The 72,089-nt window shown below is 38.0% G+C and overlaps 3 protein-coding genes and 3 pseudogenes across 6 annotated transcripts in view; 4 read left to right on the forward strand and 2 right to left on the reverse strand.

The window, feature by feature from the left end:
* Nucleotides 1-8,328, forward strand: part of LOC148081082 (uncharacterized) — a 9,100-nt pseudogene extending 772 nt beyond the window's left edge. Inside the window, exons 1-4 of the transcript XR_015710850.1 lie at nt 1-634; nt 684-687; nt 2,883-2,944; nt 6,394-8,328. The exon at nt 1-634 is cut by the window's left edge and continues 772 nt beyond it. The product of XR_015710850.1 is annotated as an uncharacterized LOC148081082 (transcript). The remainder of the gene's footprint in view (nt 635-683; nt 688-2,882; nt 2,945-6,393) is intronic.
* Nucleotides 8,329-11,631: 3,303 nt separating this feature from the next.
* LOC148081083 (uncharacterized) lies at nt 11,632-16,121 on the reverse strand. The gene is made up of 2 exons (XM_087788476.1): nt 16,032-16,121; nt 11,632-14,002 (listed from the first exon to the last, which is right to left on the reverse strand). Exons 1-2 carry the CDS (start codon nt 16,048-16,050, stop codon nt 12,573-12,575), a joined length of 1,449 nt encoding a protein of 482 aa, XP_087644602.1. The 5' UTR covers nt 16,051-16,121; the 3' UTR covers nt 11,632-12,572.
* Nucleotides 16,122-22,092: 5,971 nt separating this feature from the next.
* On the reverse strand, nt 22,093-32,418 carry LOC148081084 (uncharacterized; annotated as a pseudogene). The gene is made up of 2 exons (XR_015710864.1): nt 32,220-32,418; nt 22,093-24,058 (listed from the first exon to the last, which is right to left on the reverse strand). The product of XR_015710864.1 is annotated as an uncharacterized LOC148081084 (transcript).
* A 15,097-nt stretch (nt 32,419-47,515) lies between these two features.
* LOC148081085 (uncharacterized) lies at nt 47,516-50,883 on the forward strand. Its single transcript, XM_087788497.1, has 2 exons — nt 47,516-47,727; nt 49,431-50,883. The coding sequence occupies exons 1-2, from the start codon at nt 47,565-47,567 to the stop codon at nt 50,513-50,515; spliced, it is 1,248 nt and encodes a 415-aa protein (XP_087644623.1). The 5' UTR covers nt 47,516-47,564; the 3' UTR covers nt 50,516-50,883.
* A 9,502-nt stretch (nt 50,884-60,385) lies between these two features.
* Nucleotides 60,386-63,463, forward strand: LOC148081086 (uncharacterized). Its single transcript, XM_087788489.1, has 2 exons — nt 60,386-60,601; nt 62,128-63,463. Exons 1-2 carry the CDS (start codon nt 60,439-60,441, stop codon nt 63,300-63,302), a joined length of 1,338 nt encoding a protein of 445 aa, XP_087644615.1. The 5' UTR covers nt 60,386-60,438; the 3' UTR covers nt 63,303-63,463.
* A 4,394-nt stretch (nt 63,464-67,857) lies between these two features.
* LOC148081087 (uncharacterized) overlaps nt 67,858-72,089 on the forward strand; it is a 6,710-nt pseudogene continuing 2,478 nt past the window's right edge. The window contains exons 1-2 of the transcript XR_015710861.1: nt 67,858-67,912; nt 71,545-71,737. The product of XR_015710861.1 is annotated as an uncharacterized LOC148081087 (transcript). The remainder of the gene's footprint in view (nt 67,913-71,544; nt 71,738-72,089) is intronic.

Genomic DNA, 72,089 nt, shown 5'->3' on the forward strand with positions numbered 1-72,089 from the left:
ATCAGAAGAATGCACACTGGAGAAAAACCCTTTGCTTGCTCTCAGTGTGGTAAATATTTTGCTAAGAAAGGAAATTTAGAGGAACACATGAGAGTTCACACTGGAGAAAAACCTTACATCTGCTCGCAGTGTGGTAAATATTTTACTCAAAATCAGAATCTAAAGAGACACATGAGAATTCACACTGGAGAAAAACCTTTTACCTGCTCTCAGTGTGGTAAATATTTTGCTCAGGGAGGGAGTTTAAGGAATCACATGAGAATTCACACTGGAGAAAAACCTTACATCTGCTCGCAGTGTGGTAAATGTTATCCACTTGCAGAAAGTTTGAGAGAACACATGAGAACTCACACTGGAGAAAAACCTTTTGTCTGCTTGCAGTCTTGTAAATATTTTACTCGGAGTGGTGATCTTAAGAAACACATGAGAAGAATTCACACTGGAGAAAAATCTTTTGCTTGCTCTCAGTGTTGTAAATATTTTGCTCAGAAAGGAAGTTTAAAGGAAAACATGAGAGTTCACACTGGAGAAAAACCTTACATCTGCTCGCAGTGTGGTAAATGTTATCCACGTGCAGATAGATTGAGAAAACACATGAGAATTCACACGGAAGAAAAACCTTTGCTTGCTCTCAGTGTGGGCATCTGAAGAAACACATGAGAATAACCTTTTCCTGCACTCAGTGCGGTAAATTTTATACTCTGGACTAACACTAATTCACACTGTAGAAAAACCTTGCAGCTGCTCACATTGTGTTAAACAATTTGACAATACAAGAAGATACACACAGCTTTACCATAATCTGCTCTCATTGTGGACATCGTCTTACGGTGAACATTTTTGAAGAACATATTACTATCTATCTAGTAGTGATACTAAATCACCATCAAGATGTATGAAAGGAATATGAGTTTGAAAGTTCGGGGCCACTCTCTTGAAGAATCTGGTCGATGGACCAGATGGACCACCTTTATTTATACGACTGAAAAACACCAAACGTACCCCACAGCGCCATCCCTTGGCCAGGTTCCCACACAACATATTCAACACAGTGGTAAATACAATAACAAATACTTTGTCATATGTATGTAATAAACATACTATAGTATGACTTTGTAACACTTAACATTCAATATTGTTGACATGACTTTAATGATCATTCTAGATAATCACAATTACTTCCGTATATCTTGCTCGCCGCTCGACAAAAATACAAAAAATCCCTCCGAGCTGCCGCTGTGAGATCAAGGACCACAACAAGAAGTCCAAGGGCTGACAGTGGTGCCACTCACAATGCCAGTCGCTTCATATTCGTGTCGTTATCCATCGTATTTTTATTTGATCTTTCTTTCAACGAGTGAAAACACCGACCGTTCTCGACTCATAGGCATCTACATACATAGACGCAGCATCGTCTGCTGCTGCCGCCCACTAGAGCGGTGTGTATACAGGGCGGCCATCTTGGTACAGTGCCAATTGCTTCTACAGTGCATTACGTCTATAGAGGAATGATGTGTTTACACTATAAAAGTCATCATAAGTCGCTCATTGGTCAAGCTTTTTTCACGTGGTTTCCTCAGACCAGATAGATAGACATTATTAGAAGGAATATTTTACTATAAAAAACATTTTGAAGTGAAAGATGAAAGGAATATGAATGGTATGCTGATGGTTTCATATTTTTATTTTATAACTTTTATTACAACTGTCTCTATACTGCATTGTGGCTGATGACGCCTTTCCATTGACTGAGTATCTGTTGAAGCTGTACACAAACCGCAGACTCATTGTAGAACAGCGCATCTTCAACCACAGGCTGTCACATGCCCGGAGGGTCGTGGAAAATGCATTGCCTGCAATCCCTGCTTGGAGCTGCTTCATTCACATTATAATATGGGTTTCATGTACCATGGCACATCATTAAAGAACCATCTACAGCCTGTTGCTCCGAGGTTTTCGTTTATTTAATGTATCCTCATTTTCTTGCTTCAATGATTCATATTTTTATTCATTTGTTATTCGATGTTGGCATCTCAATGCAATAAACTTTTATTGAACAACTTACATCATTCTTCCGGTCTATTGTCCTGCACTGATTCGCCATCTGAACTCGACCCAGGTCACAGTTGTCTGACCCACCTCGGGGGTGTCACCATGGTGGAGAGTGATGTACCAGAAACCACTAGAGATGACTGTTCACCCGGGTCCACACCCACCTGCTCGACACGATTCATACATGTACTCATTGCAATGTAAAATAGTGGTAGCATAAATACAACAAGGATTCGTAGTGAAGTGCAGTTTCTGTGTTTATTCTATTTATCATCAAAGTGATTCAATTCAGTCCACAAGATTATCATGTTTCCACCCCTCCAAAGAATCTTCCCCCCCATTCATATTTCTTTTTATAGATCTGTCTATACCTCTTATAAAAATTCAAGTTCTTTTATTGTCAAATATACATGTATGAAGACATACAGCATAGATGGAATCGTGGTCCTCTCAGACCCACGATGCGAAACATGAAGTAGACATTCAAGAAAATAAAATAAATTAAAAAATAAATATTTAATAAACAATACTTAAATAATTAACTAATAAAAAGAATATCAACAAAAAAACTTGTGTACACCTTTTTGTTGTCTGATTTTACTTGAACGGATTTTAAATAAATTTATTGTTATTTTCTTCTTAAATGGATTTCTGAGCCAAAGTGATGATGTCTGTCAACAGTCTGGATACTCTCGAGTGTTGAAGTACACAATTCACCCGCTAAATGGCAACAGTGTGAACTCAAAATTAACAACGACGTCAGAAGAAGAAAACCACGTGACTCAGTGGTAAACAAAGGATCTTCACTCTCCTCCATTTTCTTCCACCAGAACACACCGAAGCAGCTCCAAACGGAGGACAATCCTGCTGGAGATGGAGACCATAAATCCAGGTACACACTTATATTTCTATTCAAGGTGGAAAAATATATATATATATATATATATATATATATATATATATATATATATATATATAAAACGATTAACTTATTATAACTAGACTTATATCTGTCAAAGGTATTTTTTTCAGTAATATTTACCTTCCTATGATGTCGATCAATCGTTTTTGTGCATGTTTTAGTTATGTTTTCCAATCCATATTTATTAATGCAACATTTCATTATAACTCGTTAGTTACAACTCTGATCTTTGAAAGTCACTTATATAAGACCTTATCATTTATTATTGTTATTATTACCTCCATAGTATGTTACTATTCTCATTACCTTTTCAAATTCCCCTTTGAAATGTTATAAATCTATATTTTCATGCAATATTTCATAAACATTTGTGACTTATGTAGGATCCTCATATCATGTAACAAAACATATTAGTTTTACCAAATTTATTTTTAAAATCATCCCCAGATGTATGTTTCTTACATGTTACCATCAGTTGTGACTGAGGAGTTATTATATAAGGTTTATGAAATACTACATAAAATACTGATAAACAAGATTTCAAAGACAGCTTTTTTTCAAATGAGTTCAGAGCAATGAGGGTAGTTTTCAGATTTGGAATATAAATTAAAGCTGTGAACTCGGGCAAAAAAGAGAAATGAGATTTGATTGAAAGTCCTAACAATTTATCTCATTACGAGGAGAGACCCTCTCTTAAGAAAAAAGCTGCTTCAGTCACATCTATGTACTCGAGTTATTCAAGTTCTTTTTTATCCGTGAAACATGAACAAGGTTCAGTCACAAGAAAACCAGAAAAGATTGTTTCTCTTCCAGTTTCCTTATTTGATTGAATCAGTCTTGAGTCTGAAACAACGCCCTTCGACATTCTGCAGACACATAAAAGCCAGTGCTTTGAAACATTGTCAATGATTAACACCAACATAATATTTCACCATCATTTCCTTCATGATACAACCATAGACATTTCCCTGCATATACCATTGAAAGATCTAGTCTAAAATAGTCTTGGACTAGATTTAGACAATACTGAGACACTTTGAAGGTAATAATGAATAATAACATTGGTGATGCTTGGATAGAAATGAAAACACATTTTAATTACTTAATTATTAACGAAGACTGTTCACAGTTATTGTATCATCCTGTCGGTGTACCGCTTCTCATTTGTGTCACATGCTGACTTGCCAGGAATTACAGGTTCAAAACGATTAATTGCAATTAATTTATTTTAATCGAGTTACCTCTTATTAACAATTAATTGTTTGCATGCCTAGTCAGAACAAGAGGAGTTATGCATGGTGAAAAAAAAACCACTGAATTCCATGAGAAGAACTCATTGCCTGCTGTGAAATTGGCTGAAGAGGGAAGGGACTGGAGACCTTGTTAAAGTTGACGGAGACATGAATTCCTCGCTGTATCAGCAGATTCTTGACAAGAATGTTTTAGAATCGGTCACAAAGTTGAAGCTACGACGGGGTTGGATCTTTCAGCAGGACAATGATTCTAAGCAAAATGTTCAAAATCCATAGAGGAATTCATGCAGAAGCACAAGTACTGTATTCTGTCAGTTTAAATCATCAGCATCACACTTCATCGTAGTTCAAATAATACAATAAAAAAAGCAAAAAGCTTGTCTAGTCCCGCCCCCATTACCCTCAGAATGTAATCTTCATCATATTCTTTTCATTTTCATTTTGCAGTTTGATACAGCAATTTCTTTTACTCATGTAATTTGTAATGTGTTACAGTCAAACAGTCTCCTCTTGTAGCCTGGTATGTAACAAGGTCACCAAGTGGTCCGATCGACGTATCTTCCCAGGAGAACTTTGATGACTGGCCTCCAAGGCCAGACTGGGGGAGACAAGATTAAGATAAGACTTTGTTTAGGAACAGGCTGACATTTTGCACAGACTCTGAGTCATTCAGTGAACTGTAAACACAGCTTACACCTATATTTTTACACAGATAATAATTGTCACACATTCATAAGTGATCAACAGCTTTATATTGTCAATAAAATATTGTTAATGAATAGATTTATATTGTTAATGAATAGATTTATATTGTCAATGAATAGATTTATATTGTCAATATAATATTGTTAATGAATAGATTTATATTGTTAATGAATAGATTTATATTGTCAATGAATAGATTTATATTGTCAATGTAATATTGTTAATGAATAGATTTATATTGTCAATAAAATATTCTTAATGAATAGATTTATATTGTTAATGAATAGATTTATATTGTTAATAAATAGATTTATATTGTCAATGAATAGATTTATATTGTCAATATAATATTGTTAATGAATAGATTTATATTGTTAATGAATAGATTTATATTGTCAATGAATAGATTTATATTGTCAATATAATATTGTTAATGAATAGATTTATATTGTCAATAAAATATTGTTAATGAATAGATTTATATTGTTAATAAATAGATTTATATTGACAATGAATAGAATTATATTGTTAATAAATAGATTTATATTGACAATGAATACAATGAATAATTCTCAACTCTGTTCCTCAAAGTATTTATAAGCAGATCTTTCTTCACTTTGTCCTCCTGGAGCTGTTCGATTTCAGCCATCGCCTTTTGAAGAGGCTCTTTCAGTTCTTTGAGTTCGTTTTTCATTGCCTCATCCTTTCTTTCATCTTTTCTTTCATCGCCATCAGGGTTTGGTTCAATAAATCCCATTTTGACTCACTGTGAGAGCTCACCTCTTGTCTTTGGTTGGTTTTAGACGTAAACATTTTTTTCCCACGCGGTGCCATCACTCCAGTTTCAGATTAGCTGCAGCAGACAGGAGACAGCGACCTTCACAGACGAGCTCCACTTACATCTTTGAAAATGTATGGATTGATTTGAAGCAGCGTGTCTGAAACCACCTGCCTGACTTCAGGGACTTGTCTGTGGCTATAGAAGGGTCTATAGGCTGTTGCAGCAAAGGAGGCTCGACTAAGTATCAATTTAATTATTTCTTTGGGGTGCCCAGATTTATGCACATTAAAAATATATATATATTTTGGACCAATCAAAACGATTTCACTGCTGAGATGCTTCTGTTTCCATAAGGTATCAGTATGTTAACATTCAGTTGCTGCTTCAAAAGCTCAGCAAGTGACAAACCTATCTGGAAGTGATTTTCTTAAGGGATGCCCAAACCTTTCTATCCCAACTGTATGCCATGACTGACCTGGGAATTCTCCCAAGAGACTAAAAGGGTTTTCCCAGCACAGACAAATAATATAACATAACAGTGTTTCAACATTCATAATTACTCAAATGTCTTTACTGACTTGTGAATTTTAAATATATAACACATCAACTGATACAACACCAACAGGAATTCTTAATTACTTTTATTGGTCAGTGACTTGGGTGTGTTTGTGTCGCTGCAGATGTTCAGCAGCTGCTGGTGATCAAAGAAGAAGTTGAGGAACAGAAGTGCAGTTACAGTCTGATAATACCAGATGAAGAAAAAATGAACTCCCACTTTTCCCAAACTCCTGTTGATGTGAAGAATGAATATGATGATGACACCAACAACCTGACTCCACATATGAAGGCAGAAGATGATGGAGACAACTGTGGAGGACCAGAACCAGCCAGCTACTTGCATACACCTCTCCATCCTGACCACCAGAGGGGGCTGTCTTCGGAATCTGACACTGATGACAGTGAAGACTGGAGAGAAACCAGTAACACTCAGTCAGGTTCAAACTCTGTGGAGAATCCAAAAGTTCATGTCAGTGAGAAGAAAGATGAAGATCACAAATCACTGATCTGCTCTGGATGTGGGAAGAAATGTTCTTCAAAGTCTGGACTGAGTAAACACACACAAGTCTGCTGTCAAGGACCTTTTAGTTGTTTGTTTTGTGGACAAAGTTTTGTAAAGAGAAATTATCTGAAGTCTCACATGAGGAGTCACACAGGGGAAAAACCTTTTACCTGCTTTCAGTGTGGCAAAAGTTTTACTCGGAATCAGCATCTGAAGACACACATGAGAATTCACACAGGAGAAAAACCTTTTACCTGCTCTCAGTGTGGTAGCTCTTTTACTCGTAGTGGAAGTCTGAAGGTGCACATGAAAATTCACACAGGAGAAAAACCTTTCATATGCTCACAGTGCGGTAAATGTTTTGCCCATGCATATGGCCTGACAAACCACTTAAGAATTCACACAGGAGAGAAACCTTTCACCTGCTCTGAGTGTGGAAAATGTTTTACTCAGAGTTGTAATCTGAAAGAACACGTGAGAATTCACACTAGAGAAAAACCTTTTACCTGCTCTCAGTGCTGTAGATCTTTTATTGGGAGTGGACATCTGAAGAGACACATAAGAGTTCACACTGGAGAAAAACCTTTCATCTGCTCACTGTGTGGAAAATGTTTTACTCAGAGTTGTAATCTGAAAGAACACATGAGAATTCACACAGGGGAAAAACCTTTTACCTGCTCTCAGTGCTGTAGATCTTTTACTGAGAGTGGGTATCTGAAGAGACACATGAAAGTTCACACTGGAGAAAAACCTTTCATCTGCTCACTGTGTGGCAATTGTTTTTCACGTGCTCAGGGCCTGAAACAACACATGAGAATTCACACAGGAGAAAACCCTATTACCTGCTCTTAATATGCCAGTACTTTTGCTGACAGTGGGAACTTGAAGGTACACATGAAATTTCACACAGGAGAAAAACCTTTTACTTGCTCTCAGTGTGGCAAATGTTTTACTCGAGATGGGCTCCTGAAGACAAACATGAGAATTCACACAGGAGAAAAATCTTTTACTTGCTCTCAGTGTGGCAAATGTTTTACTCGAGATGGGCTCCTGAAGACAAACATGAGAATTCACACAGGAGAAAAACCTTTTACCTGCTCTCAGTGTGGTAGATCTTTAACTGAGAGTGGAAGTCTGAAGATGCACAAGCAAATCCACTCAGGAGAAAGACCTTTTATCTGCTCATAGTGTGGTAATTGTTATGCACATGTAGTGAGCCTAAAGAACCACATTCGTATTCACGTCAGAGAAAAAACATATAGTTCCTAGTGGTGCTAATCATTTTTACAAAGAGGAAGTTATGACATTCAGATGAGAATATACACAATATATCAATATTTTGTGTGATGTAAATTCAAACAGTGTTGAACAGAATTCAAGTATAAATAAAAAACTCTCTTCAAACATTTGTCTTATAAATGTGCAAATAAATAAAACCTCCCACTACTATACTTACAGTGCTGAAGAGCAGCATTCATGTATAAAAAGAACAGACGTTTTCATATTTTATTTGCCTTTCTAATATTTCTGTGAGTCTTTGCTGCAGTCTCTCTTACTTCTGGTCAAATAACATGAGTTAATCAACACTCATTTCTCCAATGTGAAAGCAAAACGTAACAGTGTCGTCACGTTGAATTAACGTTCCGTAAAGTCTTATACACGGACGTCTGTAGTGTAGCTGTTGTGAAGTGTCTATCTCAAATAACGCAGTCTGTTAATCTTAACTCTGTAGAACATAGAACATATTACGGATGAAATATAAATGCTCTGACATGAAACTGGAAGCAATTAAATGCACAAGAGAAAGACTTCAGTCACATCCAAACTGATTATATACATTGAAGTCCTTGTACTTTCATATGAAATAAGCAGGTTTTATTAAAGTATTAAGCCAAATTAACTGACATAAGAGGATTCTCAGAAGGCACATTTCAATGCACTGGAACAATAGCTAACTTTCCCTCTACACTGACTCTCTCTGTCCCTCACTTTTTGTGAAATGTCAACTTACCTGCAATCATAGAATATTTATCATTAAGCTGCTTCATATTTTCTTCTGCTTGGCTGTGTAACCTCATTAATGGTGATGAGTATATAAACAATTAAACAAAGAAAATCTTAACATATAACCAAAATAATTATATCCTCACAAGAGAAAAACCGTTTACCTGCTCTCAGTGTGGTAAATCTTCTCATCAGAAAGGGATTTGAAAGAGAGACACATGAGAATTCCCACGGGAGAAAAACCTTTTGCTTGCTCTCAGTGTGGTAAATCTTTTCATCAGAAAGGGATTTGAAAGAGAGACACATGAGAATTCCCACGGGAGAAAAACCTTTTGCTTGCTCTCAGTGTGGTAAATCCTTTGCTCAGAGTGAGAATCTAAAGGAACACATGAGAACTCACATAGGAGAAAAAAGTTTTACCCGCATTCAGGCAGAGAAAGGGAGTTTAAAGACACACAGATGAACTCACACTGAAGAAAAACCTTTCTCCTGTTCTCTGTGTGGTTGATCATATACTAAGAGTGGGAGTCTGAAGATACACATGCGGAGAATTGGATTTTATATATTTTATACTTTGGTATAAAGGTAACAAGGTATCAAGTTAACAAGATATCAAAGTATCGATATGCTTTACAGTTGTCATGGATTACATCTTTAAAAGGTTAAAGGTTTTTTTTAACAAGCACACATGTTCATCATCAAGAGAAGAGACTGTTACATGTCATCACAACATCATGAGACACATAACAATATTCTGGTGCCTCTAAACAACGAGCAACAATTTATATCCTTGGTGACAAACACTGTTATTAAAACACATCATCAGTGGTATGTGAAGAGTAGCTGTCACGTTCTGACTTCATCAAGAAAAGAAAATGGAAAAAGGAGGGCCCTTGTTTTTGACCCAGCAGCAGGCCGTCAACACTGAGTCTGGTTCTGCTTGAGTTTTCTGCCTTCTAAAAAAAGGTTTTCCTCGCCACTGTCACGCTGTGATTCACTCATTGATGAGCTGCCGGATCTGTTTTTCTTTTCTCCAATAAAGTCTTAGTTAAACTGTTAAGTGTCTTGAGATAACCTTATGATAAGACACTTGAACTTAAATTGAATTGATTGCCTCACTCTCACACACACACACACACAGGATTAGGGAAGGAATAGATTAACAAGGGCTCTTCTCCAGAGTATTTCTCAAACCTTCACAATTAAACTTTGTTAAACACAAAGTTAACACAATTATTAACATAAGCAAGCACATATTAGTTTGTTTTAGTATATTACTTATTTCTTTCAGTGAACACACACATGCTCTCCCATTCTTTCACTTGATTCACGCAGACACACACATAGACACAAAACACACAGACCTTTTAATCATATATTTTAATGGGTATTGTTTTGATTGTTAAAGCGCTTTGTGACCCTGGTCTAGAAAAGCGCTCTATAAATATAAATTACTTACTAACGTACTGATCTGATCCAGCCTTACACCCCAGCCCGGGCTCTGAGGTCTGTGGATCAGAATCTACTTATGGTTCCACGCACACGGCTCAGGACCAGAGGAGAGAAATCTTTTCAGGCTGTTGCTCCTAAGCTTTGGAACCATCTTCTCTCTCTTTACGTTTGATGATCTACTGACTCCTTTAAGAAACATCTTAAGACGTTTCTATTTGTTCAGGCTTTTCCTTGATTTTCTGGAACTCCTGTTGTGTTCTCAGTATTATCTTGATCTTTAAAGTATGTACTTTTTTGAGTATTGTTTTGATTGTTTAAGCGCTTTGTGACCCTGGTCTCGAAAAGCGCTATATAAATAAAAATTACTTACTTACTTACTTACATAGACATGAAACACACAGACTCAAAGTCAGTTTCACTGCAGCTGCAGAGTGTTTTGTCCACGTCCAGTCATGTTTGTATTTATGAGTCGAAGCATGAGTTCATGTATCATCTGATCAAACTGAGGATTCAAATATGAAGCGGTTGTTTCTTTAAAATGTTCTTTCTTCAATTAATTTATCCACTGATTGACTTAAAAAGTTTGGTGTACATTCAACTTTACTCAAATTAAATTTAAAACAAATTATTTTCAGTTGGATTTTAGAAAATGACTATGTTCATTTATCATCAAATCTCAACTAAGCAAATCTGTTGAACATAGATCCATTATTAATATTTTTCATATTCTCTGCATGTTTAGTATTAAAAAATGAATGTTTGCTCTCTTATCAGCCACTGGATGCAGTAAGTTGGCCTAATTGTACTAAATATCCTCAGCCAGGGACACCGTCATTTTTAAAAACTTTTATCTTAGAAATGACATTAGAAAGAAGATTTTCCAATCTCCATACATATGCTGTTTGGTTTTTCTAATAAGAATATTCCTTTTAAACAAGAATATTTTAAGGCCTATGGTCCCTGACTTTTCACACAGTGTGGACTTTTGTTTACTTATCTTACCAAATCGGAAATATCCTGATTCTTTATATCCTGTCACTCTGGTTGTCAAGAGTACGACATCCAGTCTCTGGCCTTCCAGAGGTCTTTCAAAATGTTGTACAGTATCTCAGCAAGCTGTACGTTTCCGTCGATCAGATTTTGGGATTAGATTACTTTTTTTGGGTTAGAATCTGACTTGCACTTAAAACAATGATGAGTGATCAGATCTTCATTGAAACACAACTTTTAATTATATACAATGAAAGACCAGCAGAGTTTCCAGTTCACTGTCTGAATCCTTTCTGAGGCACAATGAGTTGAGGTTGCTGTCATATCTCCAGCAAAATTGTATAAGTCGTAATTATGTTACTGCAATGGTCTACCTAAAACACAAGCTAAGTACAAATGTATTACCCTCAAGGTCAGAGGTGGTTTACTCTTTAGTAGTGATGGGTCCGGCAACACCGATGTGTCGGCGAATAGGTTGAGCTCAAACTGCAAAACCTGTGTCGATGCACGTATCGGATACTGGGACTATCGAACTGACGTTGACGCTCTAAACTGTGTTTTTATAAGGAAGGGCATCTGTCAACGGGATGCGTCCGCTAAAAGGATCGCCAATCACTTGCGTTTCAAAAGGAGAATTATGGAGCAGCCTCCCACAAAAAGGTTGCTTTCATTTCATTGTGGTTTTGTCCTGGTCCTCTTGAAGATCTGCTTGATCTATCTCAATTCAAATTCATTTTAAATGGACTCTTAGTTTACTATTCATTTATTTAAATAAATCCATCTCCTCCGCTGAGGCATTATCAGGCCAGGCTTGAAAATAAGTCAGACTAAGACATCCAATTTCCTGAAGCAGCTCATTCAATACAGAAGGTCCAAAGATACCTGGCAGAGGGAAAATATCGCGAGGTCCCAGAGTCCGATAAGATATTGGTCCAACCAAAAAACCTTTTCAAACCTCTTGCAGCAGTCTTTGGAATTCCTCTGTACTCTAGCATCATGTCCCATGTGAGCATGTGTATTCAACAGCAGAAAGAGAATTTGTACCAAAAAAAAAAAAAAAAATGACTTATGACACATGATATGTAAAAATGTAAAATACGGTTAAGTAAATTTGATAATTTGATTAACATACTTAAGTTCAACATTTTTTCATCACTCTTATTCTGTACTGACGCCACATTGATTTCATAGTTTGTTTTTACAACTCTGGCAATACAAGTTTCAAATTCTGAATTAAGAATAATAAGGCTGTGAAGGCACTACAAACAGAGCGAGTCAGAGAGTCTTTTCTCTTTCCTGAGTATGTTTAGATGTTCAGTGTACATGCAGAACAATGACCACAGTGCAAGCAGATTATTTTTTCTCTTGCTCGTGAATGCTCATGTGTTTCTTTAGAGACTCATTCTGTCTAAAAGATTTATCACACCGAGAGCAGTTAAAAGGTTTTTCTCCTGTGTGAGTTCTCATGTGTCTCTTAACATCACTACTGTGATTAAAATATTTACCACACACAGAGCAGGTAAAAGGTTTTTCTCCTGTGTGAGTTCTCATGTGTCTCTTAACATCACTACTGTGATTAAAATATTTACCACACACAGAGCAGTTAAAAGGTTTTTCTCCTGTGTGAGTTCTCATGTGTCTCTTAACATCACTACTGTGATTAAAATATTTACCACACACAGAGCAGGTAAAAGGTTTTTCTCCAGTGTGAGTTCTCATGTGTGTCTTCAGATGCCCACAATGGATAAAACATTTACCACACTGTGAGCAGACGAAAGGTTTTTCTCCTGTGTGACTTCTCATGTGTCTCTTAAGACAGTAACTCCGAGCAAAGGATTTACCACACACAGAGCAGGTGTAAGGTTTTTCTCCAGTGTGTGTTCGCATGTGTTTGCTAAGATCACTATTCCGAGTAAAATATTTACCACACTGCAGGCAGACGAAAGGTTTTTCTCCAGTGTGAATTCTCATGTGTTCTCTCAAACTTTCTGCACGTGGATAACAATTACCACACTGCGAGCAGATGAAAGGTTTTTCTCCAGTGTGAATTCTCATGTGTTCTCTCAAACTATCTGCATGTGGATAACATTTACCACACTGTAAGCAGATATAAGGTTTTTCTCCAGTGTGAACTCTCATATGTTTCTTTAATCTCCCTTTCTGAGCAAAAGATTGACCACACTGAGAGCATGTAAAAGTTTTTTTTAAGGTATAATCCCTTTTGTGATCCTTCAGATTCTCCCTCTTTAAATAACTTCTTCCATGAAACGAACCACTTAAAGATTCTCGACCGCAGACTTTTGTGTGCTGTGTCAGTCCAGATTTTGAAGAACATTTCTTCCCACATCCAGAGCACATCAGTGATTTGTGATCATCATCTTTCTTCTCACTGACATGAACTTTTGGATTCTCCACAGAGTTTGAACCTGACTGAGTGTTACTGGTTTCTCTCCAGTCTTCACTGTCATCAGTGTCAGATTCAGAAGACAGCCCCCTCTGGTGGTCAGGATGGAGAGGTGTATGCAAGTAGCTGGCTGGTTCTGGTCCTCCACAGTTGTCTCCATCATCTTCTGCCTTCATTTGTGGAGTCAGGTTGTTGGTGTCATCATCATATTCATTCTTCACATCCACAGGAGTGTGGAAGAACTGGGAGTTTTTTTCATCTTGTATATTCTCTGCCTCTTCTTCTTTAATGAGTTCATGTTCTTGTTCCTCCTTAATCAGACTGAAGCTGCACTTCTGTTCCTCAACTTCTTCTTTGATCACCAGCAGCTGATGAACATCTGCAGCGACACAAACACACCTGAGTCACTGACCAATCAAATATGTACGATGTCTCATTGGTGTTGTATCAAAGGATGTGTTATACAGTATATGTTATATCTGTTAAATACACAAGTCAGTGATGACTGAACAGTTATCACACACATCATAATATTGTCATATTACATAATTTCTCTCATTATTTCAGCAGATCGCTCAAATCGATCAAAGAGAAAATCCCTTCCCTTTTGTGTGGAAGCCCTGCTGTCACTGAGCCTGTCTCTAGCTTGTGGTCCTCATTTAACAATGTGACTCTGGATGATGTTTCAGCACTTGTGAGCAAAATGAAACTCTCCTCTTGCTCGTCCTAGCTCTTTATTAAAGTTATTGGCCCCAAAATGGTAAACCTCTCACTTTCCACGGGGGGTTTTCCCAATGCATTTAAACATGCCATTGTGGATTCTTTACTCAAAAAGCCAGGCTTAAACCCGACTGACCTCAGTAATTTCAGGCCTATTTCTAAGCTTCCATTCTTGCTGAAGATTTTGGAGAATGTAGTCTCTGATTAGCTGTCATTGTTCCTGGATCAGAGCGACATTCATGAGAAGTTTCAGTCTGGCTTCCGTAAACATCACTGTACGGAGACAGCTTTACTGAAGGTGTCCAGTGACATCATGATGTCCACTGATTTGGGTAAATTCGCTACTGGGAGTAGCTGAGTTCTGTTGTGCAACTGTAGAATGACTCTTATTCATTTGTTCTGTCCAGACTGAATTCTAGTTTTAAGTATTTTGGGGATAGCAGAGTACCGAGAGGAACAGGCATAATCATAGTGACACGGCCCAAGAGCTCCAGGGCCCTTCTGTTCAAGAAAGTGGACAGTCTAGCTATAAACCTAACTCCCTGATTTACCTTTGAAATCACTTTTATTGCCATTTTTTCTCCTGATAATCTGCAGTCCAAAATACATGTCCAGACAGGTCACCTACTCTTTAACATTATACTGAAGTCTTTGGATTTCACAAAGCAGATACTTGGAGGTCAAACAGGACCATCCCACAATATTTACCACCATAAAGTCTGTCAAGTACAGGAGAGTGTTTGTAGAATGTGATGGTCTAAATCTTGATTGAAATTGGTACAAGAGGCTGTTTTGAACCAAGTATTCATTAATATGGTCAAAGATGATTCTCTCCATAACTTTAGAGACTGAATTTAAGATTGAGACTGGACGGTAGTTACCCAGGTCCAGTATACTGCCCTTTTAATACAATGGAATTACTTCAGACAATTTAAAATCATCAGGGACATTTTTTTTTTTAAAGTGATAGGTTAATAATAAAGTTTAAGCAGGGTGTCATAGCGTCAGCTGTTCCTGCCCAGTGGGCTGCATGGCCTTGAGCTTCAGTGAACTCAGATACAGCAGAAAGGGCAAAAGCATCGACCTGGACCCCTTTTCCCCTGTAAAACTTCTGCACATGGTGTTCCCCATAAGATGGAGTCTGTCTAGGGAGCTCCTGCACTAGCTTATTAGCTATAGTAACCAAACAATGATTATTTGCAACCTTTTATCAGTTTTTATCTTGATTATTTAAGTATATACTTTATTGAATATTGTTTTGATTGTTTAAGTGCTTTGTGACCCTGGTCTGGAAAAGCGCTATACAAATAAAAATGACTTACTTACCTTTTCAGTTATAAGTGAACCTCCTATATCTAGTTGGATGTTTTAAGTTTTCGTTTTAACTGAGGGGGGGGGGTTAGACCTGTGATCCGATATTTTATACTAGTGTTCATATCGCCTAGTAAACAGACCTGTTAAAAACCTCCTCAAGGCGGGAGTAGAAGTCCCTTTGATCAGGGGTCTATAACAATCCTACTAAAATCGGTCAAAATCCGGATCCTAATATACTAATATGATACTTTACTACTTCTACTATACTACAAGGATCAAGAGGCTACAAGGATCCACACTGCGTCATATTAATGACGTACACAACGTATGAACAACGTCATTATTCCACCTTGAATAGAAATATAAGTGTGTACCTGGATTTATGGTCTCCATCTCCTGCAGGATTGTCCTCCGTTTGGAGCTGCTTCGGTGTGTTCTGGTGGAAGAAAATGTTTACCACTGAGTCACGTGGTTTTCTTCTTCTGGCGTCGTTGTTAGGCTTGAGTTTACTCTGTCGCCATCTAACGATAGAAATGTGTACTTCAACACAGTGAAGAGTATTTACTGACGAGAAACACAATTTTTTTTCAATTAGAATTCCATTGTAATAAATTAATTTAAAATTAGTGTAAAAAAAATGGATGATGACATGATGACATCAGAAGCAGAGGTGTTTAGACATTGACAATAAATGACCTGGGGTTGTTGTTAGGGTTCAACCTCAACCCAAACCAGGTTACCCTGGTCTGCGTGTGCAGAATTTCTTCAGTGGCACCATTTCATGGTCAATAAGTTTCTTCAGATTCAGGTAGAAAGTCTTTATTCTCCTGCCGTGACATGTTTTGTCTGATACTGACCTCTAGCGGCCAAAATAGAAAGACGAATTCTCAAGATAAATATAAGTAAGTAAGTAAGTAAATAAGTAATATTTATTTATATAGCGCTTTTCGAGACCAGGGTCACAAAGCGCTTAAAACAATCAAAACAATACTCAAAAAAGTACATACTTTAAAGATCAAGATCTCTCCTGCTCATTAACGGGGATTTCAACCATGCCTCACTTTCCTCCATTCTTCCCACCTTCACACAATACGTGAAGTGCCACACCCGGGAGGACAAGACTCTGGACCTTTTATATGCAAATGTAAAAGGTGCCTACACCTCCACCGCCCTGCCCCCCCTCGGCCGCTCTGATCACAACCTGATACGTCTGCGACCTGAATACACTCCCATGGTGAGGAGACAGCCTGCACAGAAAAGAACTGTTAAGATGTGGAATGATGAAGCCAAGGAGAGGCTGAGCGACTGCTTTGAGTCTACAGACTGGAGCGTGTTCTCTCATGGTGATGACATCGACACCTTCAATGACCATTCCACGGATTACATAAAGTTCTGTGAGGACAACGTCACACCGACCCGCAAGGTGCGGTGCTTTGCCAACACCAAGCCATGGGTGACCCCTCAACTTCAAGTTCTGCTGAACAAGAAGAAGAGGGTGTTTGCTTCAGGGAGCAGAGAGGAGCTTAAAGAGGTCCAGCGAGAGCTCAAGAAGGCGATCAGGATGGCCAAGGAGGAATACAAGAGGACACTGGAGGAGCAACTGGCGCAGGGCAACACAAGGGATGTGTGGAAAGGCCTGAAGAATATCTCAGGTCATGGCCAGAGTGGAGCCAGAGCCACAGCAGGGGGAGACCAAAGATGGGCCACTGAACTTAACCAGTATTTCAACCGGTTTGATCAGGGCCCCCCTCCCCCCTCCCCCCCCCATCTCTGCCCCCCACTCTTCACAAAGCTGTTTTTCCCCTGCTTCAGCCCCCTCCCCCTAACAGTTCTCACCTCCAAGCCACCTTTCTCCCCCCCAACACGCCCTACTGCCTCAGCTGCCCAACCCCCCACAGCCACCTCTCTCTGTTACATCTGAACAGGTGAGGAGAGAATTAAGGCGACTGAAGATCAGGAAAGCTGCTGGACCAGATGGACTCAGCCCCAGACTGCTCAGGGACTGTGCTGATCAACTCTGTGAGCTGGTCACACACATCTTCAACCTGAGCCTCAAACTGGAGAAGGTCCCGGTCCAGTGGAAGACCTCCTGTGTGGTTCCGGTTCCCAAGGCGGTACACGCGAAGGAGCCGAGCCACTTCAGACCAGTCTACCTCACCAACAGGCCGCAGTATGTGAGGCTGCAGGACTGCAGGTCTGAGGTGACCATCTGCAGCACCGGGGTGCCTCAAGGGACAGTGCTGTCACCTTTCCTTTTTTCCCTCTACACGGCGGACTTTACCTATGACTCCAGCAGCTGTCACCTCCAGAAGTTTTCTGACGACTCGGCCATTGTGGGCTGCGTGTCTGGGGGGGGCGAGCTGGAGTACAGGTCAGTCATCAAGGACTTTGTTGACTGGTGTGAGAGCAACTACCTTTGCTTAAACACCGGTAAGACAAGGGAGATGGTGATTGACTTCAGGAAAAAGTCCCCACCACATCAACCGGTGAGCATCCAGGGCTCGGACATTGAGCTGGTGGACAGCTTCAAATACCTGGGTGTTCACCTCAACAATAAACTGAACTGGTCCACACACATCAACGCCGTGTATAAGAAGGGCCGAAGTCGCCTCCACCTCCTGGGGAGACTGAGGTCCTTCGGAGTGTGCAGACCACTTTTAAGGACCTTTTATGACTCCGTGGTAGCCTCTGCTATCCACTACGCTGTGGTCTGCTGGGGAGCAGGCAGCACGGACCGGGACAGGAAGAGACTGAACAGGCTGGTCACGAGGGCCGGCTCTGTCCTGGGCTGCTCGCTGGACTCGGTGGAGGAGGTGGGAGAGAGGAGGACACTCTCCAGACTATCCTCCATCAGGGACAACGCTCTTCACCCACTGCACCTGACCGTGGAGGAGCTGGCCAGCTCCTTCAGTGGCAGGCTCAGGCACCCCCAGTGTAGGACGGAGCGTTATAGAAGGTCCTTCATCCCAACTGGTGTCAGGATATTTAGCTCTCTACTTTAAATATCCTGATGCTAATCCGTAGTGTGTTTTTCTTCTTGTGTGTTTTTTTTTTTTTTTTTTTTTTCCCGTTTTTATTTCTATTTTATTTTATTTTATTCTATTTTATTTTGTTAATAGTGTTAAATTTCTAATTTTTGTAAATAATTGTATATTCTTAAGATCGTTTTTATTTTATTTTGTATTATCTCTTTTATTATTTCTTTTTCCTTGCACTTTATTTTTTAAACTGCGCTGTTGTGAAAGTGTGTTTCCCCTCTGGGGATGAATAAAGCTTTTCTATTCTATTCTATTCTATTTTCTATACTGAGAACAACGCAGGAGTTCGAGAAATTCAAGGAAAAGCCTGAACAAATAGAAACGTCTTAAGATATTTCTTAAAGAAGTCAGTAGATCCATCAAGCGCAAAGAGAGAGGAAGATTGTTCCAAAGCTTAGGAGCAACAGCCTGAAAAGATTTCTCTCCTCTGGTCCACAGACCTCAGAGCTCGAGCTGGGGCGTAAAGCTGGATCAGATCAGTGATGTAAGGAGGAGCCTGACCATGAATAGATCTGAAAGTAAGAACCAGAATTTTAAAGTTGATCCTGAAAGAAACTGGAAGCCAGTGAAGAGTTTTAAGGACCGGAGAAATGTGAGTTCTTCTACTTGAGCGGGTCAGAATTCTCGCTGCAGACTTCTGAATCAACTGCAGGCGAGACACATCCTTCTTGTTAAGACATGAAAACAAACTGTTACAATAGTCCAGACGAGAAGAAACAAACGCATGGATTACAAGATCCAGATCATGTTCCGACAACATTTTCCTAAGTTTAGAGATTTTTCTCAGGTGAAGTTGAATATAAATAATGAGTTGTTTGTTACTGTTGAACAGAAACATGTGTCTCACCTCTCAGACTTGTCTCTTCATGTTGAGAAGTTCACACCCGAGACACAATCATTATCAGTAACACACACGTGTTTGTAGTCAAATGGGTGGATATTAAATTAATTGCAAACTTATAAATGTGTTTTTCGTTCACCAATCAGATTATTATCTTATTTTATACCACATGAGTCTATCAGCTAATTTAATGCAAAAGAAAAATGTTGCAGGGATTATAGGTTTGTTTGCTATTGTCTGATCACCTTGAGTCTTCTCTACGAGAGTCACAGACGTTCTTGTGAAACAACATCACGTCAGTATCAAACTGAAGCTGCAGGTTCACATGAAAGTTCAGCAAAAGCCAGTTTCCTTCATGAGATCATGTGTTCGGAGCCACCTCCTCGAAGAACACATTTATAGAAGCAACATCACATGATGAATATGCAAGAAAACAGCAAACAACAAATAACGATTAGAAACTGTTAATCCAGTAGAGATGATCCTGCAGAGTGGACTCCCTGGTTCATTTAAATATGATTGTTTCGTTTTGTTTCACTTATCTGGTTCAGGTCGCGGGCAGCAGCGAAAAGAAAAAACAGGTCCAGCAACGCAACAATGAGTAAATCACAGCGTGACAGTGGAGAGAAAAACTTCCTTTTAGAAGGCAGAAACCTCGAGCAGAACCAGACTCAGTGTTGACGGCCTCCTGCTGCATTTGGCTTGGAGGGTGGATGGGGGGGTAGACAAATGGATGGAGAAAATAGTGAGGGAGGATAAAGTGAGAGAAAAGAGGAGAGTATAGAGTAGGGCAGCAGAGTCCAGGGAGGGTATGGAGAGAAATCTGGATCCGTTGACAAGGTTTTGGTGGAGGTCCTGGACACAGCAGCAGCTCTGGAGTCCTGGAGCTCTGGGAGGGAAGAAAGAGTTTCAACTGCACAGGTGATGAATTTAATGCGGAAAAGAAACAAAAAGGGTTTGGTTCAGAGCCCAAGTCAGTCCTATAGGTTTTATGGAAAAGTCAAGTTTTATGATGAATCTTAAACATAGAGAGGGTGTCTGCCCTCAGGACTGAAGCCTGTAGTTGGTTCCACAGCAGAGGGGCTTAAAAACTGAAGGCCCTGGCTCCATAATTACATTTAGAGATTTGTGGTATAACTAACAGATCTGAGTTTAAGGATTGTAAAGGACTGTAGTTGTGTAGCTGATTTCTTTCATCTGCTTCATTGACAAATACACTTGAGTGTCATCAGAATAACAGTGCATTATCAGCATAGACATTGGGAATCAGATTGGACCCAGAACAGAACATTGTGGGACACCTTAGTGTGTGTTGATGAGAGGTGGTTTACATGTACATAATGTTTCCGTCTGATAAGGTTTAAACAAGTTTAGAGCAGTTCCACATATGCCTATAGGGATGGACTGCTCAATGGAATGATGGCTCTGTGTCAGGCTACAGTGCTGAATAAGAACCTGGGGTTATTCTTATTTACTTCTATAAGTGATGAGTAATAGCTGGCTCTGGCTTTCTCTTTAGTTGTCGATAATTTTGTTTGAACTTACACGTGTCCTGAGAATACCAGTGAGCAGAACCTTTGAGTTGAGTTGGTGCAATTAAGTTAGGCTTGTTATATAGCGAGTGTGTAATTCTGTCAACAATGTTAGCAATGTCATGTGACTATGGGTGGAGACACACTGAGACAAGGAATTTTACTGAGAACTGAAGGAATTGCTTCCTTAAATTTGGCTATGAAACTTTCAGACAGACTTTAAAGAGCTTCTGCTCTGTAGTGCTGGGTCAGTTAAGATCAAATCAAAAGTTATTAATTGATGGTCAGACAAAATGATTGTTTTTAATTTCCAGTCTGTTTGCTAGAACAGGATCTAATGTGTGGTTGGAACAACGAGTAGGTTCATGTACATACTGTGAGAAGCCAAACGTATATCCATATCCACATGGATGTTAAAGTCACCAGCAATAATCACTTGATCTGATTTAAGCACCAGGCTGGTCAAAACCTCAGGGAACCGAGAATATGAATCAGAATATGGACCAGGATCTCAAGGTTGTTTGTTGACCATTGACCAAGCATAATCCAGCAGCTTCAGCACAAATATCATCAGCACAAACATCCTCAGCATTATTTCAGACTCAGAAAACTGTATAGGCTTCACAGTGGACTCTGTTACATGATTTTGGAGAAATTAAGGGCTATCTTAGTTCATGTCATAGACCCTGATGTTGGGACGAAACTGTACCAAAAAAGGAAATCTTGGCTCGCTCTCTCCTCAGAGGTAACTTATCTTTCTGGCAGATGCATCTCCTTGTGTTTCTAGGTCAGAGTGACCCAGCTAAAAGTTCAGCACAAACTTGGAAACCTTTCTTTTGGTCAAATAACTCTAGATATTCCAACATACGCTCAAGCACAGATGTATACGTTTGAATGTTTTGTGCATTTCAGCAAGCTGTATTTCTTCCTTCCGTCCATCAGAGATTTTGGGATCAAGCTCGAAGGACCAATTTGTCAGGTTAGAATCTGACGCTTTAAACAATAATGAGAAATTACATCTTGGTTAAAAGTCACACATTTAATTGTACAATACAATTAGAGAAAGACCGGCAGAGTTTCCAGTTCTGTTGAGGTTGAGAGTTGAGGTTGTTGTTATATCTCCATCCCAGTTTCACAAGTCGTTAATTATGTGACTTCCATGGTCTCCCTGAAACAAAAGCTTCAAACAAATGTATTACCCTCAAGGTCAGAGGTGGATCACTCTTCAGTCCAGTTCCTTGCACTGAGACATCTCAGCTTAAAACTTAAACTCATCTCTCAAACATTCAACAGAAAACAATATACAATTTTATTAATGTAAAATGTGTAAATTTGGTAAAAATACTTTAGTACAACATTTTTCCATCACTTTTATTCTGCACTGACAACAATAAATTAACATTTTGTATTTACAACAGTGTCAATAATCTGTATTTCTCAACTATTTTCTCTTTCGTGAGTTTTCATGTGTGTGTTCATATTTCCTTTCTGACTTAAAGATTTTAAAATATGTTTTTTCCAGGGCCAGTGCACAAGCAGAACAATGACCAAGCACATTTTCTTTTCTTACTAGTGAATAATCTTTTGTTTCTTTTGAGCCCAACTCTATTTAAAGGACTTATCACACAGAGAGCAGGTATAAGGTCTTCATCCTGTGTGAGTTCTCATATGTCCCTTCAGATGCCCCATCTGACTAAAATATTTACCACACTGAGAGCAGGTAAAAGGGTTTTCTCATGTGTGAGTTTTCATGTGCATCTTCAAACTACCACTCTGAGTAAATGATTTACCACACTGTGAGCAGGTAAAAGGTTTTTCTCCAGTGTGAGTTTTCATGTGCCTCTTAAAACTCCCACTCTCAGTAAAAGATTTACCACACTGTGAGCAGGTAAAAGGTTTTTCTCCAGTGTGAGTTTTCATGTGCCTCTTAAAACTCCCACTCTCAGTAAAGGATTTACCACACTGTGAGCAGGTAAAAGGTTTTTCTCCAGTGTGAGTTTTCATGTGCATCTTCAAACTTCTGCTCTGAGTAAATGATTTACCACACTGTGAGCAGATAAAAGGTTTTTCTCCAGTGTGAGTTCTTATGTGTGTCGTCAAGTTCCGACTATCTGAAAAACATTTACCACACTGAGAGCATATAAAAGGTTTTTCTCCAGTGTGAGTTCTCATGTGTATCTTCAAACCCCCTCTACGAAGAAATGATTTACCACACTGAGAGCAGGTGAAAGGGTTTTCTCCAGTGTGTGTTCTCATATGCATCTTCAAACTCCCTCTCTCAGTAAATGATTTGCCACACTGAGAGCAGTCGAAAGGTTTTTCTCCAGTGTGTGTTCTAATGTGTCTCTTCAGAGTCCCACTCTGAGTAAATGATTTACCACACTGAGAGCAGATGAAAGGGTTTTCTCCTGTGTGAATTATCATGTGATGCTTTAGACTACTTCTCTTTACAAAACCTTTCCCACAAATTGAACAACTAAAAGGTCCTAGAGAGCAGACTTTTGTGTGCCCAGCCAGTCCAGGTTTTGAAGAGCATTTCCTCCCACATCCAGAGCAGATCAGTGATTTGTGATCATCATCTTTCTTCTCACTGACATGAACTTTTGGATTCTCCACAGAGTTTGAACCTGACTGAGTGTTACTGGTTTCTCTCCAGTCTTCACTGTCATCAGTGTCAGATTCAGAACACAGCCCCCTCTGGTGGTCAGGATGGAGAGGTGTATGCAAGTAGCTGGCTGGTTCTGGTCCTCCACAGTTGTCTCCATCATCTTCTGCCTTCATTTGTGGAGTCAGGTTGTTGGTGTCATCATCATATTCATTCTTCACATCAACAGGAGTGTGGAAGAACTGGGAGGCATTTTCTTCTTCATCTTGTATATTCTCCGCCTCTTCTTCTTTAATGAGTTCATGTTCTTGTTCCTCCTTAATCAGACTGAAGCTGCACTTCTGTTCCTCAACTTCTTCTTTGATCACCAGCAGCTGATGAACATCTGCAGCGACACAAACACACCTGAGTCACTGACCAATCAAATATTGATGAACTCTTGTTGGTGTTGTATCAGTAGCAAGGTATATATTTGAAATTCACAAGTAAGTAAGTAATATTTATTTATATAGCGCTTTTCCAGACCAGGGTCACAAAGCGCTTAAACAATCAAAACAAAATACAATAAAGTATATACTGTACTTTAAAGGTCAAGATAATACTGATGAGTTCCAGAAAATCAAGGAAAAGCCTGAACAAATAAAAAGGTCTTAAGATGTTTCTTGAAAGAGTCAGTAGATCCATCAAGCGCACAAGTCAGTGATTACATTTTACAGTTATTAAGCATCTCGTAATACTGTCATGTTATATCATTTATCACTGCTAGGAAAGTCTGATCCCGGTGTAATATCCGTGTTAACAGTAAGATTAAAAATAATCATTGGATTGTATTTTTACGTACACACAGACACTTTATTGATCCTCAAAGGAAAAACTATCCATTTATCTACATATGTTATAAGATCAGGTCTAATGGAAGAAAATTACGTTAACATAAGTTAAATATTGAGTTTAATTCTCAGCAAATCTACAGTACATTTCCACTCCAAGCTTACAGTAAAAAAAACAATTTTAGTGCCAAAGAACACATGTGACAAAATTACACAATATTTACTGCCTTTTGATTTGGCAGTTTTTCTTTATAACATGTGTTCACTGACACAAACAAACATGCTCCGAGCTAATGGTGTCCCCAGATGTGGAATAAGTGGCTCTGAGGAGTAGATTTTGAGTTTGATAGCATCACGCTGGTTGACAGTGTCCCTCTCACGATCTACCAAAGATTTTTGTCTGTGTGGTGGTGTTAAAGGTCAACTAATGATAAACTCCAACTCTCCTGACATGTCGTAAATGTTCTTCTCTCCAAGATGCAGTAAGTTCCTCATCATGACCAGGTTTTACACTTATTACTTTAGTTGCTCTGAAATGTGGGCGAACGAGAGGTTACAAGAGTCCATTATGACGAAATAATGGCTTCACCCCTCCTCCAGCTGTAATCACACCCTGCTTTGTTTATACAATGAGTCCCTTGGATGTGGAGACTTCAGGGATTGATGACGCTGTTGCTTGACCAAGTAGAGTAGACGTGGTGATGGCAAACAAGATTCAATCTTTCTTTTTATATTAAATTATTTATATTAAAATCTTGTAAATCTTGTCTAAACTGTACAGAGGGTTGAGAATCTTATCAGGTCCTTCCTCGTCCTCTCTTGTCCACATCCACACCTCTCCTGTCATTCAAGTCAGAATAAGGTTGGAATAAACACTAATAGACTGTAGCTCTATTGATTAACGTGTTATATGTTATAAAGTTACAGTATCTCTGTCACATTGTGTCGTGATTCATAAATGCAGCCATTATATTGTTGTATTAAAACACTAAAACAATGAAAGTGATGAAAACGTTTGATAAAACTAGTGAAAAACATTACTATTAATTAGAGACATTAATAATGTAATGTAACTTATTACTTTGAAATGAGAGTTATAAGTAAAATAAACAATAAATGATCAACTTTAACGTAACTTTCCGCTGATGCAAATATAGTTCAGTCATACAAGATACTTTACTATTTCTACTATACTACAAGGATCAAGAGGCTACAAGGATCCACACTGCGTCATATTAATGACGTACACAACGTATACAATGTCATTATTCCACCTTGAATAGAAATACAAGTGTGTACCTGGATTTATGGTCTCCATCTCCAGCAGGATTGTCCTCCGTTTGGAGCTGCTTCGGTGTGTTCTGGTGGAAGAAAATGGAGGAGAGTGAAGATCCTTTGTTTACCACTGAGTCACGTGGTTTTCTTCTTCTGGGGACGTTGTTGGTCTTGAGTTTACTCTTTTGCCATCTAGCGGCTGAAATGTGTACTTCAACACAGTCAAGAGTATTTAGACTGACGAGAAACAGAAACATTTTAATTTAGAATTCCATTAAAGAATAGATTGAAATGAATTAATTTAAAATTAGTTTAAAAAAAAAGAAAACAAGTAGAAGTTTTTAAAAGGATATAAAAGTATGAATCACAAAACAAAATGTTTACAGGAGCAGGAACCCTCTGTAACAAATGGTTTAAGCAGTAGGATGATGACATGATGACATCAGAAGCAGAGGTGATGTGTTTAGTGACAGACGTTGACAGTAAATGACCGTTGATGTTGTTGTTAGGGTTCACCGTCAACTCAAACCAGGTTATCCTGGTCTGCGTGTCCAGAAAGTCTTCGGTAGCACCAGAGGACCAGAGCACCAGGATGCAGCAATTCAGGAGAAACTTGCAAGGACGTCAATAAAGTGAAGTCTAAGTCCAAGTCTAAACAGTTGAAATTAAGAACAAGAGAAGGAACTAGACTTTATCCGTTTATTGTGTCTTCAGAACACCCGATTCATGATGTTAGATAACCTTGGTTCAGGCAAAGAATGTGTTCATGTAAGGTATGTGTTGTGATAATGTTGTAGACAGGATGCGTACCTGGTACTTGCTAATGCGGAGCCATATCAGTTAAACTTGACCATGAACTTGGAATTGTGGCCCTGCCTTGGCTTGGTCATTTTCCTAAACCCTTTCATGGTCAATCAGTTTCTTCAGATTCAGGTATTAAGTCTTTATGCTTTTCCTGTGATATGTTTTGTCTGATACTGACCTCTAGCGGTCAAAATAGAAACGAATTCTCAGGTTAAATATAAATCATGAGTCGTTTGTTACTGTTGGACAGAAGCATGTGTCTCACCTCTCAGACTTATCATGTTGAGAAGTTCACATCCGAGACACAATCATGGTCAAACAGTAACACACACGGTTTGCAGTTAAATGGGTGGATATTAAATTAATTGCAAACTTCTAAATATATTTTTCTTTCACCAATCTGATTATTATTTTACTCTTTATTTTTTTAATGGACCACATGATCGTTTTATACCACATGTGTCTATCAGCTAATTTAATGCAAAAGAACAATGCTGCAGGGATTATAGTAAGTAATTAAGTAAGTAATTTGTATTTATATAGTGCTTTACCAGACCAGGGTCACAAAGCGCTTAAACAATCAAAACAATACTCAGTAAAATATATACTTAAAAGATCAAGATAACACCGAGACAAACACAGGAGTAGGTTTGTTTGCTATTGTCAGATCACCTTGAGTGACAAATGGATGGAGAAAAGAGTGAGGGAGTATACAGTGAGAGAACAGAGGAGAGTATAGAGTAGGGCAGCAGAGTCCAGGGAGGGTATGGAGAGAAATCTGGATCCGTTGACCAGGTTTTGTAGGAGATCCTGGACACAGCAGCAGCTCTGGAGTCCTGGAGCTCTGGGAGGGAAGAAAGTGTTTCAACTGCACAGGTGATCAATATAATGAAGAAAAGAAACAGAAAGGGCTGGTTCAGAGTCCAAGTCAGTCCTAACTATAGGTTTTATGGAAAAGTCCAGTTTTAAGATGACTCTTAAACATGTAAGGTGCCCTCAGGACTGAAGCCGGTAGTTGGTTCCACAGCAGAGGGGGATATTTAAATGTATCTTGCCAGGACTGGTAGAATTCATCCATTTTTGTTGAACCATTTCTTCTTTAGTTGTCGATAATTCTGTTTGAACTTACGCGTGTCCTGAGAATACCAGTGAGTAGAACTTTTGAGTTAGTGCGTGTTATATAGTGAGTCTGTAATGCTGTCAACAATGTCATGTGACTATGGGTGGAGTTTCCTGACACACTGAGACTAGGACTTTACTGAGAACTGAAAGAATGTCTTCCTTAAATTTGGCTATGACACTTTCAGACAGACTTTTAAGAGAGACTTTTAAGTGTTGCTTCAAAGAGTCTCCCTGAAACAATAGCTTTAAACAAAAGTAACACCCTCAAGGTCAGAGGTGGATCACTCTTCAGTCCAGTTCCTTGCACTGAGACATCTACGCTTAAATTCATCCTTCACACATTCAACAGAAAACAATATTATATTTTATTAATGTAAATGTGGTTAAGTAAATTTGATAAAAAAATACTTTAGTCAACATTTTTCCATCATTTTTATTCTGCACTGACAACAATAAATTACCATGTTGTATTTACAACAAAGGTTTCTAATTCTAAATTAAGAATAATTCTGAATTTCTCAAGGTACACTATGGGAGGTGGTCCTATTATAACGTAAAAAAAACAATCTCTTAACAAGGAATATTTGTTCTAAAGTGGAGGCGATACCTTTAGTAGTATCCTGAGGCTGTGAAGGCACTACAAACAGAGGAGGCATTTTTCTTTTTTGTGAGTTTTCATGTACGTGTTCATATTTCCTCTGTGACTAAAAGATTTTAGTCACTGAGAGCAGGTAAAATGGTTTTCTCATGTGTGAGTTTTCATGTGCCTCTTTAAGATCCAACTATCAGTAAAGGATTTACCACACTGTGAGCAGGTAAAAGGTTTTTCTCCAGTGTGAGTTTTCATGTGCATCTTCAAACCCCCACTCAGAGTAAATGATTTACCACATTGTGAGCAGGTAAACGGTTTTTCTCCAGTGTGAGTTTTCATGTGCCTCTTCAAATTCCCACTCTGAGGAAAGGATTTACCACACTGTGAGCAGGTAAAAGGTTTTTCTCCAGTGTGAGTTCTCATGTGTATCTTTAACTTCCCTCTCACAGTAAAGGATTTACCACACTGTGAGCAGGTAAAAGGTTTTTCTCCAGTGTGCGTTCTCATGTGTATCTTCAATTTATCTCTCTCAGTAAAGGATTTACCACACTGTGAGCAGGTAAAAGGTTTTTCTCCAGTGTGAGTTTTCATGTGCATCTTCAAAGTCCCACTCATAGTAAATGATTTACCACACTGTGAGCAGGTAAACGGTTTTTCTCCAGTGTGAGTTTTTATGTGTATCTTCAAATTCCCACTCTGAGGAAAGGATTTACCACACTGTGCGCAGGTAAAGGGTTTTTCTGCAGTGTGAATTTTCATGTGAACCGTCAGATTCTTCTTCTTTACAAAACCTTTTCCACAATGAGAACAACTTAAAGGTCCTAGACGGCAGACTTTTGTGTGTTTAGTCAGTCCAGGTTTTGAAAAACATTTCCTCCCACATCCAGAGCAGATCAGTGATTTGTGATCTTCATCTTTCTTCTCACTGACATGAACTTTTGGATTCTCCACAGAGTTTGAACCTGACTGAGTGTTACTGGTTTCTCTCCAGTCTTCACTGTCATCAGTGTCAGATTCAGAAGACAGCCCCCTCTGGTGGTCAGGATGGAGAGGTGTATGCAAGTAGCTGGCTGGTTCTGGTCCTGGTCCTCCACAGTTGTCTCCATCATCTTCTGCCTTCATTTGTGGAGTCAAGTTATTGGTGTCATCATCATATTCATTCTTCACATCAACAGGAGTGTGGAAGAACTGGGAGGCATTTTCTTCTTCATCTTGTATATTCTCCGCCTCTTCTTCTTTAATGAGTTCATGTTCCTCCTGAATCAGACTGAAGCTGCACTTCTGTTCCTCAACTTCTTCTTTGATCACCAGCAGCTGATGAACATCTGCAGCGACACAAACACACCTGAGTCACTGACCAATCAAATATTGATGAACTCTTGTTGGTGTTGTATCAGTAGCAAGGTATATATTTGAAATTCACAAGTAAGTTAGTAAGTAATTTGTATTTATATAGCGCTTTTCCAGACCAGGGTCACAAAGCGCTTTAACAATCAAAACAATACTCAAAAAAGTATACACTTTAAAGATCAAGATAATACTGAGAACAACACAGGAGTTCCAGAAAATCAAGGAGAAGCCTAAACAAATAAAAAGGTCCTAAGATGTTTCTTGAAAGAGTCAGTAGATCCATCAAGCTCACAAGTCAGTAATTTCATTTTACAGTTATAACTCATCTCGTAATACTGTCATGTTATATCATTTATCACTGCTAGGAAAGTCTCTCAAATGTATCCTGGGTATTCTCCCAGTCGTTCATGCCACGAACACCTTCCAAAGAAGCATTCAGGAAGAATCTCTAAAAGGTGATCCCGGTGTAATATCCGTGTTATCAGTAAGATTAAAAATAATCATTGGATTGTATTTTTACGTACACACAGACACTTTATTGATCCTCAAAGGAAAAACTATCCATTTATCTACATATGTTATAAGATCAGGTCTAATGGAAGAAAATTACGTTAACATAAGTTAAATATTGAGTTTAATTCTCAGCAAATTTAAAAGCTTAGAGGAAAAATGTACACATTTACACTCGTCTGAACTCCTTTATAACAGTGTGATCTATGTCAAAAAATATTTTAAAAGAACGATTATAAACTGTTAATAAAGTCTCAATTGATGTTTTCATTGCATTTTGTTTCTGATCACGAAAAGGGAAATTATTGGGATTTATTTAGAAGAAAATGCATTTTTTCACAGAACCAACGTTAAAAAGAGAGTCGGTCTCACCAGATATGAGATTATTCTAAAAACATGACATCGCTTGACAAAAGTTCAAGAGCAGGTTTCGAACCCGCGACTCCAAAAGACGAGACATCACATTAACTAACTGAGTTAAACAAACGTTGTCTTATAGTGAAGGCTCAAAGTGGACTATTGTTTCTGTTTGAATCCTTTGACATCGGAATTCAATCTTTCTTTTTATATTAAATTATTGATATTAAAATCTTGTCAGAACTGTAAAGAGGGTTGAGAATCTTATCAGGTCCTTCCTCGTCCTCCTTTATCCACATCCACACCTCTCCTGTCATTCAAGTCAGAATGAAGGTTGTGTTAGGATATGACAACTTTACTGTAATCTATCATCTAGATTCAACACACATTTAAATAATCACTCAAATAACTGATGATCTTTCATATTTAATTCATATTAAAATAATCATTTAAATAACTGATCATATTTTATATTTAATTCATATTAAAATAATCATTTAAATAACTGATAATATTTCACATTTAATTAATATTAAAATAATCATTTAAATAACTGATAATATTTCATATTTAATTCATATTAAAACAATCATTGACTCTGTTTCTAAATTCACATGCACAGGTCAGATAAAAGTCTTTCTCACACTGAGAGCAAAGCAATATGCAATCTGATGAATTTCTGATGAATTCAACCTGAAAATCTCAGTAAACTGAGAACCTGTGTGAGAACTCGCACTGAAAGACATCTTTGCGTTCTGGCACTTGAAGACATCTGCGATAGATCTCTCTGCTTGCTAGCGCCGTGACCCTTGGCGTGGACTGCTGGTCTGAAGGTCGATTCGATTCCGTATTATTGTTTTCAACTCTTCTTTATTTTCTTCCCTTCATTGTTTTTCTCTTAAGTATTTGGGTTGGTTTTGGTAATAATTATCTTTTCTCTTTATTAAGTAACATTCTTTGTTGACAATAGTTATTTTACTATTATTCCTGTTTCTTTATTAAGGTATATGTGTACATATTTATAGTTAATTGGTGGTATAATTTGGTTAAGAAGAAAAAGAATATATATACCTGTATATATATATATATATATATATATATATATATATATAAACACACATATTTGCCTTGGTGCCCTTAAATGTATGCTCTTCTTTAAGGCAACACTTGCCTTGACCTTAAAACGATTAAATTCGAAGCCTGCATATAACAGTATTATTATTGTATCAATGCTGGTATTGTTTTAAGTGACATACATTTACCATCAGAGTTGTAACTAGTAGGAGTTAATACAAAATGTATTGAATATTGCATGAAAATATTTCCAACAAGTAAAACAATACAGTCAAATGTTAAAAAAAACAACAACAATTGTAGTAGTATTATATAAAAGGTTTCGTATTCGTGAAAGAAATACGTTTGAAACATATTCGTTTAGTTAAATGAATCTAAATCTTTCAAGATTACATTTTTGTCGTTCTAAGTAATTTGTAGACGGTCCCTTATCTGGTGTCTCGGCTGCGGAGGCTTTTTGACGCTTTTTTTGCACATTTTTTCTTCTCAAATGAGGGTTTAGTTCGCAGCTAGTGTCACAGTGATCACAATACTTTGGTTTCATTTGAATGACTCGTATACAAACGTTTCAGCGCGTAAAGACGGAACGTTAATAGCAAAGCAACTTGACTTGTGTACAAGTCTGTACGAACCTGGTTTCTTGGTCACCATCTCCAGCAGGGTTCTGTCTCTTTCTAGCTCTCGTTCATAGCAGAGAAGTTTGGAGAGAAAACTTGGCAGCAGATGATCGTCGACTGCAGTTATCAGCCGCTGCTTGAAGGAATCTTTCAAGCTTGAAAGTCTGTCCATGTTCATCCAACGTGTGATCCACGAACAAAGAAAGAGTCAGTACAGGATTCACAGTGGGATGTGCTCACTTCCGCATGCGGAAAGGAAATTACGTCACAATGACGTAATTAGGCCTTGACATTTATTAAACTAAATAAGCTGCAATTTTATTCTTTTATATATGAGTTTTTTTCAAAACATTTCTTCAACTAACTTAAAAACAAATGATTTAAGCGATTAATATATACTGGAAAAATTACACACAGGGAGGAGGAAAAAAGTAAATAAGTGTTATTTGTATATGTAAATGAATAATAAATACAAAATACATTTGTTAATGCATTAGAACCACATTACAGTATGACATTAGGAGATGGATCTCTCGTGAATTCATTGCTCTGTGACCCTGGTCTAGAAAAGCGCTATACAAATAAGAATTACTTACTTACTTACTGACCTTTTTTGTGAACTTGAGATAAACTCAGTGGAGTTACCTGTTACCAACTGAACATGGAATATAATGTCTTTCTGTGCCTGGAACTCCTTGAAAGGTTTTCCATTTTCCATTAGTTTCAAACAGACAAACGCCTTTTAGAAATATAACCTATTAAAAAGTATGTGTGTTAGTTGCATCAATACTTTGTTTGTTTTTGTGTATTGTCTAATTAACTTCATATGATCCACTCTTCTGTTAAGCATCGACACTGAGCATCAAAGCCTCTCACCTTCCTGACCATGGAAAATTGTAGGATCCAATGTTGTAAAACATTAGAGTGAAGACAGTTGTTTATTTACAGAAGTTGTTTTATTTATTATTATGGTGTGTTAATATAAATAAATGTGATTGTGTTCTTGTACACACTGAATATGTCTGTTTTTATGTCTGCATACAGTAATTGTTCTTTAGTTGGAATATTCTGTTATTATTAAATCTACAACAATTTAATTTATTTAGAATAATCAGTGTAGTTATACTAAAAGGCCACTAGATGTTAGTATTGTGTTTAAAAAATGAACCTAAATTAAATTAACTACGAGCGTTGATTAAACTTAAATATGTTGTACATCATCAAATTCTACTTTAGAAATAACTGAATACTAATTTAGATAATTATTGGATAAATTATTTTAAAACAAATGTCTTGTTTGTATCGCACAGTTAGTCAAAGTTTATATTAAGATTAAATTATTCTCTGTCCAAACATTTATCTATGATCCGTTTAATAATAGCGATGTGAATAAAATACTAAAGAAGTAAACAAAGGTCGGATCTTCGTTGCGTGTTTACTTCATTACAGCACGTAAATATGTTTTCAATCATTGTTGGATTACTTTGACTCTCCATGGTAATAAGTTACATTACGTTATTACTGTCTTTAAATTGTAATGTTTTTACTACTTTTATGAAACTTTTTCATTACTTTCATTGTTTTATTGTTTCAATACAACAATATAATATATGTATATGTATATATATCAATATTGATCATTATTGTGTCTCTGAAGTGAACTTATCAACAAGTGATCAGCGACATGGATCTGAGCAGTAAAAAAGTACATATGATGCCTTCAAACCTGTCGGGAAGTTTTCATGTTTTACCTGTAATTTTCATTCTTGATATTCAGGAAAAGGCCTCTAGTCATTTGTGCATGTATGATTGGTCAGTGATTCTAAACACTTCTTGTGCCACATGGTAGTCGTGGAAAGTTACCGGAGTTTGGTCGTCTAGAGCAGGGGTAGGGAACCTGGTCCAGAAAGAGCCGCAGTGGGTGCAGGTTTTCGTTCCAACCATTCAAGAGGACACATTTTATCCAATCAGGTGTCTTAGGAGTGTAATCAGTTGATTGTCAGTCTGGTGTTGCTTGTTCAGCTGAAACCTCATTGGTTAAACTGTACATGCTTGATCGGTTGGAACAAAAACCTGCACCCAATACGGCTCTTTCTGGACCAGGTTCCCTACCCCTGGTCTAGAGAGAATCTGTTTATCAGTTGAATTAAGCAGATGTGTCCTTGGTTCCCAGAGACTTGCTGGCTTGCTTTTTCTTTCTCAGTGTGAGTGTCGATGTGACCTGTACTGAAGAATTTGGGTTGTTACAGTGAATAGATTTTAATGCAAGACAATGATTATTTAATATGAAAGATGATCAGTTATTAAATGATTATTTGAAATGTGTGTGTAATCTAGATGATTGATTAAAGTAAAGTTTTCACTGAGAACCGAGAATATGATTCAGAATATGGACCAGGAAGATGATAGAGTCCAGCAGAAAAGAAGTGACGGACCTGATCTCAAGGTTGTTTGTTGACCATTGCCCAGGCATATTCAAGCAGCTTAAGCACAAATATTATCTGCACAAACATCCTCGACGGTATTTCAGACTCAGAAAACTGTATAGGCTTCACAGTGGGCTCTGTTACATGGTTTTGGAGAAATGAAGGGCTATCTTAGTTCATGTCAGGTCAGACTCGAAACAAAAAAGGAAATCTTGGCTCGCTCTCTCCTCAGAGGTAACTTATCTTTCTGGCAGATGCAGGACCAATTTGTCAGGTTAGAATCTGACGCTTTACACAATAATGAGAAATTACATCTTGGTTAAAAGACACACATTTAATTGTACAATAGAATTAGAGAAACACCAGCAGAGTTTCCAGTTCTGTTGAGGTTGAGAGTTGAGGTTGCTGTTATATCTCCATCCCAGATTCACAAGTCGTTAATTATGTTACTTCCATGGTCTCCCTGAAACAAAAGCTTCAAACAAATGTATTACCCTCAAGGTCAGAGGTGGATCACTCTTCAGTCCAGTTCCTTGCACTGAGACATCTTAGCTTAAAACTTAAATTCAACCTTCACACATGCAACAGAAAACAATATACAATTTTATTAATGCAAAATGTGGTTAAGTAAAATAATTGATAAACATATTTTAGTCAACATTTTTCCATCACTTTTATTCTGCACTGACAACAATAAATTGACATGTTGTATTTACAACATTGTCAATAATCTACATTTATTTTTGGACCAACATCCTCCGAAGTCGAATCGGGCCGAGGACAAGTCTGGAAAACTTCCCGGTGAGCGCATTCTTCAAACTTTCCCCTCACTATGTCTCCCTCTCCCTCTCCCTCTCCTGTTCTTTCCTGCTCGGTGTGTCAGATGTTTAGTTACGCTTCGACCTCCTTCAGAGATAGCATTAGTTGTGTAAAGTGTAGCCTGTTAGCTAGACTGGAGGTGAAGCTCATTGAACTAGAGAGCCGGTTGTGCGCTGTCGAAGCTAAACCTATAGCTAGCCAGTGTCAGGTAGACAGTGCACAGCCACATAGCCTAGCAGGTAGTCCTCCAGCAATACCCGAGCAGCCGGGAAACCAGGGTCGGTGGGTGACTGTTCGTGGGAGGAATAGTTCCCGGCCAAAGTCAACGGAGCACCACCAACCCCTTAGCGTTTCAAACAGTTTTTCTCCACTCGACAAGTCACCGGTCGAGGAACCTGCTCTGTTCATAGGCGATTCCATTCTTCGGAACGTTAAACTAGCGAAGCCAGCGAGAGTCGTCTGCATTCCTGGGGCCAGAGCGGGCGACATTGAATCAAATTTGAAGCTGCTGGCTAAAGCTAAACGTAAATACAGTAAGATAATTATTCATGTCGGCAGCAACGACATCCGATTACGTCGCTCGGAGGTCACCAAGGTAAACGTTCAGTCGGTGTGTGCATTTGCACGAACAATGTCGGACTCCGTAGTGTTCTCTGGACCCCTTCCCAATATGGCCAATGATGATATGTTTACTCGCTATTCATCATTTAATCGCTGGTTGTCAGAGTGCTGCCCCGCAAACGGGGTTGGCTTTGTTAACAACTGGAAAACCTTCTGGGGAAAACCTGGTCTGCTTAGGAGAGACTGCATCCATCCCACGTTGGAAGGAGCATCTCTCTTGTCTAGCAGTGTTGAGAGTTTTAGTGTAACGTGACTCAGAGCACAGATCAGAAGGCAGAACTGCAGTCTTCCACACTCTTCTGCCCTTCTCCCACAACAGCCACCCACCTCTAACCACATAGAGAGGGTCAATCTGACCCGCTTAATAAAACCAAGTAAAAATGTCAGTAGAAGAGCTATTAAAGATAATCTAATTCAAATAAATCTAAATCAAATAAATACTACCATTGTAGAGGACAGGAGAATTAAGTGTGGATTGTTGAATATATATAATATTGTTGTTTTAAGATTGTTTTTAAACATAGAGAGAGTGTCTGCCCTCCGGACTGAAGCCGGTAGTTTGTTCCACAGCACAGGGGCTTGAAAACTGAAGGCCCTGGCTCCGAATCTACATTTAGAGATTTGTGGTATAACTAATAGATCAGAGTTTAAGGATCGTAAGGTCCTTGAGGGTTGGTAAGTTTGGATTAAATCTTTAATGTATGTTGGTGCTAGACCATGTAAGGCTTTATCAGTTAGGAGAAGGATTTTAAATTGTATTCTAAATTCTACAGGAAGCCAATGTAGGGAAGACAGTACAGGGGAAATGTGTTCGCGCCTCTTAGTCTTAGTCCGAACACGAGCTGCAGAGTTCTGAATGAGCTGAAGAGTTCTGAGAGACTTTTTAGAACATCCTGAGAGAAGAGAGTTACAATAGTCCAGCCTGGAAGTTACAAAAGCATGGATGAGCTTCTCAGCATCTAAAGGAAGGAAGTGCCTGATTTTTGAAATGTTACGAAGGTGGAAGTAAGCAGATTTTGAGATTTTTGAGATTTGTTTTATGTGTGAGTTAAATGATAAGTCCTCGTCAAAGCATACACCCAGATTATTTACAGTGGTGCTAGTAGCAGGAGCAAGTCCATTTTGTAAAGCTAGATCATTAGTTAATAATTGTCTGAGATGTTGCGGACCAACTAGTAAAACCTCAGTCTTTTCCGAGTTCAGTAGGAGGAAGAGAACATCAACCAGCATCATCACAAACGTTGGCACTCCACAAGGATGTGTCCTCAGCCCCATCCTCTACACCCTGTTCACACATGACTGTGTCGCCTCCCACAAAGACAACACCGTCCTAAAGTTTGCTGACGACACCGCAGTGATAGGATGCATCACCGCGGCGAACGAAGCGGCCTACAGGACAGAGGTGGACAGTCTGGTTTCCTGGTGTGAGGACAACAACCTCACCCTCAACACAGACAAGACAAAGGAGATGATAGTGGACATGAGGAAGGAGAGGAGACCTCACCAACCACTGTTTATCCGGGATCTTGAAGTGGAGCGGGTGAGCAGCTTTAAGTACCTCGGGGTCCACATCACTGAGGACTTAACGTGGGCCACCAACACAACACAGCTGGTCAAGAAGGCACAGCAACGGCTGTACTTTCTGAGGAGGCTGAGGAAGTTTGGCATGTCGACAAAGATCCTCAGAAACTTCTACAGCTGTGTCGTGGAGAGCAGTCTGACCAACTGCATCACTGCGTGGTACGGCAGCTCTACGGCGATGGACCGCAAACGTCTGCAGAGAGTGGTTAAGACAGCGGAGAGGATCACCAGGTCTCCACTGCCCTCTCTGCACAGCATCTACCACCACAGAGTCCACATGAGAGCTGCCACCATCATCAAGGACAGTTCCCACCCACAACATGGACTGTTTACACTCCTGCCCTCGGGACGCAGGTACAGGAGTGCAAAATGCAGGACCAAACGCCTGAGAAACTCTTTCTACCCCACTGCAATAAGAATCATGAACAGCTGAACACTGCACTGTTGTCACTTTAAATCCATCTCATGTACAGTTCCCCTCCCTTTCTTATATTATTATTATTATTATTATTATTTTTTTTTTTATTGTTATTTCATCTTGACTTTTTTGCTATGTATATTTATATTTATTTTTATTTTTTTTTTGTTACGCCGATATTTGTGGAGGGACGGCAAAGAAAGAATTTCATTGCATAGGGAAACGTGTTTCTCGATGTATATGACAATAAACACTTTGAATCTTGAATCTTGAATCTTTTGGTCATCCAGGACTTGATAGCTGTAATACAGGACTGTAATTGTGTTAGCTGATTTCTTTCATCTGGCTTCATGGACAAGTAAAGTTGGGTGTCATCAGCATAACAGTGAAAGTTTATAGAGTGTCTTCTAATCAAGTCCCCTAGTGGGAGCATATAGATTGTGAATAGTATTGGACCAAGAACAGAACCTTGTGGGACACCATAGCTGACCTTAGTGTGTGTCGATGAGAGGTGGTTGACATGTACATAGTGCGTTCTATCCGACAGGTAAGATTTAAACCAGTTAAGAGCAGTTCCACGAATGCCTATATGGTTTTCTAGCCTCTGTAGAAGGATTTGGTGGTCGACAGTGTCAAATGCAGCACTGAGATCTAGAAGAACAAGAACTGAAACATGGCCCTGATCAGAGGCCATCAGTAGGTCGTTACTTACTTTTACCAGGGCGGTCTATGTGCTGTGGTGTTCCCTAAAACCAGACTGAAACACCTCAAATTGATCATTGTCCTGGAGATAATCACAGAGCTGACTTGTTACCACTTTCTCCAGAAGTTTTGAAATGAAGACAAGATTAGAGATAGGCTCTAACTATAGTTAGTGAGGACCTCTGGATCAAGAGTGGGTTTTTTAAGCAGAGGTTTAATTACTGCAACTTTAAAAATCTGAGGCACATAGCCGTTTGTTATTGACAAGTTAATAATGTTCAGTATGAAAGTGCTAAGTAAGGGGAACAGTTCTTTAAGTAGCCATGTGGGAATAGGATCGAGAAGACATGTTGTGGACTTTGAGGAGGAAACAACCTGGGACAGCTGTCGAGGACTCACTGGTAGAAAGGAGTCAAAATATGTATCAGTCATAGTGTCTGTGTCCGGTGAGGCTGCACTGGTTGTATTATAAGAATCTAGGAGGTCTTGAATCTTTCCTCTGATAGTTACAATTTTTTCATTAAAAAAGTTCATGAAGTCACTGCTACTGAGATGAGGAGGGATGGACTGATGGACTGATGGCTCCGTGTCAGCCTGGCTACAGTGCTGAATAAGAACTTGGGGTTATTCTTATTTGCTTCTATAAGTGATGAGTAGTAGCTGGCTCTGGCTTTCCGAAGAGATGCCTTGTATATTTTTAACTTATCCTGCCAGTCCTGGTAGAATTCATTATGTTTTGATGAACGCCATTTCTTCTCTAGTCGTCTAGAATCCTGTTTTAATTTACGTGTTTCCTGAGTATACCAGGGAGCAAGACTACTTCTGTTAACAGTCTTTTGAGTTAGTGGTGCGATTAAGTCAAGCGTATTGTGCAACGAGTCTGTAAAACTGCCCACAAAGTTATCAATGTCGGGGTGACTATGGGTAGAGTTTCTTGACACACTGAGGCGTTTTACTGACACTGAGGGAATTGTTTCCATAAACTTGGTAACGACACTTTCAGACAGACATCTTTTGAGAGTGCTCCTGCTCTGTAGACTTGGGTCTTTTAAAATGAAATCAAAGGTTATTAATTGATGGTCAGAAAGAACTGAATTCTGAGGAGAGACAATAACATTTTTAATTTCAAGTCCGTATGCTAGGACAAGATCTAATGTGTGCTTAAAACAGTGAGTCGGTTTATGTACGTACTGAGAGAAACCAAATGACTCCAGGATAGAGTTAAACCTGTTAGCTAAGCTATCATGGACCATATCAACATGGATGTTAAAGTCACCAACAATAATCACTTTATCTGATTTAAGCACCAGGCTGGTCAAGAACTCAGGGAACTCAGACAAGAATTCAGAATAAGGTCCAGGGGGACGATAGACTCTAACAAAGAGAAGTGACTGACCTGATCTCAAGGTTGTATTAGATACGCTTAGTATAATACTTTCAAAAGAGTTGAAATCACATTGTGGTCTAGTAAAGGTTGACAGACATGAGTTGATGATGGCTGCGACTCCACCTCCTCGACCAGAGCGTCGAGGGGCATTAAAGTTAGTGTGGCTGGGTGGTGTTGATTCATTTAAAGATACGTAATCATCTATAGACAGCCAAGTTTCGGTTAAGAATAATAAGTCAATGGTTTTATCTGATATAAGTTCATTAATTAGTGCAGCTTTTGAGGACAGGGATCGGATATTCAACAATCCGCACTTAATTCTCCTGTCCTCTACAATGGTAGTATTTATTTGATTTAGATTTATTTGAATTAGATTTTCTTTACCAGCTCTTCTACTGACATTTTTACTTGGTTTTATTAAGCGGGTCAGATTGACCCTCTCTATGCGGTTAAAGGCGGGTGGCTGTTGTGGGAGAAGGGCAGAAGAGTGTGGAAGACTGCAGTTCTGCCTTCTGATCTGTGCTCTGAGTCACGTTACACTAAAACTCTCAACACTGCTAGACAAGAGAGATGCTCCTTCCAACGTGGGATGGATGCAGTCTCTCCTAAGCAGACCAGGTTTTCCCCAGACGGTTTTCCAGTTGTTAACAAAGCCATTTGCGGGGCACCACTCCGACAACCAGCGATTAAATGATGAATAGCGAGTAAACATATCATCATTGGCCATATTGGGAAGGGGTCCAGAGAACACTACGGAGTCCGACATTGTTCGTGCAAATGCACACACCGACTGAACGTTTACCTTGGTGACCTCCGAGCAACGTAATCGGATGTCGTTGCTGCCGACATGAATAATTATCTTACTGTATTTATGTTTAGCTTAAGCCAGCAGCTTCAAATTTGATTCAATGTCGCCCGCTCTGGCCCCAGGAATGCAGACGACTCTCGCTGGCTTCGCTAGTTTAACGTTCCGAAGAATGGAATCGCCTACGAACAGAGCAGGTTCCTCGACCGGTGACTTGTCGAGTGGAGAAAATCTGTTCGAAACGCTAAGGGGTTGGTGGTGCTCCGTTGACTTTGGCCGGGAACTATTCCTCCCATGAACAGTCACCCACCGACCCTGGTTTCCCGGCTGCTCGGGAATTGCTGGAGGACTACCTGCTAGGCTATGTGGCTGTGCACTGTCTACCTGACACTGGCTAGCTAGCGGTTTAGCTTCGACAGCGCACAACCGGCTCTCTAGTTCAACGAGCTTCACCTCCAGTCTAGCTAACAGGCTACACTTTACACAACTAATGCTATCTCTAAAGGAGGTCGAAGCGTAACTAAACATCTGACACACCGAGCAGGAAAGAACAGAAGAGGGAGAGGGAGACATAGTGAGGGGAAAGTTTGACGAATGCGCTCACCGGGAAGTTTTCCAGACTTGTCCCCGGCCCGATTCGACTTCGGAGGATGTTGGTCCAAAAATAAATGTAGATGTTCACGGATGCTCCAGGAATAAGGCGAACAAAAAGAAAAAAGATTGTTCTGCTTGGAGCGAGAGAGACGCTGCACCTCACGACGCAAGCAGATTTGTCTGCGTCCGGGCAGTAAATGCCTTCTGACAGGCGGTCCCCCGCCTGTTAAATGTCTTAACAAAAGATCTTGAATTTCAGGTATTTCTTCATTAAACATTGTGTGTGAGAGGTTAATTTCTTCTTCTGATTCATCAGTTTCACATGGCGGTGCACTCGGTTGTGACCTTGGTGCCGCCACCTGTTGTAGGCCTAGTCATTCATCATCCTCAGACGAATCATCAGAGTAGTGTTTTCGTCTGGGTTTATCTTTGCGCTTGTTTTTCTCAGGACAATCTTTGGCGAGATGTCCTGTCTTTCCGCAAGTAAAGCATCGACCTTCTTTTAAAAGTTTTCTTTTTTCTGCGGACAATGTTTTAGGAGCAAAGGGTTTTCTTATTTCCTTTAACAGTTTGTTATGGGATTTAACTTTATTCTGCCCTGCGTAATACACGTTTGTTACATGTGTCTGTACAGCCGGGTCACTTTTTACTCGCTTTTTCTCTAATGTTTCGTAATTTCGGGCATATGCAATGTGATCGTCTGATCCAGCATTATGCCAGATCACATTTTGCTTCCTAACGTATCTCGACACATCTGGACTCATTTGGTTCAATAAATGATTTCTGAAATGTGATTCCCACAGAACTGGTTGATCTTCAGGAATCCCACCATGTTTGTTAAAAACATCCATTAATCTGACTTTGAAGTCGTCTATTTTTTCGTCTTCATTCTGTCTACAGGCTCTTATTTGATTAGGATCAGGTCTCTGTGCATAGATCCGTTCACATCTTTCCAAAATGTCATTCAGTGGTAACAAGACTTGTGCATGTGGTAGGACGCCACCTTGATCGTTCAATCCCGTCCACCCCTCCATTACAGTCCCGTATCTACCTCCTGTAGATAGTGCCATTCATTTAGCTATCTCGTGACCGTTTAACCTGTGACCAGTGACAAGATCTCTGATATCTTTGACAAACTGTTTTATGTCTGCAGCAGGTGTTGCAATAGATTCAACTATGTCTTTAAGTTCTACGGGTGTCCATGGTCTAAAAACATAGAATGGTACATTTGCATCATTACTCGGCATTTGAATCATAGGAAATGCTCCTGTAGTCTGTTCGTTAATATCATGTAGCTTCAGCTCTGATTTTTCTCGTAGTGGATGCTGTGGATTCATTTGTTTTTCCCACTCACCGACCACCCCCCCCATACTTCTTGTCACCCTTTTCTCAAAAGTTCAAAAAGTTGTACGACGGAGGTGCTTCGGGCAGACTCGGATACATCTTAGGTGTTTCCCTCACTCCGGCCCCTCCCGCTTGGCGAACCCGTGGTGTTGGAGTTGGAACTGGCCCCCGCCCGTGCAAATCGGGGGGAGGGAATGCCAACTGTTCTGCTCTAGGGGCGTTTCTCCTTTGCACATTATCAGCTATCGGAGCCACAGTTAAACTTGCTCCTGAATCATCAATTTGTTCAAATTCATTTTCATCTTAAACAGTTCGTTCAACCTTAGCTGTATCATTATTACTTATCAGGTGTGTAGTTATTGTAGCCTAAAACACTTTCCTGTATCAGTCACTTATGCTCACTTCATTCATGTCAGGTACTGACCACTGCATGATTCTAAAAGCAACTATGTTCATGATGGTTTTGTTATTGGATCAGTAATTTCACTTAAAATCTTTATTTAATTTTTGGTAGCACAATTTACTGATACTAAACACACTTTCATTTGTTTTTTATTTTTTATTTTCTGATTATTTTCCCTTGCTCTGTCATTCATTCATTCCGATCATAACCTGGTCCACCTTCAGTCACAGTACATTCCTCTGGTGCAGAGACAGACTGTGACCACTAAGACAATCAGAAAGTGGACACCAGCTGTGGAGGACGCCATCAGAGACTGCTTTGAAACAACAGACGTGCTGCTGAGGTCTCATGGTGAGGACATCGAGGGTCAGACACACTGTCTAACAGATTATTTAAATTTCTGCTTGGACGTTGTCGCCCCTACTAAGACTGTCCGCTGTTACCCTAATAATAAACCGTGGGTAACAAAGGAGGTCAAGGATGTCCTTAACAGGAAGAAAGTGGCATTCAGGAGCAGAGACAGGGACGCCATGAGATCAGCTCAGCAGGAGGCAAAGGACACCTACAGGAGGAGGTTGGAGGAGAAGCTGAGCCGAGAAGAAATAAGAGAGTCTGGGATGGTGTTAAAACCATCACTGGACACAAGACCAAGGCCTCTCTGACTGCAGTGGACACGGTGGAGGAGGCAAATGGACTGAACAGGTTTGAGCAGGTCACCTCACCCTCACTGCTGCCCGCCTCAGGACCTGCCCCACCTTCTTGTGCCCCCTCAGCTCCACACAATCACTTCCCAGCTTCACCTCACTCCAGGTACAGGATGTACTTCGGAGGATTCGTCCAGGGAAGGCTGCTGGTCCTGATAAGGTGTCTGCTCGACTGCTAAAGACCTGCGCTGCTGAACTAGCTGAGCCACTCCAGCATGTCTTCAACCTCAGTCTACGGCTGGGGAAAGTACCAACTCTGTGGAAGACTTCCTGTATCGTTCCAGTCCCTAAAAAGATCCGACCAAGTGTGCTGAACGATTACAGACCGGTGGCACTGACTTTGCAGCTGATGAAGACACTGGAGTGGCTGGTCCTCAAACATCTCAGGCCACAAGTCCAGCACGCGCAAGACCCCCTGCAGTTTGCCTACCAGCCAGCAGTTGGTGTGAAAGATGCCATCCTTCACCTCCTGCATCGGACCTACTCCCACTTGGATAAAGGAAGCGGTTCAGTGAGAATCCTGTTCCTGGACTTTTCTAGTGCCTTCAACACTATCCAACCCACTCTGCTGCAGGACAAACTGACTAAGATGCATGTGGACCCTGGTCTGGTCTCCTGGATTACGGACTATCTTACTGATCGACCACAGTATGTCAGGCTGAAGGATATCAAGTCTGACACTGTGGTGTGCAGTACAGGAGCACCTCAGGGGACAGTACTGGCCCCTCTCCTCTTCACCATCTACACTTCAGACTTCTGCTACAACTCAGAGCTGAGTCTCGTCCAGAAGTATGCTGACGACACTGCCATTGTTGGATGCATCAGGGACAACAGCGAAGACTGAGAGAGTATAGGAGTCTGATAAGTGACTTTGTGGACTGGAGTGAGAGGAACCACTTGCAGCTGAACACCTCAAAGACCAAGGAGCTGGTCTTGGACTTCGGGAGGTCCAGGACAAAGCCACGTCCAGTGTCCATCAGAGGCGACGAGGTGGAGATAGTTGACAACTATAAGTACCTCGGTGTGTGTCTGGACAGTAAACTGGTCCTGCAACACAGACCATGTATATAAGAAAGTTCAGAGTAGACTGTACTTTCTGAGGAGGCTTTGATCATTTAACATCTGCAAGAAGCTCCTCTGCATGTTCTACCAGTCTGTGGTGGCCAGTGTTCTATGCTGTGGTGTGTTGGGGTGGAAATGTGTCCAAGAGGAGTGTCAACAGGTTGGACAGGTTGATCAGAGAGGGCTGGTTCTGTGGTTGGAATGAAGCTGGACTCACTGGTGACAGTTGCTGAGAGGAGATCACTGAACAAACTACTGTCCATCATGGATGATGACAGTCATCCTCTGAACACTGTCATCAGTGAACAGAGAAGCAGAATGAGTAACGAATGCTCCTTCCCAGGTGCAAAACAAATAGACTCAGGGACTCATTCATCCCTCGGGCTATTAAGTTGTACAATTCTGAGTTTGGGGGCAGGAGTGGAGTGAGAGTATCTGGATGTTCTGTTATATGTTAGTCTTTGTATCCTTTGTCTTTGTTGTTTTTCTTTGATCTATGTTCTTTATCTTTATCTTTAGACTTAGATTGTATCATCTTGTTCTTCCTCGTATGTTCTTTTCTTATTTTATTTTTTATGTACTATTTTTTATTGTTTATGAAAAATTGCTGGCTATTGGAAAAAGAAAATTTCAATAAAGTTTTACCTTACCTTATCTTAAACGCGAACGAGAGGTTACAAGAGTCCATTATGATGTAATAATGGCTTCACTCCTCCTCCAGCTGTAATCAGTCCCTGGTGGTAAACAAGATTTAATCTTTCTTTTCTTATTAAATTATTTATGTTAAAATCTTGTAAACTTTTCAAAACTGTAAAGAGGGTTGAGAATCTTATCAGGTCCTTCCTCGTCCTCCTTTATCCACATCCACACCTCTCCTGTCATTCAAGTCAGAATGAAGGTGGTAATAAACACTAATAGACTGTAGCTCTATTGATTTCACGTGTTATATGTTATAAAGTTACAGTATCTCTGTCACATTGTGTCGTGATTCATAAATGCAGCCATTATATTATATATTATACATAATATATTATATTGTTGTATTGAAACAATAAAACAATGAAAGTAATGAAAAAGTTTCATAAAAGTAGTAAAAACATTACAATTTAAAGACAGTAATAACGTAATGTAACTTATTACCGTGGAGAGTCAAAGTAATCCAACAATGATTTAAAACATATTTACGTGCTGTAATGAAGTAAAGACGCAACGAAGATCCGACCTTTGTTTACTTCTTTAGTATTTTATTCACATCGCTATTATTAAACGGATCATAGATAAATGTTTGGACAGAGAATAATTTAATCTTAATATAAACTTTGACTAACTGTGCGATACAAACAATACATTTGTTTGAAAAGATTTGATCCAATAATTATCTAAATTAGTATTCAGTTATTTCTAAAGTAGAATTTGATGATGTACAAAATATTAAGTTTTATCAACGCTCGTAGTTAATTCAATTTCATTTAGGTTCAATTTTTAAACACAATACTACCATCTAGTTGCCTTTTAGTATAACTACACTGATTATTCTAAATAAATTAAATTGTTGTAGATTAAATAATAACAGAATATTCCAACTAAAGAACAATTACTGTATGCAGACATAAAAACAGACATATTCAGTGTGTAAAAGAACACAATCACATTTATTTATATTAACACACCATAATAATAAATAAAACAACTTCTGTAAATAAACAACTGTCTTCGCTCTAATGTTTTACAACATTGGATCCTACAATTTTCCATGGTCAGGAAGGTGAGAGGCTTTGATGCTCAGTGTCGATGCTTAACAGAAGAGTGGATCATATGAAGTTAATTAGACAATACACAAAAACAAACAAAGTATTGATGCAACTAACACACATACTTTTCAATAGGTTATATTTCTAAAAGGCATTTGTCTGTTTGAAACTAATGGAAAATGGAAAACCTTTCAAGGAGTTCCAGGCACAGAAAGACATTATATTCCATGTTAAGTTGGTAACAGGTAACTCCACTGAGTTTATCTCAAGTTCACAAAAAAGGTCAGTAAGTAAGTAAGTAATTCTTATTTGTATAGCGCTTTTCTAGACCAGGGTCACAGAGCAATGAATTCACGAGAGATCCATCTCCTAATGTCATACTGTAATGTGGTTCTAATGCATCAACAAATGTATTTTGTATTTATTATTCATTTACATATACAAATAACACTTATTTACTTTTTTCCTCCTCCTTGTGTGTAATTTTTCCAGTATATATTAATCGCTTAAATCATTTGTTTTTAAGTTAGTTGAAGAAATGTTTTGAAAAAAACTCATATATAAAAGAATAAAATTGCATCTTATTTAGTTTAATAAATAACACGGCCTAATGACGTGACGTCATTTCCTGTCCGCATGCGGAAGTGAGCACATCCCACTGTGAATCCTGTACTGACTCCGCCCTTTTCTCCACTTTCTTCTCTGACCAGTAGAAGTTTCTTTGTTCGTGGATCACACGTTGGATGAACATGGACAGACTTTCAAGCTTGAAAGATTCCTTCAAGCAGCGGCTGATAACTGCAGTCGACGATCATCTGCTGCCAAGTTTTCTCTCCAAACTTCTCTGCTATGAACGAGAGCTAGAAAGAGACAGAACCCTGCTGGAGATGGTGACCAAGAAACCAGGTTCGTACAGACTTGTACACAAGTCAAGTTGCTTTGCTATTAACGTTCCGTCTTTACGCGCTGAAACGTTTGTATACGAGTCATTCAAATGAAACCAAAGTATTGTGATCACTGTGACACTAGCTGCGAACTAAACCCTCATTTGTGAAGAAAAAATGTGCAAAAAAAAAAGCGTCAAAAAGCCTCCGCAGCCGAGACACCAGATAAGGGACCGTCTACAAATTACTTAGAACGACAAAAATGTAATCTTGAAAGATTTGGACTAATTTAACTAGACGAATATGTTTCAAATGTATTTCTTTCACGAATACGAAACCTTTATATAATGTCACTACAATTGTTACTTTTTAACGTTTGAGGCAGAGAGATCTATCGCAGATGTCTTCAAGTGCCAGAACGCAAAGATCTCACAAAATGGTGGATCTTGATAGTATGAATATTCAGGTTAACGCCTCTAGTCATCAGTGCATGTAGGATTGGTCAGTGATTCTAAACACTTCTCCTAAGATGGCCGCCTCACGTGGTCGTTGTGAAGAGTTACCGCAGATTTCTTCTTGAGAGAATCTGTTCAGTTCCCAGCAACTCACTGGTTTGTTATGTCTTTCAGTGCGAGTTCTCACACAGGTTCTCAGTTTACTCAGATTTTCAGATTGAATTCATGAATTAAATAGGAAATATTATCAGTTATTTAAGTGATTATTTTTATATGAATTAAATATGAAAGATTATCAGTTATTTAAGTGATTCATTTAAATGTGTGTTGAATCTAGATGATAGATTACAGTAAAGTTGTCATATCCTAACACAACCTTCATTCTGACTTGAATGACAGGAGAGGTGTGGATGTGGATAAAGGAGGACGAGGAAGGACCTGATAAGATTCTCAACCCTCTTTACAGTTTTGACAAGATTTACAAGATTTCCTGTGAAAAAATGCAATTTCTTCTAAATAAATCCCAATAATTTCCCTTTTCGTGATCAGAAACAAAATGCAATTAAAACATCAATTGAGACTTTATTAACAGTTTATAATCGTTCTTTTAAAATATTTTTTGACATAGATCACACTGTTATAAAGGAGTTCAGACGAGTGTAAATGTGTACATTTTTCCTCTAATCTTTTAAATTTGCTGAGAATTAAACTCAATATTTAACTTATGTTAACGTAATTTTCTTCCATTAGACCTGATCTTATAACATATGTAGATAAATGGATAGTTTTTCCTTTGAGGATCAATAAAGTGTCAAATACAATCCAATGATTATTTTTAATCTTACTGATAACACGGATGTTACACCGGGATCAGACTTTCCTAGCAGTGATAAATGATATAACATGACAGTATTACGAGATGCTTAATAACTGTAAAATGTAATCACTGACTTGTGAGCTTGATGGATCTACTGACTCTTTCAAGAAACATCTTAGGACCTTTTTATTTGTTCAGGCTTCTCCTTGATTTTCTGGAACTCCTGTGTTGTTCTCAGTATTAACTTGATCTTTAAAGTGTATACTTTTTTGAGTATTGTTTTGATTGTTAAAGCGCTTTGTGACCCTGGTCTGGAAAAGCGCTATATAAATACAAATTACTTACTAACTTACTTGTGAATTTCAAATATATACCTTGCTACTGATACAACACCAACAAGAGTTCATCAATATTTGATTGGTCAGTGACTCAGGTGTGTTTGTGTCGCTGCAGATGTTCATCAGCTGCTGGTGATCAAAGAAGAAGTTGAGGAACAGAAGTGCAGCTTCAGTCTGATTCAGGATGAACATGAAATCATTAAAGAAGAAGAGGCGGAGAATATACAAGATGAAGAAGAAAATGCCTCCCAGTTCTTCCACACTCCTGTTGATGTGAAGAATGAATATGATGATGACACCAACAACCTGATTCCACAAATGAAGGCAGAAGATGATGGAGACAACTGTGGAGGACCAGAACCAGCCAGCTACTTGCATACACCTCTCCATCCTGACCACCAGAGGGGGCTGTCTTCTGAGTCTGACACTGATGACAGTGAAGACTGGAGAGAAACCAGTAACACTCAGTCAGGTTCAAACTCTGTGGAGAATCCAAAAGTTCATGTCAGTGAGAAGAAAGATGATGATCACAAATCACTGATCTGCTCTGGATGTGGGAAGAAATGTTCTTCAAAATCTGGACTGACTAAACACACAAAAGTCTGCTCTCTAGGACCTTTAAGTTGTTCTCATTGTGGAAAAGGTTTTGTAAAGAAGAATATTCTGACGGTTCACATGAAAATTCACACTGGAGAAAAACCTTTTATCTGCTCTCAGTGTGGTAAATCATTTACTCAGAGTGGGACTTTGATGAAACACATGACAACTCACACTGCAGAAAAACCTTTTACCTGCGCACAGTGTGGTAAATCATTTAAACAGAGAGGGAACCTGAATGTACACATGAGAACTCACAATGGAGAAAAACCTTTTGTCTGCTCTCAGTGTGGTAAATCTTTTACTGAGAAATGGAGTTTGAAGTCACACATGAGAATGCACACTGGAGAAAAACCTTTTGCCTGCTCACAGTGTGATAAATCCTTTACTGAGAGTGGGAAGTTAAAGATACACATGAGAACGCACACTGGAGAAAAACCTTTTACCTGCTCACAGTGTGGTAAATCATTTACTCAGAGTGGGAGTTTGAAGATTCACATGAAAACTCACACTGGAGAAAAACCTTTTACCTGCTCACAGTGTGGTAAATCATTTAATCGGAGTGGGAATCTGAAGGCACATATGAGAACTCACACAGGATGAAGACCGTATACCTGCTCTCAGTGTGATGAGTTGGGCTCTAATGAAACAAATGAGTATTCATGATTTAGAAAAGAATGATTTGCCTGGTCATTGATCTGCTTGTGCACTGGCCCTGAAAAAAACATATTTTAAAATCTTCAGAGAGGAAATATGAACACACACATGAAAACTCACGAAAGAGAAAAGCCTCTCCTCTGTCTGTAGTGCCTTCAAAGCCTCAGGATATTACTAAAGGTATCGCCTCCACTTTAGAACAAATGTTCCTTGTTAATTCCTTGTTTTTTTACGTTATAATAGGACCACCTTCAATTAGCTTCAGTAATTATAAACTGTTATTGACAATGTTGTAAATACAACATGTAAATTTATTGTTGTCAGTGCAGAATAAAAGTGATGGAAAAATGTTGACTAAAATATGTTTATCAATTATTTTACTTAACCACATTTTGCATTAATAACATTGTATATTGTTTTCTGTTGCATGTGTGAAGGTTGAATTTAAGTTTTAAGCTGACAAATTGGTCCTGCATCTGCCAGAAAGATAAGTTACCTCTGAGGAGAGAGCGAGCCAACCTTTCCTTTTTTGTTTCGCCCAACATCTGAGTCTGACCTGACATGAACTAAGATAGCCCTTAATTTCTCCAAAATCATGTAACAGAGCCCATTGTGAAGCCTATACAGTTTTCTGAGTCTGAAATACCGTCGAGGATGTTTGTGCGGATGATATTTGTGCTGAAGCTGCTTGAATATGCCTGGGCAATGGTCAACAAACAACCTTGAGATCAGGTCCGTCACTTCTTTTTTGCTGGACTCTATCATTTTCCTGGTCCATATTCTGAATTATATTCTCGGTTCCCTGTGGTTTTGACCAGCCTGGTGCTTAAATCAGATCAAGTGATTATTGCTGGTGACTTTAACATCCATGTGGATATGGATATTGTAAGGATATGACAACTTTACTTTAATCAATCATCTAGATTTAACACACATTTCAAATAATCCCTTGATTAACTGTTAATCTTTCATATTTAATTCATATTAAATAATCACTGCCTTGCATTAAAATCTAGCTTCTCGGGGGCTTCCGGTATGGCGCTGAGCTGAATAGACGCAGAACCACCCGCTCCGCTACCGAACTAATTTAATCCTTGTTTACACGAGCGAAAAACCTCTATTTGGTCAGAAGAACATTCGAGAATGTCTCAACCACAAAAGAAACCGAACCAGGACCGGAAACGACAAAAGCAACCTAAATTATCGGACTACACGATGAGGAGCAACAAACTTTGAGCTAACTCCGCCGACGATGCTAATGCTAGCGCTAGCTCAGACTCGGAGCTGAATGCGGGGTATGAGGTAAACACTGACGGAGCAGCGGGAAAACGGCGATTCTGGCGGCGATTAAGGATGTGAAAACGGAGTTTTCGTCCAGGTTTGACGAAGTTTTGTCCGCTATTGATAGTTTACGTCGGGACGTCAATGACTGTTCGGCGCGGGTTACGGAGGCGGAAACTAGAATCTCGTCATTGGAGGACGATGTGTCGTCCCTTCAAACGAAAGTGAAAGTTCTCGAGAACAAAAACAAAGGACTTGAAGAACAATTGCTTGACCTGGAGACCAGATCGAGGCGCAACAACGTAAGACTTGTGAATCTTCCGGAGGGAGCTGAGGGTGCGGACGCGTGTGTTTTCTTGGAGAACTGGCTGCCGAAAGCGCTGGAGTTGCCCCCGGGACACCGAGGTTTGAACTTGGAGAGAGCACACAGACTCGGACCCAAATCTTCCTCCAGATCCACCTGCCGAACGCTCATAATGAGGTTTCTAAGCAGCCGAGACAGGGAACTGGTGATGCGAGCTGTCAAGTCGAGAAGAGAAGTGAAGTACGAGAACCAGGCGTTGAGGTTCTACCAGGATGTACCTGCAGGTCCACAAGAAGCAGAAGGACTTCGACGAGGCCAGGAAACTCCTTCGAGCTATGGGTCTACGGTATGGCATCATCCCCCCTGCCCGGCTGATCGTGACACATAAGGAACGTTCTCATATCTTCAATAACCACGTTGAGGCAGAGGACTTCATCAAGAAGATCAAGACTGAAGAAGGTCTTAACTGAACTGAAGCTCTTCATCTGATCTAAGGTGAAATCTACTCCTTCTTGCAAGGTTCATTTTCAATTGTTATAAGTCACAAGTTTTACATTTCTATGCAAATTGTTAATATTATATTGCAATTAATATTCTATATTATAGACTTTATAATCATAACTTTTGTAATATCTCTGCTTTGATGTTGTCGGGTTTTTGAATTTCTTTTGGACTATTTTTGAGAACACAAGTGGGGTCATCAAAGTTGAGTTAATATCACACTGTTGTATGTATAAAAATAATAATTTATTTTACTTTATATCTGGTTCTGTTTCAAATCTGTTAATCACTTCAAGAGGGTTGTAAAGGGAGGAACTGAAATATTATATGAGGAAAGAGGAGGACGGATGTGTGTGTGTATGGGTATATGTGTGGATATATATATATATATATATATATGTGTACAGTATGTATGTACATATGTACTGTATATATATTTTTTTTCAAATATGGTAACATAAGAGTATAGGGTTGATACTGTAGTTAGTTTTATTCGTAGTTTAACTGTTAGAAGCAACCTGGAAGCTTGATGTTAAGTGGGGGGGGATTCAGAACAATTGTTCTGGATAAGGGGTCAGGTGGTGGGTTTATCTGTTTGTATATGTTAATTTTTGTCCTGTTTTGTTTTTGTTTTCCTTTCCTTTTTTCTTTTTTTATGTCTTTCGTGAGGGAATTGAGGAATATAAAAACACATGTATAAAAAATGTCCAGTGAGGTAAAGGTTAAAATGACAACATGGAACTGCAGAGGGTTACGAACTCTTAAAAAAGTAAAACAAGTCATGAATAGGATCAAATCTTCAGAATCCAATATAGTATTTCTTCAACAGACTCATTTGGTGGCTGGTGAGGAAATCAGAATTAAGAGGAGATGGAGAGGAAGTGTCTTCTCTACAGCATTTAACACACAAGCGCGTGGTGTCATCACTTTAGTCCACAAAGCGATACCTTTACAGGTCAATACGATTATAAAAGATAAGTTGGGGAGGTACCTTATTATTCAAGGGAATCTAATGAACGAATCTATTGTTTTGTTAAATATCTATGCACCAAATACAGATGACCCAACTTTTTTTCAAAATATATTTTTGATTTTGGCCACTTTCCCAGGTACATATCTAGTAGGGGGAGATTTCAATTGTACTTTGGACACAAGAAAGGATCGAAGCTCCGGTGTTGACCAGTCTCATGCTAAAAGCAGAGTAACTATACACAATTTTATGAAAGAGTTAAACCTGGTCGACATCTGGAGGGAAAGAAACCCCGATCTTCAGAAGTTCTCATGTTTTTCTGGTGTCAATAAGTTTTACTCAAGAATAGATTTTTTTCTAATTTCGGCACAATTAAGACATCGAATCAAAGAATGCATTTATGATCCAATCCTCATTTCAGATCATGCACCACACTCTGTAATATTTCACGATTCAAAACTAGTAAAAGGTCCTAGGATTTGGCGCTTTAAGCTGAAGTGGTTGGCTGACCCTGGTTTTGTGTCCTTTTTAGATGAACAAATTGACTTCTACTTTGAAACAAATACAACACAAACCTCGGCAAGCATAAGATGGGAAGCCTTTAAGGCTGTTATACGGGGTCAAATAATCAACATCACAAGTTCAAAAGCATGGGCAACTTTTCAAAAGATTAAGAATTTAGAGGTTAAAATAAAGGAAGCAGAAAATGATTTCTACAGAAGTAAGAATTCTCAAACCCACCAAAATCTCCTCCTTCTCAGAGCACAATTCAACGAAATGTCTGCATCAAAAGCTGCGACCAGTCTATTACGGTTTAAGCAGTCATTTTATGACCAAGGTGAAAAACCTAGTAAAATACTGGCATGGCGACTGAAGCAATTGGAGAGTGAGCGAGCCATTACTGTAATGCAAAATGACAAAGGAGAAACTGTTGTTGATCCAACAGAGATAAATGATTCCTTTAGAAAATATTATGATAGTCTATACAAGTCAGAAATTACTGATCAAAATTTCGAATCAAATACTTTTTTGGATATGTTGGAAATACCTATAATACCTGAACAGTTCAGACTTGACTTGGACAAAGATATCACCGAGGAAGAGTTGAGTGGTGCAATTGATAGCATTAAAACAGGAAAAACCCCTGGGCCTGATGGTCTACCAATTGAAATCTATAAAAGATTTCAAAATAAATGACTCTCTCCTCTTTTGGAAATGTTTAAAGAATCCCTTAATAGTACCACTTTACCACCATCATTGAGAGGAGCATTGATCACTCTAATCCCCAAAGCAGGTAAACCTAACAACCGTTGTGAAAATTGGAGACCCATACGTTTGTTGAATGTAGATCTAAAAATACTGAGTACAATTGTAGCGAGAAGAATAGAAAATATTATACCAGTTATAATCAATAGTGATCAGAATGGCTTTATTCGGGACAAGGATTCCATAATGTCCGAAGGATCCTTAATATCCTGTATGACAAAAAAGAGGCCCCAGACACAGCCCTTCTGTCAATCGATGCAGAGAAAGCATTCGACAGAGTGGAGTGGTCATATTTGTTCCAGGTTTTGACTCGCTTTGGATTTGGAGATAATTTTTGTAATTGGGTTAGATTGATATATAAGGAACCATATGCACAAATTTTGACTAACAGTAATATCTCAGAAACCATAAATATAAACCGAGGATGTAGACAAGGGGATCCTTTGTCCCCTTTGTTGTTTATTCTGGCCATTGAACCCTTAGCCATTGCAGTAAGATCACATGGAAACATCTCTGGAATTACCATAGGAGAGACAGAACATCGCCTAGCATTATATGCTGATGATGAGATTTTTTTCCTCAAAAATATCAACAGCACTATCCCAAATCTAGTGGACTTAATTGAGAAATTTGGAAGATTATCAGGTTACAAAATAAATAAATCTAAATCATCTATAACGTTGCTGAACCAAAAAGAAAGGAGAAATCCATCAAAGATTGTGGAACAATTTAAAAATGTTGACTGCTTCAATTACCTTGGTATACAAATTGTACCACTGTTAGAAAATACCGTAGAAGTGAATTATAATCTAATAATGCAAGAAATTTCAAACTCTTTAGACAGATGGAAAAACTTACCTATATCTTTGATAGGGAAAATAAATACGCTCAAAATGAGTATTCTTCCCAAGATGTTGTATTTGTTTCAGAATTTACCACTGCCACCACCAAGAAACCTGTTCTCTCAGTTAAAAACTCTATTCATCAAATTTTTATGGAAGAAAAAACGCCCTAGACTGCGCCTATCGTTATTGTTCTTGCCCTATGATAGAGGAGGACTTCAATGTCCCAACCCACGGTGGCACTATTGGGCAGCCCAGTTGAGAACTATGATGTTCTATTATACAAAAGATAACGTGCCATTGTGGAGGGAAATGGAGGAAAGTTCATTAAAACTACCCTTCCCCATGTTCTTATATTCAGCCAATTCGAGAAGATTAAAAACGTATACAAATAATCCTATAGTAAGAAACATTATTAACGTATGGGTCCAAGTTAAAAAATATTTCAAAGAAGACGACTCACTTTCAATCTTCAGTCCAATATGGGGAAATGAACAATTCCCCCCAGGAAAAAGTGAGGGAGTTTTTGGCACTTGGGCTGAAAGGGGTCTACAAACAGTGGGGGATCTTTATAGCCCAGATGACAAACAACTTCTGTCCTTCAATGACATTGTTCATAAATACAAAATAGCTCGTAGCCACTTCTTTAAATTTTTACAAATAAGAGACTTTATAAGATCTCAACAAAAACAATCATTATCTATCCCCAAACTAACTGTTGTAGAAGAAATGATGTTAAAGGATGCCCAAGGAAGAGGGTTGATATCAAAAATATATGGTGAACTGGTTGCTCAGTCACCAGAATCTTCAACAAGCAGACTCAATTCTTGGAGAGAAGACCTACAGGTCATTATCTGGGATGTGGAATGGGAACGGGCCTGCACAAAAGCTCAGTCACAAACGGTCAACACACGCCTTAAATTATTACAATACAACTGGCTAATGCGTATTTATTTGACACCAGTCACACTTAATAAATTCAACAGCACTGTCCCAGATGTTTGTGTCAAGTGTGGAAGTGACAAAGGCACACTCTTCCACTGTTTGTGGCAATGCTCCAAAATAGAAGCATTTTGGAAGGAAGTGCAACTGAGTCTCGAAGGAATGTTGGGAATTAAATTAAATCTGGAACCTAAACTTTTCCTATTAGGTTTGTACCCTGTTGGTTGTCCAATCCTAAAGAAACACAGAATATTCATTGATATCGCTTTATTGTTGGCAAAAAGAGTGATTGCAGTAGCATGGAAGGAGGTGGACAAGCCAAATATAGGAAGATGGTTGTTAGAATTAACATCAACTCTGCCACTGGAAAAAATCACATACACCATCAAGGGTAAACAGCAATGTTTTGAAGATGTGTGGGGCCCCTTCTGTAATTTCCTTATTAATAAAGACATTTCTCACATGCTGGAAGTACCTGAGCAAGAGGTATAGTGACCTGGGATAACTCGAATGGACAGCATTAATTTTCCTTTTTATGTTAATTGGGACAAAAATTATGGATAAATCATATTCTGGGGCTTGAATCTATTCATGTAAATGTTATTTCACCCTCATTTTATTTTATTTTTGATATATGTTTTTATTTTTATTTTTTGTAAATCTTTTGTTTTGTATTTTTTTTATTTTTATTTTTTTTATTTTATTTATTATTTTTTTGTGACTTTATTGTGAAACTGTATGTGTTTGTATATTGTTGTTTGAAAAGAATAAAAGAAATTGATGGAAAAAAAAAAAAACTAGCTTCTCCAGGTTGCTGATGGAATCCTTTCCCAAGGTGAAGAGTTCAAGAATCCTGGGATCATGTTCACAAGAAAATAACTGTTTAGATCATAATAACATTTTATGCTCATGTAATATAAAGGCCATACTTTTAAAATTTCCAAATCTGTTGTATAAAGTCCAGGAGTGTTCATCATTATTTTGTCCTTCCACAGGCAGAGTATCAGGTTAGAAATCTGACTTGGACTGTAAAGCTAAATAATGTTCAGACATTTAGTTTTCCTTGCAAGAAGAGAGAAATAACAAACGTACAACTATGTGCTTTTCTCAATGTCTGACTGTCATCTCATCCTTTATTATTTCTACTTATACTATCATAGTTGTGTAAGCTGCTCATTTTCAACACCAGGTGTAACTGTCAGCAGCCTGCGTTTGAGTGTTTTTACTTATGAGTTAGTTTCCCCTGAAGAGTCAACTTAATGCAGCTGCGTCTGCAGTTATCTGGAGGCACGTTCTGTACTTTCTATGTTTCTACAAATAAGATGTCGTCAGGTAGTTCACACATGCTAACATTATATATGGGATTTTGACAAACCAATTTGTTACATTGGATAAGGAATTATTCTGTGTTCCTTAAGGTACATCACAGGAGTTAGGACTATTTGGGCCAAAGGGGAAGAGGATGAGTATTTTATGAGGTGGAGGATGAAAGGATGGTCTTTATGATAGTAAACTCACACTGTGGATATCTAAGCAGATTTATTTAACATGTGAGTATGTGCATTACATTCACCACACTGAGAGCAGGTAAAAGGTTTAGTTTTGCAATCACAGTCAAAGATTCACCACATTGAGGACAAATGAGATTTATTTATTTTTTATTTTCATGTTCATTTCCAGATTACAGTGTAAAATATCTTCCATGCTGAGATGATGAGTCTGATCTACCAAAGATATTATTGTTACCTCCTTTTCTGTCAAGTGTGGTGGTGTTATAGGTCCACTAATGATAAACTCCAACTCTCCTGACATGTCGTAAATGTTCTTCTCTCCAAGATGCAGTAAGTTCCTCATCATGACCAGGTTTTACACTTATTACTTTAGTTGCTCTGAAATGTGGGCGAACGAGAGGTTACAAGAGTCCATTATGACTTAATAATGGCTTCACTCCTCCTCCAGCTGTAATCAGTCCCTGGTGGAAAACAAGATTCAATCTTTCTTTTTATATTCAATTATTTATATTAAAATCTTGTAAACTTGTCAAAACTGTAAAGAGGGTTGAGAATCTCATCAGGTCCTTCCTCGTCCTCCTTTATCCACATCCACACCTCTCCTGTCATTCAAGTCAGAATGAAGGTTGGAATAAACACTAATAGACTGTAGCTCTATTGATTTCACGTGTTATATGTTATAAAGTTACAGTATCTCTGTCACATTGTGTCGTGATTCATAAATGCAGCCATTATATTATATATTATACATAATATATTATATTGTTGTATTGAAACAATAAAACAATGAAAGTAATGAAAAAGTTTCATAAAAGTAGTAAAAACATTACAATTTAAAGACAGTAATAACGTAATGTAACTTATTACCGTGGAGAGTCAAAGTAATCCAACAATGATTTAAAACATATTTACGTGCTGTAATGAAGTAAACACGCAACGAAGATCCGACCTTTGTTTACTTCTTTAGTATTTTATTCACATCGCTATTATTAAACGGATCATAGATACATGTTTGGACAGAGAATAATTGAATCTTAATATAAACTTTGACTAACTGTGCGATACAAACAATACATTTGTTTGAAAAGATTTGATCCAATAATTATCTAAATTAGTATTCAGTTATTTCTAAAGTAGCATTTGAGGATGTACAACATATTAAGTTTAATCAACGCTCGTAGTTAATTCAATTTAATTTAGGTTCATTTTTTAAACACAATACTAACATCTAGTGGCCTTTTAGTATAACTACACTGATTATTCTAAATAAATTAAATTGTTGTAGATTTAATAATAACAGAATATTCCAACTAAAGAACAATTACTGTATGCAGACATAAAAACAGACATATTCAGTGTGTACAAGAACACAATCACATTTATTTATATTAACACACCATAATAATAAATAAAACAACTTCTGTAAATAAACAACTTCTTCGCTCTAATGTTTTACAACATTGGATCCTACAATTTTCCATGGTCAGGAAGGTGAGAGGCTTTGATGCACAGTGTCGATGCTTAACAGAAGAGTGGATCATATGAAGTTAATTAGACAATACACAAAAACAAACAAAGTATTGATGCAACTAACACACATACTTTTCAATAGGTTATATTTCTAAAAGGCGTTTGTCTGTTTGAAACTAATGGAAAATGGAAAACCTTTCAAGGAGTTCCAGGCACAGAAAGACATTATATTCCATGTTAAGTTGGTAACAGGTAACTCCACTGAGTTTATCTCAAGTTCACAAAAAAAGGTCAGTAAGTAAGTAAGTAATTCTTATTTGTATAGCGCTTTTCTAGACCAGGGTCACAGAGCAATGAATTCACGAGAGATCCATCTCCTAATGTCATACTGTAATGTGGTTCTAATGCATTAACAAATGTATTTTGTATTTATTATTCATTTACATATACAAATAACACTTATTTACTTTTTTCCTCCTCCTTGTGTGTAATTTTTCCAGTATATATTAATCGCTTAAATCATTTGTTTTTAAGATAGTTGAAGAAATGTTTTGAAAAAAACTCATATATAAAAGAATAAAATTGCAGCTTATTTAGTTTAATAAAGTTTTACCTTACCTTACCTTAATAAATGTCAAGGCCTAATTACGTCTTGTGACGTCATTTCCTTTCCGCATGCGGAAGTGAGCACATCCCACTGTGAATCCTGTACTGACTCCGCCCTTTTCTCCACTTTCTTCTCTGACCAGTAGAAGTTTCTTTGTTCGTGGATCACACGTTGGATGAACATGGACAGACTTTCAAGCTTGAAAGATTCCTTCAAGCAGCGGCTGATAACTGCAGTCGACGATCATCTGCTGCCAAGTTTTCTCTCCAAACTTCTCTGCTATGAACGAGAGCTAGAAAGAGACAGAACCCTGCTGGAGATGGTGACCAAGAAACCAGGTTCGTACAGACTTGTACACAAGTCAAGTTGCTTTGCTATTAACGTTCCGTCTTTACGCGCTGAAACGTTTGTATACGAGTCATTCAAATGAAACCAAAGTATTGTGATCACTGTGACACTAGCTGCGAACTAAACCCTAATTTGAGAAGAAAAAATGTGCAAAAAAAGCGTCAAAAAGCCTCCGCAGCCGAGACACCAGATAAGGGACCGTCTACAAATTACTTAGAACGACAAAAATGTAATCTTGAAAGATTTGGACTAATTTAACTAGACGAATATGTTTCAAATGTATTTCTTTCACGAATACGAAAACTTTATATAATGTCACTACAATTGTTAGTTTTTAACATTTGAGGCAGATGTCTTCAAATGCCAGAACGCAATGATCTCACAAAATGGTGGATCTTGATAGTATGAATAATCAGGTTAACGCCTCTAGTCATCAGTGCATGTAGGATTGGTCAGTGATTCTAAACACTTCTCCTAAGATGGCCGCCTCACGTGGTCGTTGTGAAGAGTTACCGCAGATTTCTTCTTGAGAGAATCTGTTCAGTTCCCAGCAACTCACTGGTTTGTTATGTCTTTCAGTGCGAGTTCTCACACAGGTTCTCAGTTTACTGAGATTTTCAGATTGAATTCATGAACTAAATAGGAAATATTATCAGTTATTTAAATGATTATTTTAATATGAATTAAATACGAAAGATTATCAGTTATTTAAATAATTATTTTAGTATGAATTAAATATGAAAGATTATCAGTTATTTAAGTGATTATTTAAATGTGTGTTGAATCTAGATGATAGATTACAGTAAAGTTGTCATATCCTAACACAACCTTCATTCTGACTTGAATGACAGGAGAGGTGTGGATGTGGATAAAGGAGGACGAGGAAGGACCTGATAAGATTCTCAACCCTCTTTACAGTTTTGACAAGATTTACAAGATTTCCTGTGAAAAAATGCAATTTCTTCTAAATAAATCCCAATAATTTCCCTTTTCGTGATCAGAAACAAAATGCAATTAAAACATCAATTGAGACTTTATTAACAGTTTATAATCGTTCTTTCAAAAAAAAATTTGACATAGATCACACTGTTATAAAGGAGTTCAGACGAGTGTAAATGTGTACATTTTTCCTCTAAGCTTTTAAATTAGCTGAGAATTAAACTCAATATTTTACTTATGTTAACGTAATTTTCTTCCATTAGACCTGATCTTATAACATATGTAGATAAATGGATAGTTTTTCCTTTGAGGATCAATAAAGTGTCTGTGTGTACGTAAAAATACAATCCAATGATTATTTTTAATCTGACTGATAACACGGATGTTACACCGGGATCAGACTTTCCTAGCAGTGATAAATGATATAACATGACAGTATTACGAGATGCTTAATAACTGTAAAATGTAATCACTGACTTGTGAATTTCAAATATATACCTTGCTACTGATACAACACCAACAAGAGTTCATCAATATTTGATTGGTCAGTGACTCAGGTGTGTTTGTGTCGCTGCAGATGTTCATCAGCTGCTGGTGATCAAAGAAGAAGTTGAGGAACAGAAGTGCAGCTTCAGTCTGATTAAGGAGGAACAAGAACATGAACTCATTAAAGAAGAAGAGGCGGAGAATATACAAGATGAAGAAGAAAATGCCTCCCAGTTCTTCCACACTCCTGTTGATGTGAAGAATGAATATGACGACGACACCAACAACTTGACTCCACATATGAAGGCAGAAGATGATGGAGACAACTGTGGAGGACCAGAACCAGCCAGCTCCTTGCATACACCTCTCCATCCTGATCACCAGAGGGGGCTGTCTTCTGAGTCTGACACTGATGACAGTGAAGACTGGAGAGAAACCAGTAGCACTCAGTCAGGTTCAAACTCTGTGGAGAATCCAAAAGTTCATGTCAGTGAGAAGAAAGATGAAGATCACAAATCACTGATCTGCTCTAGATGTGGGAAGAAATGTTCTTCAAAATCTGGACTGACTAAACACACAAAAGTCTGCTCTCTAGGACCTTTAAGTTGTTCAATTTGTGGAAAAGGTTTTGTAAAGAAGAATATTCTGGCGGTTCACATGAGAAATCACACTGGAGAAAAATCTTTCACCTGCTCTCAGTGTGGTAAATCATTTACTCACAGAGCGAGTTTGAAGATGCATATGAGAATTCACACTGGAGAAAAACCTTTTACCTGCTCTCAGTGTGGTACATCTTTTACTCAGAATGGGAGTTTAAAGATACACATGAGAATTCACACTGGAGAAAAACCTTTCGTCTGCTCTCAGTGTGGTAAATCTTTTACTGAGAGAGGACGTTTGAAGACACACATGAGAACTCACACTGGAGAAAAACCTTTCATTTGCTCACAGTGTGGTAATTGTTATGCATGTGCAGAACGTTTGAGATCACACATGAGAACTCATACTGGAGAAAAACCTTTCGTCTGCTCGCAGTGTGATAAATGTTTTACTTGGAGAGAGAGTTTGAAGATGCACATTAGAACTCACAATAGAGAAAAACCTTTTTTCTGCTCTCAGTGTAGTAAATCATTTAATGACAGAGAGAGCCTGACCGGACACATGAGAACTCACACTGGAGAAAAACCTTTTGTCTGCTCGCAGTGTGGTAAATCTTTTAGTCAGAGGGGGAATCTGAAGGCACATATGAGAACTCACACAGGATGAAGACCGTATACCTGCTCTCAGTGTGATGAGTCCTTTGAACAGAGTTGAGCTCTAATGAAACAAATGAGTATTCACGAGTTAGAAAAGAATGATTTGCCTGGTAATTGTTCTGCTTGTCCACTGGCCCTGAAAAAAACATATTTTTAAATCTTTAAGTCAGAGAGGAAATATGAACACACACATGACAACTCACGAAAGAGAAAAGCCTCTCCTCTGTTTGTAGTGCCTTCACAGCCTCAGGATATTACTAAAGGTATTGCCTCCACTTTAGAACAACTATTCCTTGTTAATTCCTTGTTTTTTTACGTTATAATGGGACCACCTCCCGTAGTTTACCTTGAGAAATACAGAATTATTTTTAATTCAGAATTATAAACTGTTATTGACAATGTTGTAAATACACATTTTGCATTAATAAAATTGTATATTGTTTTCTGTTGCATGTGTGAAGGTTGAATTGAAGTTTTAAGCTAAAATGTCTCAGTGCAAGGAACTGGACTGAAGAGTGATCCACCTCTGACCTTGAGGGTAATACATTTGTTTGAAGCTTTTGTTTCAGGGAGACCATGGAAGTAACATAATTAACGACTTGTGAAACTGGGATGGAGATATAACAACAACCTCAACTCTCAACCTCAACAGAACTGGAAACTCTGCTGGTGTTTCTCTAATTCTATTGTACAATTAAATGTGTGTCTTTTAACCAAGATGTAATTTCTCATTATTGTTTAAAGCGTCAGATTCTAACCTGACAAATTGGTCCTGCATCTGCCAGAAAGATAAGTTACCTCTGAGGAGAGAGCGAGCCAAGATTTCCTTTTTTGTTTCGTCCCAACACCTGGTTCTGACATGAACTAAGATAGCCCTTCATTTCTCCAAAATCATGTAACAGAGTCCACTGTGAAGCCTATACAGTTTTCTGAGTCTGAAATACCGTCGAGGATGTTTGTGCGGATGATATTTGTGCTGAAGCTGCTTGAATATGCCTGGGCAATGGTCAACAAACAACCTTGAGATCAGGTCCGTCACTTCTTTTTTGCTGGACTCTATCATCTTCCTGGTCCATATTCTGAATCATATTCTCGGTTCCCTGAGGTTTTGACCAGCCTGGTGCTTAAATCAGATCAAGTGATTATTGCTGGTGACTTTAAAATCCATGTGGATATGGATATTGTAAGGATATGACAACTTTACTTTAATCAATCATCTAGATTTAACACACATTTCAAATAATCACTTGATTAACTGATAATCTTTCATGTTTAATTCATATTAAATAATCACTGCCTTGCATTCAAATCTAGCTTCTCCAGGTGACTGATGGAATCCTTTCCCAAGGTAAAGAGTTCAAGAATCCTGGGATCATGTTCACAAGAAAATCACTGTTTAGATCATAATAACATTTTATGCTCATGTAATATAAAGGCCATCTCTGTATGATTTGTGTAGTTAAAACAATCTGTGTAGTCAGTTTTAAAAATTTCCAAATCTGTTGTATAAAGTCCAGGAGTGGTCGAACGACGCGAGTGTTCATCATTATTTTGTCCTTCCACAGGCAGAGTATCAGGTTAGAAATCTGACTTGGACTGTAAAGCTAAATAAAGTACAGACATTTAGTTTTCCTTGCAAGAAGAGAGAAATAACAAACGTACAACTATGTGCTTTTCTCAATGTCTGACTGTCATCTCATCCTTTATTATTTCTACTTATACTATCATAGTTGTGTAAGCTGCTCATTTTCAACACCAGGTGTAACTGTCAGCAGCCTGCGTTTGAGTGTTTTTACTTATAATCTCTATTTATATAGCGCCTTTCTAGACCAGGGTCACAAAGCGCTTTGACAGCCATTCACACATACTGATGGGAGTAGGCTGCACCACATGGCGCCGAATCTCCCATCAGGAGCAATCAGGGTAAAGTGTCTTGCTCAGGGACACAATGACACAAGCTTGTCAGGAGCTGGGATTGAACCTGCAACCTTTTGGACTGCAGGCAACCACTTTACCATCTGAGCTATGACACCCCTAACTATGACACTTATGAGTTAGTTTCCCCTGAAGAGTCAACTTAATGCAGCTGCGTCTGCAGTTATCTGGAGGCACGTTCTGTACTTTCTATGTTTCTACAAATAAGATGTCGTCAGGTAGTTCACACATGCTAACATTATATATGGGATTTTGACAAACCAATTTGTTACATTGGATAAGGAATTATTCTGTGTTCCTTAAGGTACATCACAGGAGTTAGGACTATTTGGGCCAAAGGGGAAGAGGATGAGTATTTTATGAGGTGGAGGATGAAAGGATGGTCTTTATGATAGTAAACTCACACTGTGGATATCTAAGCAGATTTATTTAACATGTGAGTATGTGCATTAAATTCACCACACTGAGAGCAGGTAAAAGGTTTAGTTTTGCAATCACAGTCAAAGATTCACCACATTGAGGACAAATGAGATTTAAATGTTTTAATTTTTTAGTTTCATGTTCATTTCCAGATTTCAGTGTGTAAAATATCTTCCATGCTGAGAGCATCTGAAAGGTTTTTCTCTTAAGAGTTTTTTTGTGTTGATCTATACATACTCTTGGCAGATGAAGGGTTTTAACAGTGTGGATCCTAATGTGAGTGTCATGACATCCTCCTCATAAAAATTATAGTCAACAGTAGGAACAATTTTTCAACAAGGTTTTCTCTAATGTGAATACTCATGTGTTTCTTTAATTCCGTACTCCGTGTAAAACATTTTCTGAACACAGGTAAAAGCGTTTTCTCCTGCGTGAGTCCTCATGTGTTTTTTCAGACCATGAACATATGCAAAATATTTACCACAGAGTGAGCATTTTTCTCCAGTCTGAACTCTCATGTGCGTCTTCAGTTTCCCACGCTCAGTAAAGATCTTCCACACTGGTAGCAGGTAAAAGGTTTTTCTCCAGTGTTCATTTTCACATGTTGCTTCAGATTCCCACTTTGAGTAAAATACTTACCACACTGCGAACAGATGAACGATTTTTCTCCAGTGTGAGTCCTCATGTGGATCTTTAGACACCCATTCTCACTAAAAGATTTACCACTCTGAGAGCAGGTAAAAGGTTTCTCTCCAGTGTGAGTTCTCATATGTGTCTTCAGACGCCAACTCCAAATAAAGTATTTACTACACTGGTCCTCCACAGTTGTCTCCATCATCTTCTGCCTTCATTTGTGGAGTCGTCATCATATTCATTCTTCACATCAACAGGAAGATCTGGGAGGGATTTCTTTTTTTTCTTCTTGTATTTTTTCTGCCTCTTCTTATAATAATAATAATAATAATAATAATAATAATAATGTCTATTTGTATAGTGTCTTTCTAGACCAGGGTCACAAAGTCATGCATTCCTCCACTCACACACACAATCACATACTGATGGGAGTAGGCTGCAACACATGGTGCCAGCTCAGGGTAAAGTGTCTTGCTCAGGGGACACAATGCCACAAACTCGTCTGGAGCTGGGATTGAACCCACAACCTCAAGCAACCACTCTACAATCCGAGCTATGACAACATATGTAATGGAAGACTGCATATTTTGCTAAATGAGCATTTTCTCTTAAACTCATCCCTGTGTCTGTGGCCTTCTTCACCACCACCATGCATTGATACTGAGGAGGGTTTGGTTCAACGGAACAAACCCAACAGAAGTTATGATCTATATGTGACAGATTGCACTGCAGAGTTAGTCTTTCAAAGTCATTCAAAGCCCGATTGATCACTTAGGATGAGTCTGATCTACCAAAGATATTATTGTTACCTCCTTTTCTGTCAAGTGTGGTGGTGTTAAAGGTCAACTAATGATAAACTCCAACTCTCCTGACATGTCGTAAATGTTCTTCTCTCCAAGATGCAGTAAGTTCCTCATCATGACCAGGTTTTACACTTATTACTTTAGTTGCTCTGAAATGTGGGCGAACAAGAGGTTACAAGAGTCCATTATGACGTAATAATGGCTTCACTCCTCCTCCAGCTGTAATCAGTCCCTGGTGGAAAACAAGATTCAATCTTCTTATTAAACTATTTCGATTAAAAGAGAAAAGGTTAATTGAATCTAAATATAAACTTTGACTAACTGTGCGATACAAACTAGAAATTTGTTTGAAAATCATTTATCCAATAATTATCTAAATTAGTATTCAGTTATTTCTAAAGTAGTATTTGATGAATCGGAAAGATTCAGATGATACGATGTCTCTGAATTGAGAACAAGTGAGAGACTCAGAAAGCCTGATCTCCAACCCCGAGCACAACCTCCTTCAGTTAACTGTAAAATATATGCAGAAGAACAAACTCCAAAGAAAACAACGGGACATATTTATATTTTTCTCCATGTGATACTAAGTGTTTTTGTTGAGATATTATTATAGAAGGTCTTCTGTCACTTTTTGGTTTGTTGTCACTGCTTTTATTCAGTTTTGTTGTTCAGTCCCACTAAGAGGGCGTAAGAGACAGAAATGCGCAATGACATGCAGCAAACACAAGGTGGCAGCACTTGCGACGGTATTCCTGACAATACGTCACGCAAGTGAAGCTCATGATCCAAGAGACTTGAGGTGTCGTTCATGTCCTTGTATTTCCAGGTTGGTTAAGAACTCTTTCTTTAAGTCCTCTTACTTTAAACTGCTTAGAATGATTGTTGATATGATAGTTATGTGTGTGAACAGAGAAAGTTCTGCGGTACGTGATCGTCGTCATCACTAAAATGGCGTCAGTAGTTCAATGCTTTTGTGTGTATATTTTTCTTTTGGCTCCATGGCATTTGTGCGGTAATATTTAATATGTCAAAATAGACGTGTGTGTGTGTGAGTCTGAATTGTACATTTGTGTGCTATGAAGTGTGAAAAGTGTTGTGTGGAGTGTATGTAGCATGTTAGCATGTTAGCATGTTAGCATGCTAGCATGAATGTGCAAGTTCAGAAAAAGCGCGCAAAAATAAATATGTTCTACGGTTTTGTCTTCATTTTGTTTTATTAAGTGTTCACTTAATGCATCTACTGTCCTTCATGTAGGATTATTATTCTTGATGAAAGAATGAAGGGTGTATGTTGGAAGTGAATGAATGATAACAAGAGAAAATGATAAGTGATTAAAAGGTTTGTTTTCAAAGGGAAATTGTAAAATTGACATTTATGTAAATGTGCTTTGAATGTGGTTTTTAAACCATTGCTTTAATGCAAAAGAAAAATAACAAAGGAAGAGTCACGATTGCAGTAAGAAGTTTAATGAAAATATGTGAATAAAGATAATCCAAGAGACTAAATATGAACTAATATGAACTAATATGAACTAATATGAACTATTATGAACTAATATGAACTAATATGAACTATTATGAACTAATATGAACTAATATGAACTAATATGAACTATTATGAACTAATATGAACTAATATGAACTATTATGAACTAATATGAACTATTATGAACTATTATGAACTAATATGAACTAATATGAACTAATATGAACTATTATGAACTAATATGAACTATTATGAACTATTATGAACTAATATGAACTATTATGAACTAATATGAACTAATATGAACTAATATGAACTATTATGAACTAATATGAACTATTATGAACTAATATGAACTATTATGAACTAATATGAACTAATATGAACTATTATGAACTATTATGAACTAATATGAACTAATATGAACTATTATGAACTAATATGAACTATTATGAACTATTATGAACTAATATGAACTAATATGAACTATTATGAACTAATATGAACTAATATGAACTATTATGAACTAATATGAACTAATATGAGCTATTATGAACTAATATGAACTAATATGAACTAATATGAACTAATATGAACTATTATGAACTAATATGAACTAATATGAACTATTATGAACTATTATGAACTAATATGAACTAATATGAACTATTATGAACTAATATGAACTATTATGAACTATTATGAACTAATATGAACTAATATGAACTATTATGAACTAATATGAACTAATATGAACTATTATGAACTATTATGAACTAATATGAACTATTATGAACTAATATGAACTATTATGAACTATTATGAACTAATATGAACTAATATGAACTATTATGAACTAATATGAACTAATATGAACTAATATGAACTATTATGAACTATTATGAACTAATATGAACTAATATGAACTATTATGAACTAATATGAACTATTATGAACTATTATGAACTAATATGAACTAATATGAACTATTATGAACTAATATGAACTAATATGAACTATTATGAACTAATATGAACTAATATGAGCTATTATGAACTAATATGAACTAATATGAACTAATATGAACTAATATGAACTATTATGAACTAATATGAACTAATATGAACTATTATGAACTATTATGAACTAATATGAACTAATATGAACTATTATGAACTAATATGAACTAATATGAACTATTATGAACTATTATGAACTAATATGAACTAATATGAACTATTATGAACTAATATGAACTATTATGAACTATTATGAACTAATATGAACTAATATGAACTATTATGAACTAATATGAACTAATATGAACTATTATGAACTAATATGAACTAATATGAACTATTATGAACTATTATGAACTAATATGAACTAATATGAGCTATTATGAACTAATATGAACTAATATGAACTAATATAATAATAATATGTGTCGTTCATGTCCGTTGTATTTCCAGGATTATCATATCTGTCAAGGTCCTGCTAAGATCCGCTACATACAGATAAAGTTTTCGCCTATAAAAAAGTTTTTCATGAACAGAGAAGTAGACATTCCTTCAACATTTAAAGAAACATTACCTCCAGTATGTGGCTAATGTTTTTATTCTCCATAGAAACCTTTAAAGACAAACGAGAAAGACAGAGCAACACTTGAAAATAGTTCGCTTTTTCTTTTATATATATATATATATATATATATATATATATATATATATATATATATATATATATATATATATATATGTATATATATTTATAACAAATTACAATTATAAATTGTCCATCAACTTGTAAACTGCATGTTTTAAACTACATGGACAGTGGTGTGTGTGGCCTCTGGCTCCTTGAGCATTAATGACAAAAGAATAGTTAGAATCATTCATGCACACTTGCTTTTGACTGTCATACATTAGATACACATGTGCTCATCAAAATGTGCTGCAATTCAGCTGATGTAGCTGATATTTACACATTATCGTGCTGTAAGCTGGTCTGCGGGGAAGTCGAAAAAGCGATGAACACTCCTTTAAAAAAAAGGGGGATTTAAATGTACAATGCAATCCCTTTGATACTAAATGTCTTCACCCCTCAATGGAAAACCTTTCAAGGAGTTCCAGGCACAGAAAGACAATTTGCAGATTATATTCCATGTTAAGTTGGTAACATAAAGTTTTACCTTACCTTACCTTACCTTAACAGGTAACTCCACTGAGTTATCTCAAGTTCACAAAAAAGGGACAAAGAAAGAGCAATCAATTCACGAGAGATCAATCTCCTAATGTCTTACTGTAATATAAGAAAATTACAATTTACATACATCTACTCACTGAGATAGTAACTGAGTACTAATGAATCAAAACAGAATCTTTTTCATAAATTAAGTCAAAAATACATAGTTTCTACTATAAGCTTTTATGTGTATAGCTGCATAACCTTTGAAAGAATAGGAATTAAAATAATAAGAGTGTTGATAGTAACCTTAGTAACTGGCGAATACAAATAAAGTGACATGAATCAATCATTCCATATAAAACAAATGACTTGTTAATAACGAACCCTTAGTCAAAGTCACCACTTGAAGTCTATCCTCATGTATTCATTATGTTTGACGATAGAATAATAATAATCTTCTTTATCTTTAGACTTAGATTGTATCATCTTGTTCTTTCTCTTTATTTCTTTTTGTTCTTATTTTTTTATGAATAATTGCTGTATTGCTGTGTCTAATTGGAAAAAAACAATTTCCTGCAGGAGACCTCCTGAGGGATCAATAAAGTTCTACCTAACCTAACCTAATCCTGTACTGACGCTGACATATTTGTCTCTGGTCACTGCCATGATCCTGCTTGTTGTGACGTCATTTCCTTTCCGCATGCGCCCCACGTTTTCTGAGCACATCCCACTGTGAATCCTGTACTGACTCCGCCCTTTTCTGCACTTTCTTCTCTGACCAGTAGAAGTTTCTTTGTTCGTGGATCACACGTTGGATGAACATGGACAGACTTTCAAGCTTGAAAGATTCCTTCAAGCAGCGGCTGATAACTGCAGTCGACGATCATCTGCTGCCAAGTTTTCTCTCCAAACTTCTCTGCTATGAACGAGAGCTAGAAAGAGACAGAACCCTGCTGGAGATGGTGACCAAGAAACCAGGTTCGTACAGACTTGTACACAAGTCAAGTTGCTTTGCTATTAACGTTCCGTCTTTACGCGCTGAAACGTTTGTATACGAGTCATTCAAATGAAACCAAAGTATTGTGATCACTGTGACACTAGCTGCGAACTAAACCCTGATTTGAGAAGAAAAATGTGCAAAAAAAGCGTCAAAAAGCCTCCGCAGCCGAGACACCAGATAAGGGACCGTCTACAAATTACTTAGAACGACAAAAATGTAATCTTGAAAGATTTGGACTAATTTAACTAGACGAATATGTTTCAAACGTATTTCTTTCACGAATACGAAACCTTTATATAATGTCACTACAATTGTTACTTTTTAACGTTT

This window comes from Callionymus lyra, chromosome 4, assembly GCF_982586985.1.
Source record: "Callionymus lyra chromosome 4, fCalLyr1.hap1.1, whole genome shotgun sequence".
NCBI classification, from domain to species: Eukaryota; Metazoa; Chordata; class Actinopteri; order Syngnathiformes; family Callionymidae; genus Callionymus; species Callionymus lyra.

Excerpts from the sequence above, each read along its gene's own strand:
- LOC148081086 (XM_087788489.1), top strand. The coding sequence starts at position 60,439 with ATGAACATGGACAGACTTTCAAGCTTGAAAGATTCCTTCAAGCAGCGG. Across the intron at positions 60,602-62,127 it reads GATGGTGACCAAGAAACCAG|ATGTTCATCAGCTGCTGGTG; the intron begins GTTCGTACAGAC and ends GTGTCGCTGCAG.
- LOC148081085 (XM_087788497.1), top strand. The coding sequence starts at position 47,565 with ATGAACATGGACAGACTTTCAAGCTTGAAAGATTCCTTCAAGCAGCGG. Across the intron at positions 47,728-49,430 it reads GATGGTGACCAAGAAACCAG|ATGTTCATCAGCTGCTGGTG; the intron begins GTTCGTACAGAC and ends GTGTCGCTGCAG.